Here is a 54999-nt window from a genome sequence, read left to right as displayed (position 1 = left end):
GCTTACAACACGGCGGTGCAAGAAACAACACATATCACGCCGTTTAAGCTGGTTTACGGCAGGAACCCGACGACGACGCTCGACGCCATGCTGCCGCACGTCACCGACGAAGAGAATCTTGACGTCGCGACCTATCCAGCGCGCCGAGAAGCCCGACAGCTCGCCCGCCTACGGATCAAGAACCAGCAGCCTACCTACAGCCGACACTAGAACCTCCGACGACGCTTCGTCGAGTACCAGCCCGGTGGCCGTGTTTGGGTTTGGACCTCTATACACCGACGAGGACTGAGCGAGAAGCTTTTTCGTCGCTATTTCGGACCGTACAAGATCATCCGACGTATTGGCGCACTGGACTATGAGGTCGTGCCAGACGGCATTTCGCTATCACAGCGGCGCCGCTCACGACCTGAAATAGTCCACGTTGTGCGACTCAAGCCATACTACCAGCGTTAATGAACTTTGGGACTTCGCGTAACTGACCTTTGGACTTTGTTTCTTTTCGTTATTTTGTCACTTTTGTTTAATAAGTGTCCTTTTGTGTTTCGCTCTCTTTGTAGCATCGGGACGATGCTTTTTAAGAGGGGGGTAATGACATATGTACTTCGTTATCTTTATCGGGCGAACACTTTTCACTACCAAACAAATGTTATCGCACAGCGCAGGACGCGCCTGCATGCAAAAGAAGTTTCTGGAAGGTTATCGATGGTTCCATCCGCTGTCTTTCCCCGCAACGTGTGCAATCTGATTGCATGTATGCGCGAGGCGAATAGTGTAGAACTTTGTGGAAGACACGCGGGTCCCAGCAGTTGCTCTGGAACATTCGACAACTGATCTATAAAAGCCGACGCGCTTGACCCGCTGATCAGATTTTCGACGATCGCCGACTGCGTTCGCCGCTATCGTTGTGCTTTAAGTGTAGCCTGTCTTTGTGGGCACAGGTTCGCCCAATAAAAGCTAGTTTTGTCTTTCACAGTATTTCTACTGTGTTCTTTAACGTCACTACCACGTGACAATATCTGCTACAAACAAGTTACATGTATATAAAGACTAGCAAGCCAATACAGCATATATAAAGCATATTTATTTCTGAACCAGGTGTTGTTTACCTAGTGGTAGCAGCCAAAGTCCACACAATGACCTTGCTGTAGCAGGCAGCAACTTTTCTTTAGTGCGTGGAGATTGGTTGCTTTATACTGGTGCCGTCCTCATTACTGCATGTCTGGAACAGAAATTTTTGCTTCATTAGAAATTGAGTAAGCACAATTTTGCAATATGAAATGCGAAAAGGTGTGACATATACATTGTAAGGTTTGTGACTACAGAGCACATGCAAATGTACACTGTTTGTTCTAGGGTGCTTAGCAGCATGGTAAATATTGTTACTCTCCATAAAACTGATCTCTGCCTAACTACACTGCATGTCAACAGCTTAAGTATTATTAAGATCACAAATGAGAACATTTGTGCGCTCATTTATGCACTAGAAGAGATCACACTGCTGGTTTCACAAGCAAATTGTGAAGAAAATGAAGCTATTAGAAATGATATCGATGCATTCTTTCTGCATGGACGTGATGCACCGCTTCACTACTGCAAAAATAAATGTCCTCAGGCAAAGCAAACTGAACAGCAAGAACATTTGGAACCAACAGGTACGAACTATGGGTGAATTATGCGTGAAACTGTTTGATACATTAAATTCAGTACTTTAGCTTCAGTTTATCATAGGGTTATTCTGTTCTGTGGACGAAAGAACTTGCAGGAGGACTCGAAAAAAAAAAAATACACTGACAAGGCTACTCTGTCATCGATGGCTACGGCTACAACGAGATAAAAAAATGTGACGCGCGTTCCGATATCGCTTTCTCATTCATGAATTCGCAACTAAAGGTTTCGCAAACAGCAACGGAGGGTCATGACTGCCCATATGTAATGCAGCATCTAGTTCGTTAACTTGTCTCCACTTGTACACGGTCGTCCACTTCCAATTTGAACACGGCTCCGGGCGGCCGGCGCGGCCGGGGCTCCGCGGAGCGCCGCTTGTGGGTGCCGGGGTAACTAACGCGCCGGCGCACTGGCAGCCCCAAGCGTGGCGGCAGCCGCGTCGTCTGCTACAGCGCGCCTGCACTAGTGTGTGCTGGCGGCTGAGGCCACGCGTGTGGCTTCCAGTGCGCCGGCGCGTTAGTTACCCAGGCGCCCACGAGCGGCGCTCCGCGGAGCGCCGGCCTCGCCGGCCGCCCGGAGCCGTGTTCAAATTGGAAGTGGACTACCGTGTACATTAACGAGAGCAATATTACATAAGAATTCAGGCAGCAATATTAAACGACTCACCGGTACTGCTGTCCTCAGTCGCAGAATACGGTTTCCGTTTCGATGCAGATGCATGGCTCACGACCGGAACGTAGCTTTCGGGCTTACATGTCCGCTTGCAAACACGTCCCTACACCACAAGTTAAATAACGGGAGACATCGAAGAGCAATAAACCAGTCTGAGTGTACGAACGAATGAATCCGTGCCGCCATGCACTCGAAAATACCTATAAAACTTTTAAATCCACGCCCGAGGTCACGTGGAAGATCGATGATGCTGAACGCTATTTGCGTTTATAATGACAAAAAACAGTAAAGTTACTAATGAGATACCGTACCTTTCATTAGTAATTATAATTATATGGCCTATTTTACGTAATAAACATGCTTCGGCAATTGTAGGAGAAAGTTTGTATTAAAAATTGCGCTTATTACGGCGCCCCTAGAGGGAAATGTTAAAACTAACTCGAGCATCCCTTGAGTGTTTCTACTATGCTTATTTCATTCGCAGCGGCGCGCGGTCGATTTTTTCGCCCTCTGTGGCCATTTCTTGAACTTAAGAGTGTGCGGGGGCCTACTACTGGCTGCAATGGAATACGGAGCAACTGCGCGGGCATTTAAAACACAAGCGGATGTGGCGTGGCCATATTTTTGAATCTCAGAGGCCGCGGCTAAGTGGAGCGCTCTTCGAGGAAAAGCCGGCAGATGGCACGACTGATCTACGGCATCGACAAGACGCCTTGACAACAGCGCCGCGGTTCAAACGGAGAGACGCGGTACTATCGAGGCATCCTAGCGGCGCCTAAAGACACTAGAACTTGACGTTGCTTGTACCTCCGAGCTCGGCGTTTTCAATTTGGGATTAGGGAGGGCTAGTGCGCTTCTAGTAAGTGCCGGCAGGTGGCCAAGGACGAGGAGCTTCAAGCTTCAAGCGTTGTAGAACGGTGCCGGGGGAGGCACGGCGCGGAAACTGTAGCATCCAGCTTGTGCCAGCAGGAAGTGGGGGTAAACTGCACGGCACGCAGGATTGCCGGGGATCACAGTCCTCAAAGAGTTGCCTCCGGGATCCGTGACGTTAGAACGGCTGGCCGCGCAGCTTCAACGGTTCTGTGCACGGTGGCTTTAGGAGTATATGTGAGACACTCCCTAGCTCCGGGGAAACGTCACTCGCATCACATTGAATCAGAGCTTTTAGAGAGAGAGAGAGAGAGACAACTTCATGTAGTCGCCTGCAGAACGACACCATGACTAAGTGGCGCCGTGACGCGGGCCCTGACGTCTTCTCAGCGGGTGGTCTCTACTCAACTCCAGCGCGTGTTACTCCCGCGGTCGGTCGCCCTGAGGGGCAACGTTCCGTCGGTTTCGCTCGGCCTTTGTCTTTCAAGAGCCGCCGAGGCCTGCTGGACGGCCCAGGTTTGGCTTTCGTGGTCTTAGCATTCCGCCGCAGCCGCGAGTCGCGGCGGAATCGTTGTACTTGTCGTAGCCTCATAGGGGAACTTGGTGCAATCCCATAGCTTTTAAAGAATTTTGGAACCACCAGCACGGGATTTCGTACCAAATTCCGAACACGGGGCCCTTAACGCTATCGCGTTAAAGGCTAAACCCCATGAGCGCGATTTTGTGCGCGACAGCGACGAGCGACGGGTTCGAGCGACGGATCGGGCCGTCGCGTGAACAGCTCGCTCAGTCTTGTCGCGCGATCGCTCGGTTCTGCAAATCTAGAATTCGTCGCTCGTCGCCCGGAAGTGCTATGAGCGACTAGCCAATAGCGCGAAGACGGAACTGGATATACAAAACTAAAGCACTTCCGATTCTCGCACAGAACGAGCAAACGATTGAATTTTTATACGTGCAAGGACAAGAACCTACTGCAAGACTTTCAGAAATATTTTATGCGACTTTTTTTACAGTAAAACACATCAACTTAAGTTAATAAAGGATGCGTCACGCTAGTTTCGGCGCCTATATTGCTGCCCTCATACCGGCAACACTGGGGCGACGTCGCTCGAAGTCGTCGCTCGCATGGGGTACGACTTGTAGGCGACGAGCGAACGCGATAGCCATCTCCATCACGTCGCTTGTCGCTGTCGCGCGCAAGATCGCTTGCATTGGGTTTATACTTAAAAGACAATGAATCACGCCACAGTGAAGCGCAGAAATTGATTATTTTTACATTTCTATCTTCCTCCTTTCAAACCGCCTGCGTTGTTTCAGCATCCCTGGCCTGACACAAGAAAGACTTTGCAGAAACTATCTTCGAGCTCGAAAGGCTCGAGACCGCCGCATCTCTTTGCCGTGTCTTCCAGGTGAACGTTGAACAACATCCACGCCACTCGACTACGAAGGTTCTGGCTGCCAGTTCCGCCACTGATGTTCAAGAACTGCAAAAAAAAAAAAAGACAATTAAGCCGCGCCATGCGCTCCCCAACGCGTGTACTCTTGATGGCCGACTGCGACAAAAGTTTTGGAACGCGTAGAATATATGCCTAGCTTGAGATAGTGTCGTTTCGAGGAACCTCCGTGCAAAATTTGACGGTTGAAATACGAGCAGAAGCGTCATGCAAAGCTAAAAAAAAATAGCCGCTTCTAATGCCGAAACTGAAAAAGAAGCCATCTATCACCACTTGCCATAAGTGACGCATAACCTACAACTCGCTACTTATCAGCGTGGCCTCCAAGATAGGGGGCCGGCCGCGGCGGCCCGCGGCTTCCTGGAAAAATATCGAAGGCGCCTAGCTAGGATCTATGTCGTAGTGGCAACTACACCAACAGCACGCGTCGTCTGCTTGGGTGCCGTTTAGAGGCCCATAACAAGAAAATTGTAAGTTACCGTTTTTTGCGTTACAAAAACACAATAATCCACCCTGAGCTCTTGAAATTTTTGTGGAGTAGTAGCTGTGTGCCAGTCTACAATGAACACACAGCCGCAATAATATTTCTAAATGTGGTGGGGTAGTAGAAAAGATACAGGCATTTGGTGAACGACTGTACATGTCCGCCGCGGTTTCTGACTGCACAGCAGTCAGTTTTCGATGAGAATTTTAGCTTGTCCGTAAACGTCATGACCGTTTGCGGTATACCGGTTACCAGGGTGGCGTACAGCCGCATCAACGCCGGTAGCGACATGTCGTTACGCAGAGTTTAACCAGAGAGCGCGCAAAGCTAATACTTCACTGACCTACTGTACTCTGCATAACTGCTGTTTTAAAGCGTTGGTAGCGCAAAACTCCTTAACGACCGCCCCCTTTATGATTTTTTATCACCGAGAACACTCACCCGATGCAAAAACATTCGCATTTTAGTTGAGCAAAGTGTCACGCGATGTCGCAATCAGCATTGACGTTGTCGTCCACGGCTGCGGTAACCCAGTAATCCGTAAGCGAAGAGAAGTTTACGGACACACTAAAGCTTTGCAATATTAGAGAGCTTTAGCTTGCCTTGGAAACTTCTTAATGTTTGCGGTTTATCGGGTTACCGGAGAAGTGCGTAGAAGCAAAAACGCTGGTAGCGACATCTCCGCTTCGATATTCGAAAGGCCGACTGCGAAATCTTTCGAAATCTTCGCTTAACTTACACACCTTAGAAATGTGTCCACGTCACTTGAGTTGTTGAGAAAATTGAATCGCCAGTGAATGTCAGTGAATATCAGTGAATGCACGCACTGTTCGCTTCACTTTGCTGAGGGATGGTATCCTCTGCGTTACGGGGGTGCGAGCCATTGCATTTTTGGCGTACTCACGGGGGGTATGATCAATTGCTGCTGATGATAGGTGCTTGTTTAGACCTTGTTCTTCAGTAAAACGCTCGCTGTTCTGTACTTGTATGCATGAGTAGACAATTTACACACGGTTCGCTACATTTTGCTGAGTGCTTGCAGCCTCTGCAATGCAGGGGGGGGGGGGGGGGAGGTGATGAGCCGTTGCATTTTTGCTTGCTTAGGGGGTTAGGAGCCATTTAGGAGCCATCTGTTAGGAGATAATTTTTGTTCACGGACAGACATGAAAAATTCCGACTACCGAAATGCTAACAACTCCGCAGTAAAAAAAAAAAGAAAAAAGAAACATGTCCATGATTATGCCGCTGGCGAAAATTTACACCAGCTGCAATGTAGAGAAGTTACTTGGCTATTGCAATAATTATTCTGTTCTTCTGTATAACCCGGTAATCCGCAAACGGTAACATGTTTGCGGGAAAAAATTACCCAGACGAATTACGACCTCATGCTTGCGCTGCTATGTACTGACCCTTTCAGTGGCAGAGTGCAGGTAGTCCGTGAAGACGACTCTCCTCTTGTTACCGGGAGTCGGGAATCCACCGTACGTGAGGTACGGTGCGGCCAACTTTTGCTTGGCTGTGTCGACGACCTTCGCCGCTCCGCAGAGCTAGAACAGAACGCCAGCAGTCGACGTCGAATCAGTACCCTCGACGCCCATTAGTAAGCAAAAAGGCAGGTGCAGATCCGATGCACATGATGAAATTTAATGTGAGGCGAAAGTTTAATTGTAGCGGTTCGATAAATGCTAACGGTGTGCCAACATTTGAAACTTTCGAATAACGAATCGAATGTTCCCCTGAACGAAAAGTGCACTAAATTTCATCCATGGCTGCAGAAAAATACGAGAATTTAGATGCAGTGGAGAAGACTACGTTGCCCAGGTAACCAGAATTTTCCTGCTAAACTGCTGCCATACACACTCATCAACGAGTCCTAAGCGTGCGAATAAACTGCTTATTCGTTCCGAATGCTCAACTGGCGCTTTTATTAAAGAACGATTCATAATGCGCCATATTATTACAATCTTGCTAACGTTGAACATATAGTAGTACGTGAAGCAATGTTTATAGTAACGGTCAAAATGGCCTGCTCAATATTCGAAAATTATTCGACATTAGACTCACTTCGCTTCTGGCACTTTTCGATTTGTATTCAATTCGGTTTGAAAACTTCCCATTCACGTCCACTTCCATTATGCGCTATGTACAACCAAATTCGATGCTTGCAATAATATTTATCGTCGATAAAGCGACGAAGTGAGGACCATCCCTCGACAACCATGATGGTTGTCGAGGGCTGAATGGTGATTAGTGGTGTGTACAGAAGAAAAGTACGAGATATACTACACCTACTGTATACAAACACAGATAACGATTAGAGGGGGTATCGCAAACGGACAATGTGCTAAATGAAATGTGTAAATTTTCTACGGTACTTGTAAGGGTTTTGTAAAAGTCTTACGCACATAAAGTAGCGTACTTAAAGACGTGTATATGCCATCAATTTTGTCCGTTTTAGCAGCGGTCTTAGATGTGACTTAGTGTTAGATATTTATTGCTGAGTTACAAAGTCGGGAAATTGGTATATTCGTTCTTGAAATTTTGCTATTTTCCAAAAAATTAATAAGAAATTGACGGCATAAATGGAAACTCTGCTTCCTATAATTACTAGAATTCGACTTCTTTTAAGTGCAACAATTATCTCATCAAATTCGGGGCGGTGATTAGCGATAAAATATATTTCTCTCTTCCCATATATTTAGGTAGGCACCCCTGAGAGAATGCTTCAAACAGGAAATACTGAGCACTTTCTCCTATTGTTTTCTTCTTCTCTCAGTATTTGCTGTTTCCCTTTAGGAGCTGTAATTGCGTCAAACATCAAAATTCCAAGCAGTCCCCGCTCTCAGCCATGTCTGCCTGGCGGCAGGCATAGCATGCTCCTCCAGATGGGATATTATGAAAAAAAAATAAAATGATATGTAGAGTGCACGACACACACTCAACCTACACAAAACGCAGGATTAATGTCGTGAGTGGATATCCAATAGGATAAAAGGTCCTGCTTGTTTGTAGTTCATTACTATATTGATACAGGAATTACGCGGACGTCGAAGAAAAGGGAATGTGTTTATTTGCATACTATCTACAATGAGATGAAGCAGCCAAGCTGATTGCCAGCTCGTGCAGCGCTTCTTGACCATCGCGTTCAAGGAACCGTTGGAGCGTTCATGCGCCATAGCTGCGTTAAGAGAATTATACTGCGTCCGGTATTTCAGCAAGCCCGGCCGGTTTGCCTTTTGAGCGTAGGCGTAAACCTGAGCTGCCAAATTGGCGGCGCCAGCTTGTGGTGCAAGGCTCAATCACACAAACACAGAGCCAGATACTATATTCTGCTCAGCTGTTGGTGTGAATTTTCGACCGCAGCGCAATCGTATTCACAATTACGCCGCTGCCGAAAATTTGCACAAGCAGCGAAGCAGAATACAGCAGGTTACTGCAATTTTAGCTCTGTGTTTTTCTGGTTGAGTTCTATGCCACCAAGTGGCTCCACCGCTCCGGCGTCACCGGCGTCACGGGCGGCGTCACTGAGCGGCGTCACGGCAGCCGCTGAGTTTGTGTGGCATTGGCGGGTTGATAAGGATTTGGCCGTGGCACATACACCACGTCAATCGGTAGTGAAGTAGGAGACGATGCTTTAGGATAGAGCGGAGTGTTCACGCAGTTCACGGCGCTAATCTTCTCGTACAGGCTATGAACGTCGACAGGGCAACCAGAGCAGAAGCAGAGTTCCAGGAGGTTAGTCCCCGTCGCCGTGCCGGTTGTTGTAGCCAGCTTTCTGGGACACTTGCGAAGCACAGAGCAGCACGTGAGTGACCTGTGGAGCCATTGGGCTCGCGCGACAACGACGTCGCGGAGATATGCAGCACGAACGGAACGCAGGGAGCCGGAGGTAGCAGTGCGTCGAATGGCAACACCAGGTGGCGGCCATATGAAAGGATGAACGGCGAATAGCCGGCGGCGTCATGGCGGGACGAATTGTACCAAATGTGAAGGCAGGCATAGGCTCGTATCGCAGTCACGGCGTTCAAGATATGCAGATGTGGACAGCAAATCGGTTATTGTTCGGTTGGGCCTTCTGCTATGGCCACTTGTTGGCGGATAGTACGCGGTCGGCAGTTCATTCATTGCAGAGCAAATGCGAAGAATGTCTTCGACAACTTGGGACACGAATGAGCGGCCACGGTCCGTAACCAGCTGGTGCGGAGCACCTTGCTGAAGGATGGCGTCGTTAGAAAGTTTGGCGACGTCTATTGCGCAGCTACTTGGGAGGGCGCACGAAGATAGCAAATTTGCTCGTGTAGCCGGTCGCGACGGCAAGCCATTTATTGCCGAAGACGGATGTAGGAAAGGCCCCGGCCGACCAAGGCCGACAAGAAAGAATGCCTCCGGTGAGATGTCTACTGGCTGCAGCTGACCAGAAAGTGCAAGAGAAGGACGTCTGCGGCGCTGACAGCGACCGCAGGCGGCGATGCAGTGGTGCACGCAAAGGTAAAGGTCAGGCCAAAAGAACCGCCGTCTGCCGTCGTCGTATGTGTTAAAAAATTATTGGGCTTTACGTGCCAAAACCACTTTCTCATTATGATCATAATGGCACGCCGTAGTGGAGGATTCCAGAAATTTCGACCACCTGGAGTTCTTTAACGTGCACCTAAATCTAAGTACACGGGTGTTTTCGCATATCGCTCCCATCGAAATGCGGCCGCCGTGGCTGGGATACCGTCGTATGTGTCGTATCCCGTCGTATATGCGCAAACTCCGCGCAACGACCGTGGGAGGAAGGCAAGACGGACGTGATGAGACGCTGGAACACCCCTGCTCCTTTTATGTTCCTCGCGCTGACCATTTACCACAATATGTGTGTCGGATGCTCCCCCCCCCCCCCCAAGGCTGTTTACAGCTAAAAAAAAAGCTCTCGTTCGCCCCACAAACCTCAACGAGGCCTCGCTTTCCGCGACCATGGGGAACTCCAACGCCGGCCCGCAGTGGTGGAGAACAGAGATCATCTGACCACATACAATGAAACTGCGCAGCACTTCCATCTCGGCAGGAGAGACTTTCCCCTTCCACTCAAGAAGTTAAATAGAGCGGAGGCACTGACCCCCAGACTATTGCAAACAGGCTCATATCCCAGCCCGGCTTTATTCCACAAAAATTATCCCGACACCTATGCCACTAGTTCTTGCAGGCACTGCAATGACATCGCTAGCCTAGACCATATGCTCTGGCGTTGCCCCTCGTTACGAGGCACAGAAGAAATCAATGAGGAGAAGTGGCTCTCCGCTATCAAGAGTCCCGATGCCGGGGCGCAACTATGGGCTGTCCAGGGGGCCCACGATGCCTGACTGCCTGACTGTCCCAACGTGGGAGCGGTCCGCAGTGCGCTGTGTCGCGTACCTCAGGACCTTCAATAAAGTTTTGCATCCATCCATCCATCCATTTCGTTCGCAGGCTGCTTGCGTAGATCCCTGTGAAGACGATCACCCGCGCCGCCTCCCACCACTCACAGAGAGGAAGAGCGAACAGAAAGGCTTTCTGAGAATTACTCCGAACTTTTCATGTCGTCCCTAGGGTCGCCGTGTATTATCTATGAGCGCCCCTCCCCCCGTCCCCTCACCTAGGCACCGAGAGGGAACATATAGCTGTCATTCCGAAGGTTTTACTACCGCCAACCCTCGCAAAATTGATTGGCTTGCCAGTGGTAAAGGCGGAACTTTTGAAAGTGCCCAATACTTTGTTCGTCTAGTCTGTGGTCGAGAAAAGTGTTCGAGTCGAAAACGCGTTCGTCGTGCCTTGGCAGATTATTTTTGTCAACTATTCCGTTAATAATGAGCTCTAGATAAAAACACATAAAACACACACTTTAGTTTTTTTTTATATGTGCAACACTTTGGGGATATACGTAATTGGGGAAGGGCTACTCGGCCACTTAAAACATAACACTTGTCTCGTTGGGACCTGTCTTATGGCACTTGCAACTCTCATTTTAAGGTAACGAAATCGCCGCTCTTGTAAGTAGGTCGCATGGATAGTCAGATCTCAGAAACGCTAGAAACAGAAAGAGAGAGAGAGAGAGAGAGATTGTGAAAGGGAAGGGGCATTATTTTCTGCAACCGTTTAGGGAGCATGGCTTAGCGCCTGAAATGCTAAGCCCGTACAACCCGTACGCGTACGACCCGTACGAGGTCAGCAAAGTCCTTGTCTTCGAAAACTTACCGCGTCCCTGCTTGTCAGGGAAGTTCCGTTGCATTTAGCGTTGACGGCGCTAGTCAGGTTGTTGTGGTCGCCGGTGAGCTCGTAAATTAGCGTGCCCATCTCGAACGAAAGCCCCAGCGTTATTTCCTGTGTGTCAGTGGCGTTCCTTTTCAACAGATACCAGAGCTTGGCCTGCAGGCAGTTCCGCGCGCGTTCGAATATCACTACGCAGTACGATTCCAGCCGCTGGCTACACTTTGTTGCGGTAGTTCCGTGCAGCACAGCCAAGGCTAAGCGAGCCGCGTGTGCAGATTCTTGCGCGGCGAGATGTAGTGCCACAGTTCGTTATCCGTTGGACGACTTAAACGGCCTTGACTAGTAGTCTCGTCAGCATTGGTTTACTGGCAAGCTTCTCTACAGTTTGCAGGGTGGTTTGTTGCGCAATTTTCCTTTTAAGCTTCTAAGTAAAATATTTACTCAGGCTCTGCGATATCGAAAATAACGTTCTGCTCTTGTTCGAATGAAAACGCTCAGAGAAAAAGAAATTACTGAAATGCTGCCATACCGACATTAATTTGCATTTAAAAAGGACAAGCAATTGCTTCATTTGACACTGGCCGAACTTATACGTGTAGCCGCCACCGTCACAACACCGTGGACGACTCCCTTCTCCTTAGTGCTTCGTTCTTGGCGAAAATGACGGTCATAGACTTGCTTGTCTCGTATCGTTCCAAGCTGCTGTTGTGCGCGAAAGGAACAAATCAATTGGCGTTGAACATCCTTGGAATATTGCGGAAGGTGTGCAGTAACGTGCACCAGTTCTAATTAAGCAAAAGGCTACACTTACGAATTAGGGATGGTCGATTAATTTTTTAAATGCATTGACGATTAATCACTGATCATTTCAGCCTTTAGTTGATTAATCGCTTTCGATGCAGGATTTTTTATCGACGAATTGATTAATCGAGATTTTTGCCGCGACTTTAAAAACGTTGAAGCACATTTGTCTACCCTTGCAGGACCCTAGTGCCGAAATTATATTCCGCTTAAATGACTGGACTAGTCATTTGCATTGCATTTGCCTCGAAGGTACTCATTCGCGCCCCATTTACACTGTAGCTTTAAACGATATACAAGATGAACTTCGTCTATACAACTACCAGCCATGCTCATCACGGCGGCTCGGCGGAGCGGCGCAAAGTGGCGGCGCCTAAATTAAGGTGAGGGAGGAATGCAGAACCACTTGTTACCGTGCTTTAGGAGCACGGTAACAGAAACAGAAATATTTATTTATTCCATTTCAATATATTCTTTTAATTTTTTTACGAGCACCGGTTTCTGCCCCTCCTTCTATTATCTCTTTCAGAGACTCTATGGCCCACGACCACCAGGCACGGTGGCTGACACACGGTTGTTGACACGTGATTGACGGACGGCCGTGTCCCTGGCCTTGTGCTGAGCAGTCCTTTATTCTCAATTCGACACCCTCGACGCTAACACACCTTCGCTCGTTGCCGCATCCACCCGCCTTACGCCTTATCCCCTTAGAAGAACCCCACCTATATATACTGTGGCGAGGAAAGCGTAAGTCGCCTTGAAGAAAAGTCCACTTCTCGAAACGTTGGCTCCTGCTTTCACCTTGTTCTCGTTTTGATCATCGTCTTGACTTTTCATCTCCCGCCTTCCCCCTGTTTTCCCTGGACCCAGATAAACTTATTACTGTGCAGACTGTAGAGGCTGACTGTCGATCTTGAATTCTTGTTTCCTTGCCAGGCTATTGAACATTGCCTCTGTCTTGTGCATAATAATATTCAACCCCAGGCTTACAGATTCTCGGTTAAGACCCTCGATCATTTGTTGTAATTCGTCCTGCTGAACAGAGCAATCTGACATGCACAAGGAAAGTTGCAGAAATATTCGCCGTTGATCTTCACTCCTAAGCCTTCCCAGTCTAATAGATTGAATACTTCTAAGCATGCAGTGAACAGGATTGAAGAGATTGTCTCTCCTTATCTGACTCCTTTCTTGATAGATAATTTTCTACTTTTCTTGTGCAAAACCAAGATAGCTGTGAAATCTTTGTAGACATTTCCCAATCTTTTCATGTATACCTCCTGTATTCCTTGATTGCGCAATGCCTCCATTACTGCTGGCATATCTACTGAATGAAATGCATTTTCATAATTTACAAAACCCATATAGAGAGGTTGATTATACACCGCGAATTTCTCACTTACCTGATTGATGACATAGATGTAATTCCCTGTAGCATATCTGTTCCTGAAGCTGCCTGTTTTTTTGGTGGATTGAAGTGTTGCCCTGATTTTATTGGAAGTTATTTTGGTGAATATTTAATGCAGTACTGAAAGCTAGCTAGAATGGACCTATATTTATTCAATTCTTTGACGTGACCCTTCTTATAGAATAGTATTATATTGGCATTCTTCCCACTCTTTACACTACAATGCAGCAAGCTTTTCAAGCGCAATATCTCCCCCATCTTTGATTAAATTCTCTATTGTTCCATTGTCTCCTGCCGCTTTTCTTTGGGGACATGTCTTTCAAGGCCCTTCTAAGTTCATCGCTAGTAATAGAAGGAGCATTACTTTCAACGTAGGTTGCCTTGGTGCCTTACCTTCCACTTCAATTGCTGCTTCGGAAATGAGCCTAGTTATGGTTTATCCATTACCTCTCTGTTATCTCCACTCTCCTTTTCGAAAGCTGTATGTTCGTTTATGAGTACCAGCCTGAATTCACTTGCTTTTACCCTGCTTACAGTCCAGGTTCTGTTTCTTCTTCGGTAATTTTGAATAAATCTGTCACTGAACCTCGCACTTTATAGCTACCTGGCTCTGTTTATTCCTGGAAAGGTAAATACTCTTTAGCATCCTTCACGTGGTTGGCCTTGGCCGTCGACTCCCAAAGGAAGCAGGTGAATACGGCCCATACGGTTGAGAGCGGCCGTGGCTTTTGCTTGTAAAATGTAATTATTGATGAACTCGACCCCTGGACGTAATTCGAAATTGTACAGGTCGAAGCAAACGTACCAAGCTCGGGTTTTTATCATCTACCGTAGTGTGGAGGATGTTCGGAGGCACGGCGCGGCAGTCGTCTCTGCTCTCCATCGAGCTCAGTGAAGTTATGGCGATAACCGTGTCCACGAAGAATGATCTGCGGGCAACAGAGCGCAGGAAATCCATGAGATTTCGCATCCTCCTTGTGAAGAGAGTAACCATGCCTTCACTCTTTAAAAACGTTTACGCCCTTCGGAGTTTTTTTCCGCAACAATAACCGTCATCTGCCTTGCTTGCGTTTCTTGAAAACTCAGCGCTCGTAACTCATGACCTGGAAGTACTCGTGACCTGGAAGTACTGGAAGCCGCTAGTGACCTGAAAGTACCGGGCTCGCCGAGTTAAAGGAAATGCGGGCAAGACAGATGAACAGTATTGTTGCGGGAGAAAATACGACTCAGAATGCGTAAACCTTTTTTTAAGTGTTCCACTAAGGGAGTGCTCGTGACGCCCTTTTTTACGGGAGTAACTGCACACAAATCCATGTTCGCTTTAGAGAGCGACGCACTCTTATAACTGTTAGCACTCTTTGGGGCTTATGTTGTCCCACAACAGTAATCGGCATCTGCCTTGCTTGCGTTCCTTTCTTGAAAACTCTGCGCTACTTTCCTGTCGAGAATGCTGTGTCACGCTGACAAAGCGCAAGCCGTTCGTGACTTGGAAGTACGGGGCTCGCAGCATTGAAGAAAGGACATGTGGTCAAGACGGATGACCATTATTGTTGTGGGACAAGATACGACCTAAAAAAGTGTAAACATTTTAAAGAGTGTTCCACAACGGTAGTGCTCGTGACGCCCTTTTTTACGGGAGTCACTGCACACAAATCCATTTTCGCTTTCGAGAGCAAAACACTCTTAAATCTGTTTCAACCCTTTGGGGCTGATGCCGTTCGTGACTTGGAAGTACCGGGCTCGTCGGGCTAAAAAAAGTAAATGCGGGCAAGACAGATGGCAATTATTGTTATGAGATGAGATGAGCCCCAAAGGGTGCAAAGTACTGTTACAAAGAGTAAAGTCGCCAGCAATGTCCTTCACAAAGGGTGTACTGGTGACGCCATTTTTTGTGCAGTAGTAGGTGCACGCATGTCCATTTTATTTTTTATTTTTGAGGGCTTCGTAATTGGGCCGCATTATGATGAAGCAGGAATGCAAAATTACAGCAGAAACGTCCTAGTGCGACTTCTCAGATAGCGCGTAGGCATTATATCCAGTTGGTCTCGTTGCACTCATGCAACTAATGATTGACTTAGTGGCTGAGTTATGCACACCGCGGATCACGCAACGCATAGGCGCCAAATACGGGGGGCAGGAGGGCCTCCGGGGCCTGAGCCTCCTCCACAGTTTACCGCGGAAAGGGGCAGGCGCCCCTCGGCAATGCCGAAGCCTACGCCCCCCTCCTAAAATGTCGTTATGAGAGTCTTGTTACCCCCATCATTTGAGGCTTCTTTTTAGTGGCCTCTACCTGTTCAGGTAAAATATTATTGCGCCTAAATGCTTACTGCGTCGTTGTTGGCACGGACGTGCGCGGCTAGTAATTCATACTACGGCTTTATTGCTGCAAATCCTGACAATAGGAAGGCAAGCGCATTAGGAGCCACAGACGCGGCTACCTTATCCGCATTTTTTCACAACATTTAAAAAAAAATTATGCTGTGAACACCATGCACAGACACAATATATTTGAATATATACACAGGACAAAGCTTATTACGTTTCTTTAAAAGAAAAAGGCAGCGAAATAAAAAATTTTCTATTGTTAGGGATAGCCTGTGCCTAGAAAATGAATATCTTCTGTATGTTCACCTCACTTCAAGTTTGTTGTGTTTTTATGACCCTGAGAAAAAAAACCTGCAGACTTCCGTGACCCCTTCGGCAGTCTTTTATCAGCGGCGTGTGAAATGTGCGTGAATGATACGTGCCTCACTATTCTTATTCCAGTAGGCAGCGCTAACGATTCATCATAGAAAAAAAAAACTCTTCTAATAATTGAGAACATTTATTGGGAATGGAAACATTGCCACTTGAATGCAGAGGTAGTATATATATATATATAGTTCACTCAGTAACCAAAATGAGGCCAAGCTGGATTCAATAGAAATCGGAATCAATAGTAGTCACGCGAAGCAGTATGAGTGATTGCGAAGCATAAGACACGGCCCATATTGAACTGACGGCCCATATTGAACTCTTCTTTGGGAGAGCTGTTGTACCGTTTCATGAAGTAATATCGCTGGCACTCTCTTTCAAAAAAGGGAGTACCGGGGACTCCTGGCAGGAGTAACTGCCATGCACGGCTGTTACTGACCGAATCTAATCTGGCGTCATCTCTTTGAAACTTGCCAGATTGCACGCCGAATCGTATACCGCGTGTCCCTTGCCCTTACAGTCGAATTCACAAATGGGCATTTGCTCCGGTTTTCATGGACTGTGCACAGCAGTAGTCTTGTACATGAACCCCATGGAGTGGAGTCATAATTGCGCGACTGGTTTTCGCGCGCCTCTCAGGTGCTTGCTTATTCGCGGAGCGCAATCACGTGGCCAAAAAATGGGCTCCGCTGCGCTGCGCAGAAGCTTAGTTGTCGGATGCGAGACCAATGCTCCAAAAGATTCGGCCGAATAAGCGCCATAAACGTGGACTCCCGTAAGGACCCATATACAATGGCAAACGAAGAGCAGCGCCACATCGCGACGGAAACAGGCACTGTTAGGTGTACTCTTGCCATGCACAGGACCGGCATGCACACATACTTACTCGACGATCAGCTTGACGGTGTAATCGAACCTGTACATGCTCCCACGACTGTATTCACGCATTCCGATCGCAATGACAGTGTGCGAGCCATTAAAGTTCTTATTGATCTCCTGCAAGAAGAAAAAAAAGAGTGCTCGCTAAACGTGGTGGGGACAAATATTGAAGAATGAAATCTATCAGGACTCCGACACCCGTTTGAAAAGGGGCATTGGCTTTAGTTACGTGTTTCGCGTTTACAAACCAACAAAAATTTACTTCCCTAACAAGCGACGTCTCTTTATTGTGTCCTCTTTCTTAAGCTTGTGCCGCCAACAGTTCAGGCAGATTTGTTTACCATTACTGTATCCGCAACCCAAAACTTATGAAAATGACTGTTGTTTGTTCTTGGCATATTGTTGATGAATTGTTGACTCAATAGCCTTTCAACAATACCTCAATAATTATTTAAACCACAGAGCAATAATTCATAAAGTTGTTGCCTAGTTCACAACAAAGAAGTCGACTATATTCTGTTGATATATTATTGAATAGTATTGCGTATTATTGAGCCATTGTTGAGTAGTTTCTAACAATAAAGTCGTTGACTTTATGCTGTTAACTTATTGTTGAGTAACATTGAGCCTTCTTGAGCAATATTGAGATTCGAAGTATATGTGAAAACCGCACGCACATGTGTATGTGTGAGTAATTTGCACATATTGTTTTACTGATCACCATCGCATATATACAGGGTGTTCTTTCACGTTACTTGAACCATAGACGTATCTACCTAGTGAGCAGGGAGACAGTGACCCCTGCCCACCATGTAGATACGCCTATAGTTCAAGTTACGTGACTTGGCCCCTCCCCACTTCGGAGAGCGGGGGAGGGGATGAGCCCCATCCACTGTACTGGGTGGCGCCCCCTGTCCAACCAGTAGATACGTCTGTGGTTCAAGTTACGTCAAACGCCCTGCACATATATATATGACTTCATGATAGAGGCACCTATGGCTGCCGCAAGGTTTTATTTGAAAAGTTAATGCACTTCTTGAAAAACTCTCGCTCATGCACACGCGTTTTCTTTGCCGGGTGTTCCAGCTAACTTCAGCCAGAGCTTACAAATATGGGAATGCAATGTAGCTGGATAGAACCAAGGTCATCTTGTTTGCCGCCGCTTAGTGATAAGCAAATGATTCTTTTTTATTTAGCCTAATTGGATAAATAATACTAATTAATTGTCTGGCTTTTGAAATATGATTAGATTAAGTGTCAATGAGAAAATTGTTGAGCATCCTGGAAAGCTTCCGATACAGCTTTCTGTTGCTCAACACGTGCTAGATAAAGGTGTTTTTCCGAGCGTGAAAGTGTCCCGCAAATGCACGCAAAATTGCCCCGCGACTGGTCGCTCGAGGCACTTTCGTGTATCCGCGGGCTTCTTTCATGCTCGGAAAAATACTTTTATGTGGCACGCATTGCGCAACAGAAAGCTGTATCGGGAGTTTTTCATGTTGCTATACAGCTTTCTCATTGAACCTGCGCGCGCACACACGCACGCACGCACACACACAAACACACACACACATGTGTATGAATATGACTTCAGGATAGATGCATATATGGTAGCCGCAAGGTTCGATGTGAAAAGTTGATGCACTTCTTGGAAAACAACTTTCTCTCTTTCACACACATTCTTTCTTATACCGGGTGTTTCAGCTAACTTTACTCAGAGTAAAAAAAAATATGCCGATGCGCTCCAAGACGACGCGACCAAATGCATGTTGCTCACTTATGTATGTGTCACGCTATCTTTTATTTTTCTTAATTAGTCAATTAGGCAAGAAAATTAGCCATTCTGAAGCAACAAAGTTAGGTAAAAAATTCCAATTAGAAAGTTCTAGAGCATTTTGGAAGACGTCCGATTAGGCAATTTCTAACTTTCTATCTATTAAGTGTTGGTGTTTTTCAGGTTCCTGCGGATGCCCGCGAAATACAAAAAAATATCACGTGACATACGCGCTTGCGCGCCGTGCTTGTAGTGCTCCCAAACGAACATAGCATCTAGCAGGGTGTGCTGCGGCTTAAAAGGCGACAGGGCAGTGACAAAGGCGTTGGCTGTGGTATTGACGCCAGCAACGTCCTTCCCTCGCGGCGGATCATGATGGCGATAAGCAGACGGGGGTTCACACCGGCTAAATGCTCGTTTGTGCGCGGAAGGCTTAGGAACAGTGCAATGACGACTCGCAGGTGGGCATGTCACGTGGTGTTCTTTGTTTTTCGCTGGCATCCGCAGTAGGCTGAAAAACACAAATACTTAATAGATAGAAATACAAACTGTTTATTCGGACGTGTTCCCGACTGCTCTGCAACTTTCTAATTGGAATTTCTTTCCTAACTTCCTTGCTTCAGAATTTGGTTAACTATCCTTGACTAATTAGCTAATTAAGCAGTATAGAAACATAGCGAGACACGCTACGTAGAAAAGTCAGCAACATGCATTTAGTCGCGTCGTCATAGAGTGCATAGAGCTTAAACTCGGCCTAAAGTTAGCAGAAACACCCTGCATATCCCGTACAAAAATATTGAGAAGCCATTGAAATATCGTTGGCCAATGTTGAGTTTTTTTTGAGGAATTATTGAGAGTTGGAGAATTGTTGAGTTGAGTGTTGAGAGCTCTTGAATATTGGCCACTGAAATTTAATTGAAACACCATTGAGTATCTCAATGTTGAATAATTAAGTTACCATTGAAAGTCCATTGTGCTTTGACGGCCCGTTGTGTTGGTTTTGTTGGATGGTTGTTGGGTTACCATTGATTTTGCGTTGAATTGACGTTATGGTAGCTCTATTGACCTGTTGTTGAGTTATTGCCACAGCACTGAAAAGTATATTGTAGCCTAGTTGAGATGCCATTGAAATATGATTGACGTTTCGTTGGGCTAGTGGATTTTTATTCATATATTGAAATCGCTTTGCTGTCCACACTTGCATGCCCCGGTGCCTGCTCGTCACCTTCCCAAACAAACAAAAGGAAAGTAGAGACTGATCAATTTGAAGTACCTTTATTTACACTAAATATGCGTGCAGTGATACATTATTACAGTACATAAGGCACCACTAAATCGAACCTGGAGACATAGGCTAGTACCTACAGCACTCTAGCAGTGTAAATACATCTGAAAAAACCTATACATATGAATTAAATCAAAACGATCCTTGTGGACTTCACTTTCTACTTAAGTTTTTGACTAGAAGGCAAAGCGACTCAAAAGGCAGGGCTTAAGCATACCCTTGTAACAACCAACTTTGAACACATGAACACTTGAAGCTGCTTGCGTGTGAATACATAAAATACATCTGAATATGTTACATTAAAATGTTTCGCACATCAACACATCACAGGAAGAGCTACGGCTGACTGTGAGAAGGGAAACTAACAGACTTGAAACAAATGACTTCACGTAAATATATACAAGCTTTAGCACACATCTTTCACCGCGATTAAAATTTAGTGAAGGACCAAAGTAGACTTGCCTGAGCTTTTTGTCTTCGAGATGTATATATTTCCATGTTGCCGAATTATTTGATAAAATAACATCAGTCAACTTAGCTATTATTTGACGAGACATCATTCAGAAAGTTGTCGGGCATGGTGAACACCTGAATCATGTTTCTGACGAGCCAGGTTTGCTTTCTTCAGAAATAAACTTGTAAAATTTTGTTTAATGAATGTAGCTTATCTCCCTGGCTCAAGTCAAGAACAAACAGTACGCCATTTGATTATGTTAATTTGGGGTGTACAGAATAGTTTGTTGGTGGGATTTCCTTAATTTAGTGAGCTCATTTTCAGGTAATTTTTCTGGATTTGCACAAAGGTAATTAGAGCACTTTTTGGGGCATTTTTCCCTATACCCAGCAACTACGTGGTACCTCCGTCAATAAAGAGATAAGGCAAGGATAATACCTTGAACGATAAGAGAAAAAATAATTATTTAGCACAGAAAATTGGTAGTAACACACGGCGAACACAATTCCAAACAGCCAAATAAATGGTCACCTGCACTTGCAGTATCAAGTAGCTGAGAAATAGTCATAAAGGATGAGAAAAGGTTTCAATGACTGGACAGCCAGATTGTTGAGACAGTGAAAAACGCAAATAAATACGTATACGAAACACCAATGACCTCAATTGCGCAGGTAAAATGTCATTAAAGTGCTACCAGAATTTTATAGCATAAGATACATAAAAGTTCCATAAAAATTGGGAAAAAGCAGTAACACAGTAACAAAGACGGAGGGAGATACAGCACCCATGTTGAAAAAAAATTACAAGTGATATACATGCATATTTAAGCTCACGACAATTTTTTCTCCAATGTATACAAAAAGAACACATGCACTTACGGCATAAAAAAGGTTCCTGCGCCTAGAGAATGCAGCACAGTACAAAGCAGCGTCATGAAAACCAAAAAGTAGAGCTTAGTATGTTTAAAAATAAGAATGCTTGCATACCTACAAACAGGCATGTGACATGTCATGCCTTGAAACAATGAAATTCATAAATATTAAACACAAAGGAAGTTACCATCACTGTTATTGCCTTCCTCAGGGGACTCCTTGAAGTTGAACTAGAAAAATGTACACCAGTGTTAAAAACAAAGAGAAGATAAGACCCTATAGCGTTCTTCCTGAAATAGATAGCGCAAATAACTTCATGTATCAATTCTATGGACACTTCGCCAATTCGGTGTACATTTAGATTTGACAACCACCCAAACAGAGACGAGAAGGATGAATTAAGGTAGGAACACACATGAACGCTGACTCAACTAGAAGTTTATTCGTGAAGACAAAGATTTTAAACACACTGGCCAACTTAATAATAAATTATGGGGTTTTACGTGCCAAAAACACTTTCTGATTATGAGGCACGCCGTAGTGGAGGACTCCGGAAATTTTGACCACCTGGGGTTCTTTAACGTGCACCTAAATCTAAGTACACGGGTGTTTTCGCATATCGCCCCCATCGAAATGCGGTCGCCGTGGCCGGTATTCGATCCCGCGACCTCGTGCTCAGTAGCCCAACACCATCCACTGAGCAACCACGGCGGGTACCGGCCAACTTCACAAAGAAAAAGCCATGGATGCGCAGTAGAAACACCCCGGCACAACAAAAAATGACCGAAAGACGTCCTGTAGCATAAACATGTGCGTCAAAAACTAACAAAAACATCAAAATCGAAAGGTTTGTCCTGTAAGTGATATTAACGAGAAGTACTGCAGCAACTCTTTCCCACTAAGGGTCACAGAAACCTTGCTTTATGAATTTTTCTTCGTGATCAGTAAATAATTCTTCCATAAGTCCTCTTGTGTTCTGGTCTTTGTGATGAAACAATCGTTCTTTCTGCTCTATACCGCAACACCGGAGGAGTTCCAGAAGCAATATTTATTGATCACAAACGAAACAAATGCATAACCAAGTTATCTGTTGCCCTTAGTGGGAAAAAGTTGCAGTTCTCAAAAAGAGTATTTCTCGTTCGGTAGTGTCACTTATCGGACAAATCTTTCGCTTTTTCGAAAGATTTGTCCGATAATTCTCGTTATTCACGCACGTTTATTCTAGATCACATGGCTTTTTTATATTTTTTCTTTTTGCACGTGGCTGTTTCTGCCACGCATGCACGGCTTTGTACCTTTGTCATGTTGACCAGGGTCTTTAATACCTCTGTCATCAAAAGTAAACTTTTAGTTGAGCTTGCACTCGTGTGTGCTCCTACCTATTTCGTCGTCCGTCGTCTGCCCCTGTTCGTGCTGCTGTCTACAGTATGCAAGTATCACTTGGTTAGGCTGGTAAACCTTCTTACAAACAAAAGTAAATGCCTCCCCTCAAAAGCCTCAAATGCCTCCCCTCAATTACGATTGTCTTTATTTTCACCTGAGCACCGTGCAGTCTCACGCAATGTTCATCTTTATGCACCGAATCGGTCACAGCTTAGTTGGTATGCAATGTCTATGCTTAGGCACTGCAACACTCACAATCTAAACGGACATAAAATAGCGGACAGCGAGAGATCGACAATGTGAAGTTACGAGGACAAAGTTGATGTTTGTCTAAACAAGAGTGGTGAGCACAGGTAGGTGCTCAAATAAGTTCACGATGCCAAAGACAGAGGTAAGGACGAACATTGACACTTTTCATTCGTGCGTCCAGAGCCTAATAGACGCTGGCGCGCGTTCCACACGACGTGACGCTCGTGCCTATTAGGAACACAGCAGCAGTCACGGGCAGGTAAAAGCGAAACTCATTATATGCAAACATTGTATAAAAATATCAGTCAGTCCAGTCCAGTCCAGTCCAGTCCAGTCCAGTCCAGTCCAGTTCAGTTCAGTTCAGTTCAGTTCAGTTCAGTTCAGTTCAGTTCAGTCAAAATAGGTAGTGTCCAATTGAACGCCCCAGCAATGGCTCCGACCTAGTAGCAGAAACCAATCTTGAAGGCTATGCTTTTGCTGGCTGTACGCACCAAAAGCAACTGCAGAGGGGGAAACTCACCATGATTCATGAACGCCATGCTTTGGCCACCACCCACAGGCAGGTCGCAGCTATTAGCGCCACTCCAGCTGACGGGAAACATTGTGTTGAGGAGTAACGAGGAAGCTGTACATTACGCTCTTGAAATGTCCGTTATTAGTAGGTAATTTCTTTTTTCAACATTTGCTGTGGGAAGGTGTTCACTGAAAACCGTCGCGCTTACTCCGATGTGTTCTCAGTTTTGAAACAAAAAAAAATAACACAACCGCTGTTTCAAGGTACTTTAATAGGCCCCTGAAATACATTCTTACTAACCATAGTGTGGGCTAACTTTTAAAGAACAGTGCAGTTACCGCACCGATACCCGTTTTTTTTTTAATTTTCGTCTCCACTAGCGTGCTGGCAGTTGCACAGCGGAGAAGCCAAGAGGGCAAAGACCCGGCTAAAAGTTGAGTACCGCGGCGGCGAAAGCACTCGTCGCGGCACCCCGTGGTGGCCGCGGTAAACTACGCTTCACACCACATAAGAGTTTCACACAATAATTACCACAGGTAAGTCTGGCACTAGTGTCTGCGTGAGCTGCGAGCAGGGTGGTTCAGCCAGAGCGGGCACGATGTGCAGTACACGGACTGGCCTAAACTTCGTCCTTCTGGCTTTCAGTGGCTTCGTGACGGTGTAAAGTGATCATTGTTAATAAAGTTCTGCGTTGTAAATAATTAAACGGACATTATTTAAACTGTCCGACGGCAGGATTCGAGCACAGGACTTTGAAAATGGAAGCCCGATATTGAAGTCATGTTACGGACCCGTGGAAAAGCAGTGATCATGTATCTTTGTACAGTGTTATTACCTTCTGCATTAAAAAAAGTACGAATTGCTTTGAAAATTAGACTAATTTCGGCCCAGATAAAGTGTAATAGACTTAGCGAGAAGAACGCCTGAAGTCCCAAGCACGAAGATAAGACAAATCCATGTACTACCCACCATTGCCAAGCTGGCTGAACGGTAGCAGCGCCCGAGTTCTCTATGTGACGTAGTAAGTATGACGCAGCAAGCCACTGCCACCTCGGAGTCCACGCGCAGCTGACGCAGCTACAAGCAGTGCAAACATGACATAATATGGTTTTTCGGTATTTTCGAGGTCGCAAACATATATTGTTGCATTTTAATTCAAATGAGCAATTATGTATTGCCGAGAACGCTGTTCGCACTGACGAAATCAGCCAATAGCGTTCGTGGGCCAGCTCCTTGGCATGAAGTTGCATGATGGCATAACAGAAGCGAAAGGAAGCGAACTTTCACTGTCTCCGACACGAGATTGTATATCCCCTGCTGCATGCAGTGCCGTAATAGCTGGTTGACACGTTCAGAGCAGCCTCAGCGACCGAGTGGCAACGTTTTCTTATTCTGTCCAAAACGTGTTTAAAGGCACCTTTAACACGCAGGCGACATGTATAGAAAGTGGAATAAGGAGCAGGGCCGCGATAATGGAGCGATGCCTCTTGGCGCTTTTCGCGTTCGTGAGGGGTCAAGAGATGCTCTGCCTTGGATGGAGCGTCGAGCGCAGCTACTCACGAATGCCAAAAGCGTCGAAAGGCTTTAGCGTCGGTTAAAGGCATCGCTATAAGATCGCGGCACAGGTGACCATTCTTCATCCTACACTTACATCCCCGTACGCGGCCACAATGCATCGAGGCTGCCAAAGCCGAGACCTTTCTCCTCCTCGTAAGACCCAGGGACAAGGAACAAGTTTGCGACAGATTTTTGGCGTCGGCCGTCTTTCTTGTACGGGTGAGGGCGCTGTGGTACGGTACGGGCTAGGGTGGCTCGGTATTCTCCACGCCCGAGTGGAGACAACCGCGCCTTCTACAACGGCGTTGGGCACGCGAATGGCGGACGCCGTAGTAGACGCCTTTGCCGGACTCCGTAGGGACGCGTTGGCGGCGCTCGTGTGTATCCGCCATTCGCGTGCCCGACGCCGCAGTAGACGCCCAGGTTGTCTCCATTCTGCACGGAGCGTCGCGCTCGGTGTTGCAAGGTTCTGCACGTGGTCAGCCGACGCCGCCTGGCGCCCGGCAGGCGCGTCAACGGTCAAAAATACACCGCAAGCTTCTTCATTCTGGTTAAGGCGTTATTCCTCTCGCTCTGTGCGAGTGTGTGTCTGCACAGAGTAGCAGCGGTACAAGTTTGCGAGGTACAACTGCGATTATGCATTGTGCTGCGCAAATGCGCGTGTCGCATCGGACGCAGTCGATGGCGCGTAGAGAACCGACGGGCCCCCGTACGTGGCATCGTTAATTGAGGGCAGAACCCGACGGAATTTCGATTTGCGCAGCGATTACTCACCTCAAAAACTTGTTGCATGGGCAGCACTGCTTTGACAAGGTCACCGACCTCCGTGACGACATTGAGCACGCCGAAGTGCCGAATGTTGTTATTGGACAGCTGGGCCAAAGCACTGGCGGAATTTTTTATCTTGGCCGCGGTGATGTACCTGAAACGGAAGCAAGATGGGTCACGGGGTGGTGGCGTGGAAGCAACAGAAGGCCTCATGGACTGTCGAATGCTAAAAATGACGGTATGCAACCTCATGGAACGTTGTTTGCGATGCATTCGCGGCGTCGGCTGATGCTGATGACGGCACGAGCATTCCCTTTTAAATGCAGAGGCAGCACGTTCTACCAATCTCGTTCTCTCAACCTCTACGTGGTGCGTCTTAAACGCTTTATTCTCGTAACCCTTTATGAGGCTCGTGCGAACATTAGAAATATGTAATATGAATCTAATGAAATTTCATATTTGATGCATATTCAGTTAGAGGATTAACTAATCAATATTGTCAAATAATATTTTTTCTTATGGTTTCTCGAGGAAGGAAAACCGACGCAAGCGGGGACTCGTTTTGTGGAACAACGGGTATACCATGTCCACCTAACTAGTGCAAGAATATTAAAGTATGTTAAGTGCCACGTATGTAGACAAAAGCAAAGTAAGCTGCTCGCCGTCGCTCGGTGCAAGTCAGGCTATTCTTTGTATTTCGCCTAATTACCTAATTAGTTACTATTAATTTTTCGACATCTAAATGTTACAGTCGGAGCAAACTGTCGTCGATATAATTGTAGAAGATCCGGAAAAATTCCTCATCCAGCTTTCTGCTACTCAATACGTACTACATGTAAGTTTTTTTTTCGAAGCCTTAAAGGAAGTCTGTGAGATACAAAAAAAAAAAAAAAAAGGTGCCACGCGAGGAGTCGCGTGGATGTGGTTTGGGTCGTTCCCACGGAGGCCATATCGCACGTGGTGTCTCAATGCACCCCTTAGGTGGGGACGGCCTCGGCTTGGGGACAAACACCCCATTTAGATCCGAGCGTTCAGGTCCCGTAACGGTCGACCACCTACCTGGTTGTGAGGGCGCTTGTATTTATTTTACCGGCGGGCGCCCAGCGACAGCTCTAAGTCTGCACGTCACAGCCGCGGGGAATGCTTGTCGCCAACGCCGTGTGGTGGGACAAGGGCCCACCCAGAGATCACACACACAACCACACAGACCTACCCCCACTGTTTTTTTTTGTTTTTTTGTGGAGATGCGAATTCCCTCAAGTAGCCGAACACAAGGATGGAGTGGGGATGGGAGGGGGCATTTTTACCCAATAAAAAGTAAAAAAAACAACTGCATGTTTCCGGAGGCTCTTCGATTTTAACACCTTACTTCCCGCATACGAAACGGACGCTCTACCAGTGGGTCATTGCCGAGATGATCGAGCTACCTACATGGAATGCTATACATTGATGATCGAGTCCTGCGGGCTAAACCGCAGGCTCACTCGATAACTAAATAAAAAAAAAATACTCGAGGCAATGCGAACGATCCAGTCTCTGAAACGCAGCGCGCGTACCATCTATTTGCAGCTGCTGCTGTTGTGACTAATGAAAAACACGCCTAACACCATGAACCGAAAGGAAAAGCAACATGTTCGTCGTCGCCGTCATCATCACCATCATCATCATCATCGTCATCCTGAAACCTAGCTCAGCGTTAGGCTTAGTTGTCATCGTCCTTCGATTAGTTTTAACGTGGCAGCTGAAGCCTTCCTCACCATCGCTCCTGCCTCTTGTTTTCGCGCTGTTATTCGTAGCCTGCATCTCCATTCCTCGTCGCAATAATCGCGTCACCATCACGATCGATTCTCTTCAGAGTAGTCGGAGTAGTCTGCGTTATCACAACCGTATTATGCAAATCCCTCCTCTAGAGAACTTTAGGCGTCATAATTATAATCAGCACCCTCTTCCGGTACGAGGTCGTGGTCCAGTGTGTGGTGGCATCATCGTCATCATCATCATCATCATCATCCGTTTCAAGGTGTTAGGCGTAGTCTGCGCCAATAGCGATTGAAGCGGAAGGTGACACGTAGCAGTAGCAGCCTTTTAGAGCACGTGCTCCTCACCGGTGGTCGAAGGAGACTCCCATCTTGACCTTGCGGTATCTCAAGGCCACATACTTGTAACTCATCCAGCTGCTCTCCACTTTCGCGCCGTATATGTTGTTCCCCTGGATGATCACGTGTGTGTAGTACAAGTACGTACACATCCTGTCTGGAGGGTACACGGACACTACGACTGCTGTGTCGCCCACTGTACACAGAAGCTCCCGGTCTGGGTTAAAAAAAAGAAAGGTTCTGAGATATTACGCGCCAAAATCACGTTATGATTACGGGGCACGTGTTATGGTGGGACACAACAGATGATTTCTGACCACAAGGGGTTGTTTAGGTTGTAATATAATCCGAAGTATTCTTTCCCAAATTCCATTTTTGTTAATTTAGTGGTAATGAGGTTGTTTATATTAGAAGAGAAAATGGAAGCCAATCTTCAATTTTGCGAATTACGTGTTGAAACGCATTTGGGCCGCTGTGGTTCAGCAACCGTTCTCGGAACTTTTGCAGTTCTCTATTCGGCCCCCTTTTTAGAACACACTGCAAAGTATGTTAAAGCCCATAAAGAAATTAACTTATCCTAAGCAGACGCTATACGAAATCTATGACGTCACGACGGGTATGGTGCGGGAACTTAACAGTGACCGTCGCCACCAGTCTTTGGTTTTCGCACCGAGGGTTTTGGACATTTACCCTGCAGGCACCTGCCGAATTTCATCGCGTGGCATTTCGACAACAAAATTATATTTCAAAACGTCGCCCAAATTTCAACAGCTTTCAGTAAGCAACGTCGAAAGGGCACGCGCCCTTCTGATAACACGCGCGTTTGAGGCACTTATTCCTAACTATGCTGCTGCGGTGTGTCAATGATTTAATCCTGGCCAAACAAAGCATTGCTATAACGCATAAACGACGACGTTACGATTAAGTGTCGTAAACGTGCCATGTTATTAGAAGGGATGTTCCGTAGTCGAAATTTCGGCGGCCTTCTGAAATTTCGTTTACCTTAAAATGCTGCCTTTGATTTAGACTGGTGCACTGCGGTTAAGTTTTACAGATGACCGAAAGGTAAATGTACAAAATTTCTTCACCTACGTGCGTGTTCAGGCTTACCAAGGTTGGCACCACGGTAAGAGTGGTTTTCTCGCTACTGCAAAATGTTAATTTACTAGTATGGCGAGATCAGGTATTTTATCTCCCTTTTGTTTAAGCAACGGCAACTGGAGTTCCCATTCAGATGCCCTTTTTGTGAATATCAGTGCTACTACCAACAATGCAAAAAAATACATTTATAACAACTTGCGGAGCTTGTTTACTTCATAACCAAGGAGTTTACCTAATGCCACAGTGCACATGACCTAAAGGAGTACTGACGCGATAGACTGTGTTCTGTATTTCTACGTCACACTGCCTACAGTTGTCTGCTTGGGAAAGCACCGCAACACTTATGAATAAAGAAATGATACTTGTCCACAATAGTCTCTAAGGTGACCATCGATACAATAAGCGACCATATTTTGAGCCAAACAAGGTAATAAGGTAAGTGAACGTCCGCATTTATTACGTGCATTTCGTAAGGCTAAATGTTACGTCCAAGCATAGTGATAGAGAAAAATAAGTAATTGGTACATTTGTTCCAGTTACTACTCTCAGCACTTGTATCTGCAAATCAATTCGAACGCTCAAAGCTGCTCGTATGAGCAGAACACACCGGTCAAATCGGTGGCCGGTCAACGAAGAAGAGTTCTCATGAAACAACCGAGCCCAGCGATTTCTAACCCCGGGTCACTTGGCGTTCGTGGCAGGGCTGAATCTGGAAGCTGGCATATTGTGCGCACGCTTTTTGTGCTTCCAAATTTACCTTGACCCCATACATGCCGGCTATCTTCTTCACGCTTGAACTTGCGTCTCATTCACACTGGGACCGTCGGTGCGTATACAGCGGCGCGGAATCTCTTGCCGCCGAAATGCCGCGTCGTTCACATCATTCGCATTTCGTGAACACCGCGAAACACCACGAAAGGTAGAAAAAGAAGATGAAAGAAGCTCGCCTTATTTTACTACTAGCGTAATCTGCCAAGCGTGAACTTTATCTTGCACTCCCCCTTTCCAGCCACGCCCAGCCCCATTCCCACCCTCCCTACTACCACGTCCCCCTATACTCTCCTGCGCGAGCGTAAGGTTCGCGCTTTTATAAGTTTTCGCGCGAGCTCGTCTTTCTCGAAATTCTACTTGTGCTTGGGGTGGCGCTTGCCGTACAGAACCGGGCAATATTCTCGAAGCCTCTGTGAACTTCTTCATTTGCGCGCCAGCTGACGCAGCCTGTCGAGACAGATCGTGAGAAGACGAGATCAAACGCGATCAATGATTTGCGGAGTGCCGCCAGGCGAAGCATGGCGCGTCGTAACCAGGGCGGTGCTCACCGGGAACCAACGTGATCGGTCCAATTTTACATGTACCAGCTATCATCATCATCAGCAGCAGCAGCCCATATTTATACCCACTGGCGGGGGGTGTGACGAAGACCTCTCCCAGTGATCTCCAACTACCCCAGTCTTGCGCTAGCTGATTCCAGTTTGCGCCTGCAAATCTCCTAATTTCATCACCCCACCTAATTTTTTTTCCATCCCCAACGGCGCTTCCTTCCCCTGGAACCCATTCGGTAACACTAATGGCCCTCCGGTTGCCTGTCTTGCGCATAACATGCCCTCCCCAGCTCCACTTTTTCTTTCAATGTTAAACCAGAATTTTTCGCTGTCGCCGTTTCTTCTCTGTTCCACACTGCTCTCTTTCTGTCTCTTAACGTTATCCCTGAGAATACCGACGTGCGACAACAAGCACTTGCCTCTCTTTACCCCTGCAAAAAAAAAAAAAAAAATGAAATAAAATAAAATAAATAAATAAATAAATAAAGAAGAAAGAAACAAGGAAATTGCTGACTACGTAACTCGCAAGGCATGAATCAGTCGCGGAGTCGAGTTCTGATTGGTCCACGCGACGAGAGACTCGGGTGGCGGCAGGAGCGGCAGAAATCGCTATAAAGAACACCGATCGGTGCGGCGGAATGCGCCGCCGCCGATTTGGATCCGCGAACCTCCGAACGACGGTCGCCTCAGTGTGAACGAGTCAGTTCGGGCGCTTTGGAACTACCAGAAAAAAAGCTTATCCGCCCATTTCTATTTATCGAAAGTGGCGGCGACTATTGCTTACATATCGGCAGCTGCGTCGTCGTCGTCGTTGTCGTTGTCGGCTTCGGGGTTGCTGCGGGCGGGAAAAGTCAGAATGAGTCGCGTGTCTTGAAAACCGAGCCATTGTGAACGAAGTAAGGTACACGCTTAGAACGACAGAAAGTTGAGCTGGTTGGTAAGGATTCATAATGCAAATAAAGGGTAAGGGGTGCAGTCACGGACAGAGGAGAAGTGGAGAACACGAATGCCGCGTTCGTGTTGTCCACTTGCGTCCCTGTGTGCACGCCTTTGCCATTCTTTGCAATGTACACGCGTTGAGCGCAAAATGCGTCAGGCAATTCACCGTATACGACTTAGTCGTAACGAACAGCCTACATCCATTATTAATGCGAAAGCGTTATTTGCCCCATAAAGCGAAAATCTGTGGGCGTGACTGAAAGTACCAAAAAGTGTCCGTGCGGCTACATGGTTCTGGTTGACGCAACGTGTGCGGAGTTCGTGCGTCATTGGTCACGTGACGGCGTAGCCAATAGGGAGGAAATAGCGCCACGTCATGAGTGTATCAAATAAAAAAAAACATTAATGCCCGATTGAACGCCGATGAGTGGACCTTCGAGCTATGAACTCTTCGCCAGCAAGAGGGCTCGTTAAGACAGGGCGCATTTTAATTTGGTGTTACCGAGGCCGAATCTCTCTCTCGCCTTCGTTAGAACGGAGGCGAGAGATTGCGCCTATGAGTAACGCGCGCAGAAAAAGAAGATTTCACCAGAGGGACTGTATAATGCTTTCGCATTCCCTCACGTAGGCAGTCTTTAGTGCAGCTGCCGAATTTACTTTCTCTAATGTTCCAGTACTACAGAAGCAGACATCCAAGACGCAGACAAAGGCAACTTGGCAGCTCTTTTTTTCCCTTAAAAATCAGACAAGTAACATTGACCAAGTGCCATATTGAACGATCCGCACAATACAATGATATCTTCCTGCGAAATCGAGCAAGATCATCCTTCTGTACCATTGTAAGACAAAAACGCACATTCCGGTACGTAAAGGAAGTTATACCTTTCTGCAACCCAACAACATGCCACTACGTCCGGTGTTACTGGACGTATCCGAAGCATGACGTCAACGACGTGTTTTGGGCTCCCGCATCGCTTGCGGCGAATGCAGCGAGAAAAATGATGCCTCCGGGATCTGATGCAACCATCGGTGGAGCGAGTATGTGGACACAGCTCCTATTCGATTGGTATGCCTGACTCTTCGAACGCTTCAACACATTCTCGTGAGACCGGAAGGCAACGTTCACACTTGGGAAGCGCCGAGCGGGCGGAAAGGCCAAAGCGGGCGCAAAATCTTTTCCGCGCGTGTCCAAGATGTTCACATTCGTTTCGCCACTGCAGCGCAAACCACGGCCGCTTTCGCCCACATCCATCTAACCTGCGTAAGTTTCTCCGTGTGGTGGCGCTTTTCATCACACCACTTCAAGCAGTTTGTTGATGCATTGACTTATCAGTCACTGAAAGCTACCATTTCGCACAACTGCCCGTGTCGTCATCAACTTTCGTCTACCATGGAAGAGGAAGAAGACAAAGTTCTGATACTTTTAGCTAGTTCTGCCTAAAAAAGTGAACAATTAACAACGGAAGAAGTTAAATTTTACGACCCGATGTTAACATGCTCGTGCAGCGTCCGGTGAAGCAGAACGGCTTTACGCTTCGCCATTGCGAAAATATTGGTCCGAGACCGATCTGACTCACCGCCTGGTTTTCCGTTCGTTTTGCCGTCTAGGCGGCAGGATTTTATGAAGTTTTTGCCACTTCCGCCTCCTCCGATAGCATGTGTGAATGTAGCCGAAGACACCTCCGGAATATAATAGCTTGTTAAGTCAGCTTGTTTTTACCAACTAATATGTTACGAATGTGAAACAAGAAGTGTTTTTTTTTTTGTTCGAAAACCAGGGTTATATGAAGATAACAGTATCTTTTCGTACATAAACAAATGGTCTTGTTATATATGTTTTCGCAGAAACAGATTTTCTTTGTCAAACTACAAAAAAAAAATGAAACTGTTACATTGTGCAGTGGATTGGGAAAGTGACGTTGCATCCTGGATTCAGCTCCTCTCAAAGCGTTGGAAACGCATTTCGCGAGCGTACCGATTTTGACGTAGTTTGTGACACTCAGCGGTCCCAATCGAAACAGTGCCAATTATTTCAGAAGCTATTGGCAGTGATATCCATAAATCACTTGCACAAAGTTTTGCATGCGTTTGACTTCATATATGTGGTGTCGTGAGTTTCGGTTTACCGCGGGTTGTGTCTTCAAATACGTCATATAGGGCGCGTCTATTTGGCGAGGTTTTGAAGTGTACGTGGTGTCACATCAATGCTTTTGACATCACCAATATACTCTCCTTGCACTCCTATCCGAATCAGTTCTTGTCGTCAGCGATACGACTACAAAATTAGTTCAGCGATTTTTATAAAGGACTGACGTCAATGTGCAATTATTGTACAAGGGGTCTCAGGAGGATAGCCAAGCTTAGTATACTTCCAGCTTTATATCCGACTCATAATTCTGTATGCTTCGCCGCCTCTACAAGAAGTTTGTAAAACTAGTTTCTCATGACGAGCTGCGGCAAAGGGCGTAGCGATGTCTACTGCGGGTCCAACGGCCATCGAGCTAGTCTTATTAACTACAGTGTTACAATCAGTGGCTGTCAACGATGCCCAAAACACGCGGCCCGCTCGTCGTTGCGGGGTACCCGTGTGTCTGCCACTGGCAAGCATGCACGTGCTTCAGGGATGCGGTTTGTACGGCAGCGAAGGAGCGTTGCGCGCAGTTGATTGGTTTGTCGTTTTCCGGGGAAGAAAAGTAAATGCGCAGGCATAGCGCGGCGCGAAATGTGCCTGCGGGGATATTGGAGAAGAGTGGTCGTATGCCTGTACGAGTGCTCCGCATCTTCGTACACCGGGTGAATCCCTTCGTCCGATGACGTGTACAGTCGACGAATCGTACCGTTAATTGCCCCACGTGTCTGTCATGATCAAAAACTTATGAACGCAGAAAAAAGAGAAACTAGTGCTCACTCGGTGGCGCCGGTGGAGGAGACGGTCTCACCCGTGGAGTAAATCGCCTCCTCGGTGGACGAGTTCGTCTCGTCCGTCGGGCAGCCGGTCTCGTTGATGGGGTAGCCGGTCTCGTTGGTGGGGGAATTGGTCTCGTTGGTGAGGGAGCTGGTCTTACCGGTGGAGGAACTGGTCTTGCCGGTGGAGGCACTGGTCCCCCAGGTGGCGATACTGGTCCCCCCGGTGGAGATGGAGGTCCCCCAGATGGCGGAACAGGGGCCGCAGATGGCGGAACTCGTCCCCCAGGTGGCGGAACTGGCACACCAGATGGGGGAGCTGGTCCCCCTTGTGGCGAACCTGGTCTCCCTTGTGGCGAACCTGGTCTCCCTTGTGGTGAACCTGGTCGGCCTTGTGGCGAACCTGGGCGCTTAGATGGGGCAGCTGGTCTCCCTTGTGGCGAACCCGGTCCCCTAGATGGCGGCGCTGGTCCCCCTTGGGGCGCACCTGGCCCCCCAGATGGGATAGCTGGTCCCCCTTGTGGCGAACCTGGTCTCCCTTGTGGCGAACCTGGTCTCCCTTGTGGCGAACCCGGTCCCCCAGATGGCGGCGCTGGTCCCCCTTTGGGCGCACCTGGGACCCCAGATGGGGGAGCTCGTCCCCCTTGTGGCGAACCCGGTCCTCGAGATGGCGGCGCTGGTCCCCCTTGGGGCGCACCTGGGACCCCAGATGGGGGAGCTCGTCCCCCTTGTGGCGAACCCGGTCCCCCAGATGGCGGCGCTGGTCCCCCTTGGGGCGCACCTGGGACCCCAGATGGGGGAGCTCGTCCCCCTTGTGGCGAACCCGGTCCCCCAGATGGCGGCGCTGGTCCCCCTTGGGGCGCACCTGGGACCCCAGATGGGGGAGCTCGTCCCCCTTGTGGCGAACCCGGTCCTCCAGATGGCGGCGCTGGTCCCCCTTGGGGCGCACCTGGGAGCCCAGATGGGGGAGCTCGTCCCCCTTGTGGCGAACCCGGTCCTCCAGATGGCGGCGCTGGTACCCCTTGGGGCGCACCTGGGCCCCCAGATGGGGGAGCTGGACCCCCTTGTTGCGGAACTGGTCCGCCAGATGGAGGTACCGGTCCTCTCGGTCCACTTGCTGGGACTACTGATGGAGGCGTGGTCGTCGAAGCTGGCATTCTAGCTCTTATAGGGACTGGTGCCGCAGGAGGGAGTCTACTACCGCCACCTCCGCCAACGTCGCCACCGTCGCTGTTGTCGATGTCATCTTGTCCGTCATCTACGGGTCACAAGGGCAAGAATGCGTCGTCATACAAATGCTTCTCTGACAGAGTTTAAGAATGACGCAGAAGCTGCGGCTATATTGGGTTACAATTTTTCAGTTTTACAGACACCTTAAAGATCGGCTGATGCTCATAACGCAATTCTAGACCTTCAACTAGGTTATTGAGGAAGGTGGGCATTACTAGTATGAGAAATCAAAACACACATTCAACTAAGTAGCAGGCAGTCGCGAATTAATTTCCTGATTACGTTATGGCACATATGGCACTTTACAAGTTGTAGCGGTTGCGTCTTCGTGGCGTGTCTAATTCGATTTCATTTGCAGAATGACACCAGTTTGGAGATATCAGCCATTAATGTCACCACGAAAATGCACGGTTGGTCCACTCACTTTAACAAAACTTTCTTTTATGCATTGAATCACAACGGTAACTTGAATGCACGGTTGCGACAGCGACAGCGCTTTTGTGTGTGACGGGATAAATTAACGAGCAGGTAGGTCAGACTTGTACGTAACTGAAATAGTCTATTCAAGTTACGCTATCTTAAATAATTTTCATAATATTGTGGTGTCTTGGAAATACATTGAGAGAGGAGTATTTCTGCCGTAACCTAAATGCGCTTCAAGGTATACTGTACAGAAGAAGGGCACAACACTGCCTTCCACAGAAACTTGTTCCGCCAAGCACTCACGTACGTGTCCCCCGTGGTTCTTACGTTCGTCTTCGATTCATGAAAGAATTTAACTACCCCGCAAGTGGAGAGTGATCACACAACCTTATGCAAAGGTTGTGAGATCGTTCCCCACCTGCGGCAAGTTGTTTCTTTATCCACTTTCATTTCCCGTAATTTATCGTTTATTGCATTTATTAAGCACAACTAATTTTCCCTATGTTGTCCTTGGTGGCAGTGTCTGTTGGCTTCTCATGATATGACTAATAAAAATGGGGCCCCTCAGTAACCCCCTTTCTTCTCGTTTATATATATATATATAGATATATAAACGAGAACGATTTTTATTACCCATATCATGAGAAGCCAACAAACACTCACACCAAGGACAACATAGGGGAAATTACTTGTGCGTAATAAATGAAATAATGTAACGATAAATAATGGAAATTAGAGTGGATGAAAAAACAACTTGCCGCAGGTGGGAACCGAACCAACAACCTTCGCATTTCGCGTGCGATGTTATACCAATTGAGCTACCGCGGCGGCGTTTCCCCATCAACTTTCTAGGGTATTTATGTGTACTAATAGAACCGTGGGAGTGTTAGCCAGCGCCATCACTCACAGACCTTGGCGGCGGACCTGGAACGTCCTTTTTGCCGCAAGCGTCACGAGAACGTGATCTTTTTGGGTGACCCAAAACCCAAAAAGATCACGTTCTCACCCAAAAAGGTCACGTTCTCGTGACGCCTGCGGCAAAAAGGACGTTTCAAGTCCGCCGCCAAGGTCTGTGAGTGGTGGCGCTGGCTAACACTCCCAGGGTTATATATACATATATATTACTTCTCTCCACCTTGCGGGTTTCCGCAGAACTCTTGCCTTTGCTTCGTGTTGTCGACAAATTCGACTTCGCCCTGCCATCTGCTAGCCGCCTGGTTAGCTCAGATGGTAGAGCGGCTGCCCCGGAAAGGCGGTGGTCCCGGGTTCGAGTCCCGGACCAGGACGAATTTTTCTTCAACTATGAGGCTTTCCTTTGAGGAACCCGTATGGGTTTCCTTTGTAGCAATTGCTACGAAAGGGTTGATGTCTGATTTTCCCTTTATTTATATATATATATATATATATATATATATATATACCGTAAAGAAAAAAACACAGCCGCCCCAAAAAGATTCTGGAACCATGGAAGATCATCCGGAGCATCAAGTAAAAATTTGCTAATGGCTCGTGAAAAAACGTGAGAAACAAAAACAGTAAATTCGATGCGAAGTACGGTAACAGACACGAACACTGAGATACTGAGAGATGCGCCACATGATTAGGCATGAGTGGGCCGCAAAAAACGACTCCGCCCATCGTAATAGAATGCCAATATCACCCGAGATCTAAGGAGTGTCCACCTTCGACAAGCGTTCGTGTTAAAAGAATATGGAAGAATTAAGTGGTCAGCAGGCGAGATAAGTAAGGGACGATTAGACTATTGATGTAAAAAACAATCAGAGAGAGGATTGATAGAACCGGAGTCAGGGCAAACGCTGGTAAGTTAAGATCGAGATCAGAGATAGACAAAAAGGTTAGATAGTGAGAGATCAAGTGAAATCTGATGAAATCAAGCAAACTACGGGACCATTTGTCCAAGCCTTGTTTCAATAGGGATAGCGATAAATGTCATCATCACCATCATCATCATCAACGGACACATTTATCCCATCTGATGTTACAGGTTACTCCATGTTCTCAGCACCTCTGTTGTCACGCCCGACGCACACTCTTCGAGTCTTTGCGTTGCGGGCCGTGCAGCTACCGGAGTATTGGGCGGAAGTAGCGCTCCCGACTGCAGATCATGTGACCCGGCAACATAGATGGCCCTCGGCTACTATCAGTAGTGAGTGACACTGCTGATGTATTTGTGCGCGGCGCCACAGCCTGAAGAGTATTATGGTAGAGAAAAACCAAGTATGACATTTTAGGTAAGGTAATACCATGTCAGTTGTTGCAGGAAAGCCAGTCATCTGTCTCACGACCCATTGTAGTGCAGCAGATATTCGTCCACGCCGGAAGCCAAGTGAGCGAGTGCCATTGGAATCACACGCATCCTCTTTATTCTCATCTGGTGACGTAAATGCGTTGCCCCTTGCCACTCCCGACACTTGCACACTGGTCACTGCAGCGAATAGAATTCGGCTAAAAAGAAATTCCGCATAAGTTACTTCCGCTTAAGCAAGCGTTGGCGGGCGTTTATTGACGCCGAACTGAGATTGCTGTCCACTAGGGTCGGCCTTGTCGAAGCACATGTCATTGCCATGAAGCCTCATGCGGCACTCATACAAACCAGGATTATACGGCGCATGAAAGCTGTAACCACCTCATTCGCCCTTTTGTTTCCCTGACAACGCGAGTGGCAGCTTTTAATGGACACCTTCAACTTTAACCTGGCTTGCAAGAGGCGGGGACTCATCTCTCGTTCTCTGTGACTGAACCGGTCTGTACCTTCCAAGTTTGGCCTGAGCGTCGTCGCAAAGGCAGAAAGGCTGTTCTGCAAGAAAGGAGACTGGACTTCCGGAACACAGTTCAGAAACTTGAAAACGAGACGTTCTTTGCCCGATGTCGCCTTGAGTTCCGCTGTGCGGACCACTTTGCTGGCATCCAGCTACACGCCAATCATGAGGCCAATACACGGATGCGCCATGACGAGTTTACGCACGAAGTCAAACTTAGCAGACTCTCGGACACAGCCAAACCGCATCGTCCACACGGCGTGACTGCGGCGGTACATAATCTGTCTTCGCACAGATTTGATCTTTCTGATGCCTCCGTCCTTGAGCAAGGCCTGAACTTCAGTGTTGGTCCTGCCCTGGACGTGAGACAGGTGGTTTGCGCTGTGGAGCATGCCGTCGTCCAAGTTCATCAGTCCCACCGGGATGACGCCCGCACCCGCGTTATCGGTGTCCTCTCTCGGTTGCAGCAGCGCAAATTTGCTTCGCCACTTCGTGCTGAGGAACGCGGTGCTGTCGAGCGGCTTCATGGCAACTCTGAGAACGCCATTCTCCCTGCTGAAAAGGGGAATGCCACAGTTCTCCTGGTTACGGCCATTTACAAAATAAAAATGCTGGCCCTGCTTGACGATCAGAACACTTATGTCCGGCTCACCCGGGACCTTACTTTGAAGGTACAGTGAGAACTACTGAAACTCCTAGCGGAGGTGTCCCACTTTGTTTCTCCCGAGCACAAGTCCCTCTGCTACTCGCTTCTTTGCCGTAATGGTGCGCCTTCTACGCTTTATGGCTTACCAAAGATTCACAAACCTGATGTCCTTTTGCGACTTACACTGGAATTTACGCGTTCCCCCCTGTGCAAGCTATCCGGCTTTCTGCACAGAATTTTTTCCTCTCCAGTCGGAAAAGGCACAACACATTTGCGCAGCTCCCACGAGTTCGTTGAAAAAGTTCGGGATCTTGTCCTCGACGACGACGACGAGGTGGTGGTTTCGTTTGACGTTGTGTGTCTGTTTACTTCCATTCACACTGACATGGCCGAAGAAGTGTGCTGCTGCTATCGACGCCGTTAGAACGGTCACCATTTGATGTCCCCGACTTGAAGAGTCTCCTCAGACCTACTGCTGTTTCGATAAGACCGTCTAATAGCAAATGCACAGCGCGCCAATGGTTGCCTCAGTCTCGGTGACCGCTGGGAACCTGACAATGGCATGGCTGGAAAGTCGTGTGCTCGCTTCTTTCATCCCATCGACAAGAATTTTTCTACGCAACGTTGACGATTGTTTTTGCCTAATCAAGTGCTGCGCTTTGGAAGCTTTCACCAGGCATCTAAACAATCAAGCAGATTCCATTCAGATCACGGTTGAGATGGAGACGGAACAGAAACTGCCTTTTTTGGACGTATTGGTGAAAAGAAGCAGTGGTGCGCTTTCTTTCAACGTTTTCAGAAAGAGTACACACACTGGCCGGTACTTGTACTTGTCTGCGTACCCTGAAGCTCACGAGAGGTCAGTAGTTGCCTCCCTGTTGGGCCGTGCGAGCCGCATTTGCGCGAAACCTGAAGAGTTAAATTCCAGCCGCCGTGGTTGTTCAGTGGCTATGGTGTTGGGCTGCTGAGCAAGAGGTCGCGGGATCGAATCCCGGCCACGGCGGTCGCATTTCGATGGGGGCGAAATGCGAAAACACCCATGTACTTAGATTTAGGTGCACGTTAAAGAACCCCCGGTGGTCGGAATTTCCGGAGTCGTCCACTACGGCGTGCCTCATAATCAGGAAGTGGTTTTGGCACGTAAAGCCCTATAATTTAATTTATTTTTTAAAGACTCAATCAAATTCAGACGTGCAGATAATCCGGAAAGATCTTTCGTCAAGCGGTTACCCCCCTGCGTTCATGAATGCCGTGGAGCACCGTTTGTTTGGAGCAACCTTGGGCGCTGCCGACTTGAACCCTTTCCAAGCCGGCATCGGCTTGGCCGTTCGAAGAAACGAGCTTCCATTCTTTACATTCAGATAAGTTTAGCTTGGTCAGTGTACGTCTTTCTTTGTCACGTCTCATCCCGACCAGACGGGCTTCCGTCAAACTCTCTATTACAGCTTCTTAGAAGCCGTCGATACGCTTGCTTTAGAAGAAGTTAGTAAATTCAATTTATTTCGTTTTGTGAAAGGAAAGAGTCGACTCATCCATAATGTCTGTCCTTACCGGAATCACTCGATCCAACGAGGAGGAAGATCACCAGGCCGGCTATGCCCAGGAAAATCAGGCAGAGTCCAATAGCCACACCTATGCTCCAGTACTCGTCCTCCCTGGAAGGTATTTCGCGCGTCTTCAAAAATAGCGAAACAGTTTTACGCTTCGGCAGGAGATTATTGTGATAAGGTAAAAAGTAATGTCCCTTTCAGTCAATCAATAACTAAATAATAAATAAATAAACCGATGAATCAAATTTATTTGTGCATCAATGAAAATAAAGGGGTAAAAAATGTTGCAGTTTCGCCCGAAAGGCGAAGCACGGATGGCGATAGCAAATGAGTCAATAGCTGCACGAAGTAAGGATGGTAGTTTTATCAGGCGTATAAACTTGTAAACATTCTTAAATTAATAATTATATAATGCGGAAGCGTGTATGAACGAGGACGCAGAAAGGAACAGACGCACAGAGAGTGTCTGTTTCCTTTTACGTCCTCGTTCAGTCGCGCTTACACATTCTATCATGCATTCAAACCAACTAGCCCACCAACGTGTTTTAACTAAATTAGCAAGTATGGTGTCGTGCGCACACAGTTAAGCTTGAAACCATCTAGCTCTATGAGTGCGGGAAATCGCGGTCAGAATGTTGGAGTGAGGAATCGCGGCAGCAGCAGCGAATGAATCGACCGTCATGCATCTCTCGCTTCAACGCGAACGAAACGTCAAAAGCACAACACGTACGAAGCTACCGGCACTACGCGCACTCTGCAAACCTTGCAGACCGCTTTGAAGATAGGCCCGCGCGTGAGCGCACTTCGACCACGTCGCGACTCGCTTTTAATATACGGTGTGGGCACGGCTGCGCCGTGAGCAGCATCCGCCGAAAAAGAACGCCGCTCCACCACCCTCTCTCGCCTCTCCCTCATGCCTCGCCTGCGACTGGAGAGGGCACGCTTCCGGTCCGCCTTTCTTCGCTCGCACACGCGAGACTGAGCCGCGTTTGCCGGCTCACCCTCGCGCCCTTTCACTCGCACATACAGAATGCGGCGCGCCGCGACGATTTTATCGCCCTTCGACTTTATACGGAACCTCACGGCGACGGCGACGGCAGCAATGCGCCTGGATTGTCCATACAATTGCTATCACAGAAAAGAAAATTACCTGCCGATCAGGCACCTTGACTGGTTCTCACCGCCTTGCGTTTGAGTAGCAACGTTTCAGAGTACACGAATTAGTAGGTATAAAACAAATAACGAACGCCATCGACAGAAATAAAAGTGTCACTCTTACCATTTGGCCCTTGGTCTCAACCATATGACCCGTATGGGGAGCTTATTGACGGCTACTTATTGAGGACCGAGAACTTACTATTCTTTTAGACGGCTACGACCTTAGCCAGTTGTTCCATAGCTCACGCGCCGCTCGCGCCTAGCTGTCGGTGACAATAGTGGTTTCCATGATCGATTACTTTATATATTATATGACTATAGGCTTTATTATTGAGAGACGAAGCTCCCTCGTATTCTTTTTGCTTCCTCCATGACCTGGAACCAGCGCTGTCAGTGTGAAAGGAGAAATCGTTTGTCTGGCGCGACCGGGCCACGCAGGTGGTATTTATTTGAAATAAGTGAAATGGATTGCCCTGGAACACTTACAAAATTACATTAAGGGGTTTTACGTGCCAAAATGGCAACATGATTACGAGATTCTGTGGAATAATTTTGACCACCTGGAGTTCTTTAACGTGCACCCGATGCAGGAGACACGGGTGTTCTTGCATTTCGTCCCCATTGAAATGCGGCCGCCGCGGCTGGGATTATAATGCCCTGGTTCTTCGTACTTATCGTTTTCTGTTCATTTATTGCATTAGTTCCACATTAGCTCGGCCGCAACGAGTCAGTGCTTGGAATGCTCAGCAGGTGTCAGGGGGCTTTCACAGGCCCATGGCAACCACTGGTTACCTCTTTCTGTTTAGTAAGAACCACCGCATCTTTCACCTTGCTACTGCTCTTGTTCATTCAAGGGTGTTTTGATAGGCAACACCGCTCGAGACCGCATGCGAGTGCTGCTACCTGGCGGCGTCTTCGAGCACTGACTCTCTTTTAGTAAGGGAGAGGTATAGTATTTATTCCTTGCAAGTGTCAATGCGTCTAGTGGTGGGACTTAATAAGCCTCCAGAACAGCTAAATCCGCATTACACTTGACAAGGGATACGCTCGCACATGATCGTCCCCGTGTAGCATCGAAAGCAGCAACAGCACTGAGCTAACGTTATCCAATGTAGAGCCAAGATATGCGTAAGTTGAGTTAAGAGACACACTTGCCGAGCAAGGTGCTACGTAATATTCATGGCGTTTTACGTTCGAAAATTTGAAAAAGATATATATATATATATATATATATATATATATATATATATATATATATATATCAGCAGTACATTTGGGATTTTTGGAGCTACTACGCAAGTTTTTAGGGATGGCACGCTATAGCCGTACTGGTGGAGCGTTTAGGCAAGCGACCTCGATGTGTGCGAAGGGTGCGAGAGTCCTGATATGGTAACTTCTCGATCAGTAATGACTGTACGATTGCACAAGTCTCTGCTATAGCGACGTCACTAGGGTAACTCGCACAGGCAGATCACGCAATACTCTTGCGACCAATCCGTGTTACGGCTTACCCAGGATCCATACCTAAAGAATAATAAAGAAAGGAAGGGTGAAAAAGGATATGGTATTTGAGAACGACAGTATAGTGAGAAAGTACGTAATATTGAGCAAGAGAAATTAATCCAACACCATGTTTTGTCTTGATGAAAAGGCAGGCGTTTGAAATGATGTATTGAACAGCTCAACACACACAATACAGTAAAGATGTACACAGCTTTCTTCTGGGGTGAGCGTTGAATGACTGGCCGAGCAGCAACACCGTTGCGGTTCGTACTTCACAGAATGCAGCAGGGAATAGGAAGGTCGATTGCAATCGAAAGTGCACATTTCAATTACAAATACCAACGCTTTTGCCTATTGAACCAGTGACAATAATTATGAGGGAGAAAGTGCGCAACCAACAATCGCAGCACGTAGGGACATATCAAGCGTGCAGTCAATGACAGCCAGACAGTTGGGTCGTTATTGTTAATGTTGTGAAGCAGGAAGCTCATCAATAAGGATTTAGTCCTTGAATTGTTGAAGATTCGCTGGTTGAACACGGAGGACACCCGATCGGTACGAAGTGCCGTAATTTGTACGTGATGATTTGTTTGTGTAAGTATTTATTCCTGCCGAGTATCAATGCGTCTAGTGGCGGGTCTTAATAAACCCCCTGCGCAGATAAAGTCTCATTACACCTATATAATTTCCTACACATGCGATTCATACGTATCCTTTTCAACATGCTAAGTAGAATCAAAGCACTTACGGTTGACCTGTCTGTTGAAACGTTTTTAACCGCTAGCCTATACTGGAGGAGTAATGACGAAAGTGCGCCGGAATGTGCAATAGCAGTTCAGATGTAACCCTTGCTATGAAACCAGTGAATGCCTCACTAAGGATTTCTCAAAAAAAAGAGAGCGCAGTATCTCCTTTCCGGGTCGGAAATGCGCGTCAATGTTTATGAAAGAATTTGCATGCTCTGCAGACAAAAAAAAAAAAAAAGACGGTAATATATTGCGGCTGCTCTTTCTAGGAATCGCAATTCGAAACTCGATGCCTGGCGACATCCTGTATTTACACTTGGAAAATATCACTCAATGCTTGTAGGGCTGTCCGTGGTTTGTGCTCTAATCTGCCTTGTTTGTTAAATAAGCACCAGCTTTCTTCCTATTTTTGTTCTTTACTATACGCAGCCCGGTGGTGTTATCGGCAAAAAAAAGCTACAATACTTACTCGACATCTCGCTGAAACCAATGCCTAAATGAAAATGGAGGAGAAATAATTCAATTGCAAGGGACGGTGTGCGCATGTATCAACGTCTCGATACGTTGCATATCGAACCGAATTTATGGTAAGAAGGCTCCACCCTTAAATAAAAAAAATTAATAAATGAAGCTGTGGCCATATGAGAGCACGCTATGAAGACTAATATCAATAAAAACAAATTAAAAACGCATCAGGTAGGACGAAATGTCTTAGATAGGCTGGCAGGACTTTCGTAAAGTAAACTTATACTTGTCAGTGGCTGCGCTGTGATTCATGACAAACGACAGAACTGACACTGACAAAGAGACTGATCTAGACTCTAGATAGTGGAATGATGTTACATGGCACCGAAGATAATGAAGTGGAGGTACTGCACAGCTGGCCCGCATTCAGTGCCACCTTTGCAGATTTCCAGCGACACCACGGGACGACGTTCCACCTGATTCATAAAAGTAGCACGGCAAGACTGACAGGGCCGCTTCTGTCGACGATGGCGTTTGTATGAAAACGTCGGCCAGCCTATCGGAGATGGCTAACCCTGATCGATATCCATTAGCAGCGAACAGTTGGCTTTGTCAGACTCGATGCTAATCTTGTCCGCGCCTGCCACGGTTGCCGAGTTGCTATGGCGACCTGCTGCTGAGCGCGACGTCGCGGGTTCGGCTCCCTGTCGTGGCGATCACTTTGCGATGTGAACGAAACGTCAGAGACGTTAACGTCAGCAAAATTCGGCGCACGGTGAAGAGCCAACAGGCGGTCAAGATTATTCCGAAGCGCTTTACTATATATGTCATCCCTCATGACTGACTGCGCGGTTTCGAAAACGTCATGGTGTAATGTAATCTTAAATGATGTCCGGTTCGGATATGGTTCGCCGCGTGTCATCAGACACTTATGTCGATACAGATAACGATCAGCTAAGTGAAAATGAGACATTTACTTAATTGTAGGAGTTGCTATGATGTAAACCTTTGTAGCAATTGGGTTTCCTTTGTAGTAATTGTTTCGATTAGGTGGATATCTCATTTTCCCTTACTTCTCTCCACCTTGCGGGTTTCCGCACAGTGATTACATCAAACCCTTGCCTTGGCTTCGAGTTGTTGTCAAATTCGACTACGGCCTGCTATCTGCTAGCAGCATGGCTAGCTCAGATGGTAAAGCGGCTGCCCCGGAAAGGCGGTGGTCCCGGGTTCGAGTCCCGAACCGGAACGAATTTTCCTTCAACTGTGAGGCTTTTCTTTCGCTGAACCCGTTTGGGTTTCCTTCGTAGTGATTGCTACGATTAGGTGGATGTCTCATTTTCCCTTAATTACTTCTCTTCATCTTGCGGGTTTCCGCAGAACGATTACGTCAGATAACGATCAGTTACTCATATCACAGTTCTTTCTGAACGTAATTCTAGTTTCCGAAATGAACATCACACTTACCCGACATCGCTGTACTTTCCACATTGCTTGACATAGCAGACTCGAACATAGACGAATCTCCTGTAAACCAAAAGAAGCGGGCAGATTAGAGATGGTATAGTCCGTGTAAATCGACGTACCATTAACGTACCCATTGTTTAGCGTTCTTGGACGGACGTTCGTTGGGTGACGAAGAGTGGGCGAGGCTGTGAAATTAGTCGACAGCCCGTGGTCAGGCGACGTCGACTTCCGGCAGATGATCAACAACGGAGTGCTGCGCAAACTGTGCGTTACTGATAACCCGCAATGTGTTAGGGACGCCGCGTGCTAAATTTTAGCCGAGCGGTTGCATGCCTTAGCTGTGATAGCCACCGTGCGTGTGTACGTTTTTTGTAGCGTGCGCTGGAAATAAAGCCGAAGCGAGCCGAGAACGGGACGATATGTAGTCGGTGATGGGATGAAGAACGTGTACTACACATGCGAGATAAGCCGCGTTTGCACAAATCAGACGGTGGCACATCGCATCATCTTTCTAACGAATCGAATTCGTGCGGACAAGGACCATGCTTTGGGGAAGACACGTCGCCCTAATCGCCTTTGGCGAATTTGGCAAATCCCGCTTTTGATGTCCTTCACCCCAACGTAAGTCGTTTCCGGGACAAACATGCTTACGTCGGGACAATTTATTTTCCGCATTCAATAGCGCGAAGGAGCGACGCTATACAATAACCTTTCTTTTTGGGCGAGTTGGTGTTTGCTGAACGACACGATATTGTAGCGCTAAAAAACCGGAGAAAATTCTAAGAGACAGACAAAAAAGAAGGTGTGAGAAGATGCGAGATGAAGAGATCTAGCGCCGTCATCACTTCTGTCTGTCTCTTAGAATCGTGCTTTCCCGGATTTTCGCGCTACACTATGATGTCGCTGAGCTATGCTACATTTAGACCAAATCGTTGCAGGCGTTAAGTCGGCGCGATATTTGAAAGGCTGGAAATTTTCAGTCAGAGAAGTATCAGCTTCTCCGCTTGCAGTGCTAAGATGAGCAGCGTTGCATATTAGCTACGTAGTTGTCAAGGAACTTGAGACGCTGTGTTCACTAGATATCGAGAGAACAGGAAAGTCTCTACTGTGGCGCAGACATGTGAAGCGAATAGCTTCTAAACCGATCTTATCTTCTTGACGTCTGATTTCATGCGCTAGGTTCCAAATGATAGACCTGCTTTTTTAAAACAGGACAAACTAAAGGTTCTTGAGAGCGCGCTAATTTCGAACCTCTCGAGCCGAACGGAACCTAAGTTCTGATACGTGACGCGTGTTCGGTACGATCAGAGATGTACTGCTAAGCAGCTGTCGCTTGAGGGACGCGTCGGAGTTCCCTTGGCATATCGGTTTATCAGCGCCCGCGGGGCAAGAAGCCGAAAATAGGACCTGCAAAAGGATCGTCTCCATAAAGAAAGGACCCACCCAGAGAGTCACCGGTGCTCACGCTGACGTGTCCCGATGGGCGGCAGCCGAATTTCTGCGCCGAGGGGGTACGACTGCAAGGGCGATAGCCGACGAGACCGGGTGGTAGGACTGGGCACGGGACCAGAGCGAAGGCCAGCCGAGCTGCGTGACCTTTGATGATGATGATGATGATGACGATGAGGATGTCCTTGATGAGTTTGGCGCTTACCCACTCGCGGGGATTGGCCAAGTTGCCGGACAGTAACGGCCTAAATAGGATGCTTTCGCTTGCGTGTGTGCAGGTGCTCGCTCGTGCGAACGGAAAACGGCCCTGTTGGTTTCTTGGACCTCGGACGAAATGACGCAACCGAGTGAGGGAAGTTCACCATAAATCGGGGTTACTTTTAGGAGAGACATATTTTTTAAGAATAATAAAACTCCACAAGCTGACGTGGTTGTTGGTGGTAGTGAGTCTGTGGGTCGTGCCCACTATGGGAGTTTGCAAATACACAGCTTCTCGTTTGAAAGTGACAGTCGAAATGAAGAAAACTTACAATAAAGGTATAACGGACGGACGGAAAAAACTTTAATGGAAAAAGGACCTGCGAGGTTGCCAGCCCGGGCTCAGGCCACCCGGGCATTGTGTGCGGTGAGTCATAGCCTTGCCTCCGCTGCCCGGGCCCGCTGGATAGCCCATAATTCGTCGTGTAGTTCTGAGCTAGTCAGAGCGCTTAGCCATCGCTCCTCGAGAAGGTCCGGTTCTATCTTGTCCTCTACGTATACTGAACTGATCTGTGTGCACTTCCACAAGATGTGTGCCATGTCTACGTGTTCGTGTTTGCAGAGCTTGCAGCTTGCGTCTGGATATTGTGTTGAATTTATTCTGTTTAAGTGTACTGGGTTTCGGAACGTTCTGGTTTGCAATCTTCTCCAATCTGTTTCTTGAGACCTGTCGAGTTGTTTGTGGGGTTGTGGGTATGCTTCTCTTTGTTTCGTGTAGTGTGTCAGTATGTCGTGGTACGTGACCAGTCTGTCCGTGTCGTCTTTTATCGCTTCTTCGTCGTCGTCGCCTCCTCCGTCTTCTCCATCGCCACCGCCGCAGTCCTTCCCCCTTCCCCGGGGGTCGCGGGGTGTTGGGCCGTCACTGTCCGTGCCGCGGTGGGTTAGTTGTCGCGCGAAAAGTATAGCAACGGCCCATTAATGTCCAAACGCAATTCCCTACCAGGGAGAATTAGAAGATTTGGTTCATCTATGTTTCTGGATATGGGGAATGGATGAAAAAAATAACTAAGTGGGATTTGAATTAAACATATTTGGTATAATAAGTAACTTTAGTAACTGGCGCGCTGAACTTTCCATAACTGAGAATCTTCAGCGCATCGAAACACTGTGCTATATGCTATGGATAACGTTTTCCGTGCTTATAAATCGTAAGGTTTAGCATATGCAATTTAGTGTAGCATATAGGATGCATGGTCATTACAGTAGACAGCTTACAAATGCTTAGTTTGCCTGTTTTCGCGTGCAAATTACGAAGAGGAGGAGGAGGAGGAGGAAAATAAACTTTATTTTAGGTCAGCAGATTTGAGATCTAGGCCTCTCTACCTACGTGACGGCTTCGAGCCCTTGGGTCCTGGCGGCATGTTCGGCCAGCTGGATTGCCTTAAGGTGGTCTTCAGGTGCACAGCTGAGCAACGCGGTCTCCCACTGCTCTGTGGTCTTGTGTACCTTGTTCTGTGTGGGTGTCGGAGGACAAGCCCAAACTATACGTTGTAGGTCCACCCTTTCTAGACAGAATCTACATCTATCCGTGTAAAGGCCCGGGTAGCAGCGGTGGTAGGCCACCGGGTTCCGATATGTATCCGTTTGTAAGAGGCGCCATATGCCGTCGCTTGCCGTGAACTTTGCGAGTAGGGTGCCGGGGCTGAAATGAGCTCTTCCATATTTATAGTGTTTGGTCATCTCGGTAAAGCTGGGTCATCCGGTCTCTCTCCGTTCCCGAATATTTGCGTGTCACCTGCTCGGCCAGAACCAGCCTTGCGTTGGTTGTGCCATCATGCTTCCGCATTACGACGGGACCAACGCCGTGACTACCAACGAAATGACAAGAAACGCGGTGCAGATTTTAGTTACGGACGCGTACCGCGAACCGAACACATAGTAACATTGAAGGTCACGTAGAATTAATACAACCAGGATTCAAGACTACCTAAGTATGCCTGCAAACTCTGGAAAAAGATAGTTTAGGTCAGTATAGGAGAGGCAAAAAAAGGCAATGGGTCGTTAGCGTAAACGTGAACACTAACGAATTGATGTCGCGGGACTGTGCTATGGAAGATATTGGTTCCCACTAGTTGTCTATTCGGTTTATCCTAGTGAAACGGCACTACGCTCCACAGGGAATACTCCTAGAATTAGGAGGTCGTGGAGAACCATCTCCACAAAATTGGTTTGTTTCCATATGTAGCTGTTCGTCGTTATATTGCTTTACTTTCGTCTTCAAATTTTAAATCCATTCCTCTTTTAACCACAGGCTTTTTGGCCAATCCTTCGCAGAGAGAAAGTGCCATTGTGTGTAAGGAGCAAACTGGTTAGCGAGCAACGCTCGTTGACCCATTTTCTGGGTCAGAGCACCCATGACAGCATCCATCACGGCGGCTAGATTCCGGATGGGTTCAAATACAGCAGCCTTACAAGACCAAGTACCCACGGCTTCTCCAGAATATAAGCACCTGGCATTCCCTCGACGTAGCGAGTTCTGCAACACAATGATGCTTGAAGTGTGAGCGAGTGCGTGATGCAAATTTTTTGAAGAAACCAGGTGATTGAGGCCTGGGCCTAGGTCGTGCCAGGTGAGGCAGAGAGTCCCTGTCTCCCAGCCACCTCTCGAGCTTCCTGGATGGCCCATATCGTTGGTCTTGCAGATCTGAGCTGATAAGCGCGGCTTTCCACCGCGCCCCTAGCTGTTCTGAAGAGACTGCATTTTTATCCTGTACATGTGCGCATTCCCATAGGTGGTGGTGGTAACAACTTTATTGAGATTCTGCTCGGTTATGATCTGGCAAGCCTGAGTCCTAGGATCGCCCCTTACGAGGAGCGACCGTTTCTGCCCGGAAAACGAGGGCTTCTTGTAGTTTTTGATCCGGCGTTCTGAGCAGCTCCTCCCACGTCTGCTGTGAGGGAGCTGGCAGGAGCGACCTGGGAGGGGGTAAGCCCTCGCATCCCCAAATAATGTGAATTTGGGTAGCCAATGTTTGATTTGTGCAGTTTTGACATATCGGGTTCATTTGCCCGTTGGTAATTATGGCCAGCATAGAAGTGTTCTAGGGTGGCGTGTTCTGTAGTACATAGTTTACACAAGTGATCTGGGTACGGTTCGGGGTATAGATGCGACGTAGGTGCCCTGGGTTGGGGAAGGTCCTGGTTTGAAGTCGCCTCCAGTCAGCCGCCTCACAAAATTATGTAGCCGCAATCCTTCCCTAAAATCTTTCTTACACACATCAGGTTTGGTGCGCTCCCTTCTCTGCTCTTTCTCTGCGCTTTTGCACGCTGTACATCAAGGCCCGCAGGAAGTACAGCTTTGTACGACGCCGGGCGGCTTGGCTGGTCTTCAACGTCCACCTGGCAGATGTGAAGAAAAGGTGCGGCACCGACGCCTTCAGCATAGTGAAATTCATCTGCCAGGACGTTCGGGGTTGCAAGCAGTGTGGCTGAAAGCGGGCGTCCTTTGGATTCTGCCTGGCGGCACCAGCTACTACGCCTGGCCTCCGTCAATGCGCTACCGTGGTCGACAGTTGCCGAACGAAGTTAAATAATTTGTGCTTCTTTGTTTCCTCTCTATTCCCGCGATCTCAGTTTCATGCGAGTGCGTGCTGGAAAGGATGCCGAGGGGCGTCGCGGAGGTTAAAAGCCCTGAAAGGGAAAGCCACAGAACCGCGGCCGGAATTAGTTGTTGCTCCATGGTTTGCTGTGAAACAGACACACACCTGCATCTTCACACCAATATCGCTTAGTTCGAAAGTCCTCGGCAACATGCAAGCACCAAGATAAGACGAGTGGGAGGTCCCGTAGACAAGACCGAGTCCTGAGGACCAGCTACGGCTGGTGAACCGGCCTATAGGCTATCAGCACAGGGCCGCGGTTATTTCCTGGAGAAGGGTGGCCGCCCAGCTTTGGGCAGGAGCAGCTATGCCCCCGAAATAAAGCTTATTAACCGGCTCGCCCGTTGATAACTGTCAAGTTTGGCTTTCTTGAATGTCCTGTCACACTCGGCAGGTGAGAAACAGTGGCAGGGAGCTTCTGTATGGATCGGCATGCGTTATACCACAAACTGCTTTCTTCAAAGATGAGTTCTGGCACAAACATCAGCGGCACCAAGAGTGTATAGACCTTAAATCTAATTCCGTATGCGTGGTACTGCACTGTGCATGCACATGTCGTCAATATTCTTCCCTCGAGAAGAGAAATCCAATTTTTATGGAAGAAAGGTGGACAGGTTGGACCGAATGAAGCACCGCCAGCCTCCTATTCCGTGGTCTGGAAAAGAATTGGGGGGATAAGAGAGATAGGCTGTGCAGACAAAGGAAGGTGGTGTTGTGGTGAAGAATATGATGATGATGATGATGATGACGGTTGCACAGCGTATACTGTTTCTGCGCAACGCGTACGTACACACTTCACAGCATAGCACAGTCCTCATCGCAGGCTGAGGCTCCTCTAGGCTACTGCCGTGTATACCTAGGAGACTGTGTACAGCTTGAAATTGTTAGCATCTGTTAACGCCACTTGCGTATAAAAACCAGACGGTAGCAGCTGCGGGGCGTCGATTATTTGTCGATCGCAGCGGGGCTTTGATGACAGAGCCGGATGGTAATTTTTCGGTACGGTGTCGTTGCTCGCGTTGACAGGTCAAGGCCCATGTGCGTGGTGGCAAGCGTGGCCATACATTCGATTTCGGGCTTGCGCTTCCCGCTCGAAGCAGTGGCCAGGAAAAATTCGTCGATGCCGTTTGGCATCGGAGCCGGGAAGCTCTCGTTTGGACCTACAGCTTGTCAAGGTCGGCAACGCGATCGCTTCCCCCGGTTCTAAACTGACGCTGCCGCCTCTTTATGTGAGATGATTTTCTTGCTCATTTGGTTCACTATTTTCATCTCCTTTTTCTGTTTGAGACATCCGTTGGATTTCGCCTCGTGTGGTCTGTCGGAGTTCCAGCATTTCATTTCTTCTACAGTGTGTTAGTATACGTCATGTCATGCCGTCCGGCCTGTGCAGAGAACGCCGACGTGGCCTCGACGAGCTTCAAATCTCACCATCGTCCTCGTAGCACACAGTACTAACAGCAACTGGTGAGGAGGATGTGCCAGTGTCGTCTGCTACTGCTGCTACCTCACTAACTCATACGGGTTTTGCGACATTTAGATATTGCGTTGCATCTCCGCGTTTTTAAAGTGAGCCCGCCGATGAAAATAGTCAAGGGGAAGTAAAATTTATAACAAATCCACTCGAACAACGTTCTCTCCCGTCTTTTTCCTACTTTGTTGGTGCTTGTCTCACAGAATATACAACAACTGGGGTCATTGTATGTATGTTCCACTGGATATATGTTTAAATATATCGCTTGAGTCATTGGGAATGTGTATAACTGGACATCCTTGGCCAATCCCCTAGAGTGGGTATCTTCTGTTGGCTTAAGTGCCCGAATAGACGAGCAGAATGAATGAATGAATGAATGAATGAATGAATGAATGAATGAATGAATGAATGAATGAATGAATGAAAAACTATTTTCACAAAGGACGTATCCCGGCGAACGCGGAGCCCTCAGTCCAGGGGCCCTGTGGCCTTTGCCATCTTGCGAGCTCTGTCGATCAGCTACAGGAGGCTGCAAGTGCAGTCGGCATCGCAGAATGGAGAAGTTCGCGACGCATAAGTGCAGAAGTGGGCAGTGGAAGTAGCCGAGTAACGGAGACAGCTAGAAGTGAAGTGTACAAAATGGAACCAGAGCGTGCATTGGGCGAGGGGCACAGAGCTCCATAGAAGTGAAGATGCGGAGGTGAAGACATTTCAGTAAACATCAAAGGAAGCTTAGCTTTTAACCGCTTCAACGATATGCATGGGATCCATCCATTTCTTCTCTCCTCGTTATTGTTGCTGTCTCCTTCAGTATATGGCACGGGCACATGAGGGGCGTTGGTCATGGTTCACAATAGAAACAAGATATTAGGTCCTTCCTTCCCGTTAACACAGTGGTTCCAGTGCCCGCTCATCGGCATATCCCTCGCTCTGTGTATGTGCCAATCATCGGAGTAATCATCGCCAACAAATAAAACACGTGCTCTGCTCAAGTTTAGTCATCCAGTAGTGGGTATATGTGAATTTTCTTTGAAATAAAGAAAACGCTACGCTCGGCATAGCGGTTACCTCTCGGTTTATCCATACTCGAGCACACGTAGAAGAAGGTTTGCAATGCCACATAAATCTTTACTTGTGACTACCGCTGACTGAACTGTTATCGTTCCTTCGTTTTCTTCATCTCATTTTGTCCATTTAGAACACATAAACCATTTCTTTCTCATCTGACTTGAATCAAACTCATTTTATGCGGTTAGATTCATTTATTGGGCTTCAAAAGATTATCTAATTAATGGTTTCTCGAGTGCGCCACTAGATTCTTGGACAATATCTCCTTAAGAGGAATGCGCTTTGATTATACGATAATCGCCATTATAGTAGCAGTCGCGCGCTGGCGCTGCTGTAACCACTGTCCACGCTCGTTTAATGTCTACGTCCAGACCTCGCAAGGCACGTACACAGTTTGGTATACAATGTCGAGCCACGGGCCGCGTTCGCTGTGTGGCGTAAGAGGGCAGTAAAGCCACTGAATCTCTCTCCTAGGAGTCGAGTTTAGCTAGCTGCGTTGAAAGGACGCTAAAGACGAAGGCTGAATAATTACAATGGATTGACCACAGCGTGACGGCGACGGCTTGACGATGATGGTGTGACGTCCGCGGAATGACGACGACGTAAATGACAGCGGCGCGCAGCGTACGACGACACCACGACAGAGGGATTACGACAGAGGGATTACGACAGAGGGATTACGACAGAGGGATTACGACAGAGGGATTACGACAGAGGGATTACGAAAGCGCGACGACGAAGATGATGGGGCAACGACGACGAGCATGATATGACGAAGAAATGACCAAGACGACACGATAACAGAGCAGTATATTATTGAGG

General features: G+C 47.5%; 1 protein-coding gene across 1 annotated transcript; it reads right to left on the bottom strand.

Annotated features, from left to right (window-relative positions):
* Positions 1-11444: 11444 nt before the first annotated feature.
* On the bottom strand, positions 11445-49825 carry LOC129385522 (uncharacterized). Its single transcript, XM_055072157.1, has 10 exons — positions 49775-49825; positions 49367-49491; positions 46333-46392; positions 40998-41101; positions 34372-35625; positions 31309-31359; positions 28111-28318; positions 26012-26159; positions 14385-14508; positions 11445-11529 (listed from the first exon to the last, which is right to left on the bottom strand). The coding sequence occupies exons 1-9, from the start codon at positions 49823-49825 to the stop codon at positions 14401-14403; spliced, it is 2109 nt and encodes a 702-aa protein (XP_054928132.1). The 3' UTR covers positions 11445-11529; positions 14385-14400.
* Between the last annotated feature and the right edge of the window lie 5174 nt (positions 49826-54999).

The sequence above is a fragment of the Dermacentor andersoni genome, chromosome 7 (assembly GCF_023375885.2).
Source record: "Dermacentor andersoni chromosome 7, qqDerAnde1_hic_scaffold, whole genome shotgun sequence".
In the NCBI taxonomy this organism is placed as follows: Eukaryota; Metazoa; Arthropoda; class Arachnida; order Ixodida; family Ixodidae; genus Dermacentor; species Dermacentor andersoni.
This window is presented reverse-complemented; position numbering and strand designations above follow the sequence as displayed.

Excerpts from the sequence above, each read along its gene's own strand:
- LOC129385522 (XM_055072157.1), bottom strand. The coding sequence starts at position 49,825 with ATGCGGAAGCATGATGGCACAACCAACGCAAGGCTGGTTCTGGCCGAG. Across the intron at positions 46,393-49,366 it reads CAAGGGCTCGAAGCCGTCAC|GAGATTCGTCTATGTTCGAG; the intron begins GTAGGTAGAGAG and ends TTTGGTTTACAG. Across the intron at positions 26,160-28,110 it reads GGAGTCTCCTTCGACCACCG|GTACATCACCGCGGCCAAGA; the intron begins GTGAGGAGCACG and ends CTTCCGTTTCAG.